This window comes from Tamandua tetradactyla, chromosome 20, assembly GCF_023851605.1.
Source record: "Tamandua tetradactyla isolate mTamTet1 chromosome 20, mTamTet1.pri, whole genome shotgun sequence".
Classification (NCBI taxonomy): Eukaryota; Metazoa; Chordata; class Mammalia; order Pilosa; family Myrmecophagidae; genus Tamandua; species Tamandua tetradactyla.
The window spans coordinates 3891964-3964052 of NC_135346.1; the positions used below are offsets into that span (position 1 = coordinate 3891964).

At 38.1% G+C, this 72089-nt stretch overlaps 1 protein-coding gene across 1 annotated transcript; it reads left to right on the forward strand.

The window, feature by feature from the left end:
* The first annotated feature begins 3238 nt into the window (after window positions 1-3238).
* Window positions 3239-16168, forward strand: LOC143664871 (butyrophilin subfamily 1 member A1-like). The gene is made up of 8 exons (XM_077138280.1): window positions 3239-3429; window positions 5127-5474; window positions 6148-6429; window positions 7468-7584; window positions 11095-11115; window positions 11194-11220; window positions 11348-11374; window positions 12959-16168. Exons 1-8 carry the CDS (start codon window positions 3363-3365, stop codon window positions 13528-13530), a joined length of 1461 nt encoding a protein of 486 aa, XP_076994395.1. The 5' UTR covers window positions 3239-3362; the 3' UTR covers window positions 13531-16168.
* Window positions 16169-72089: the final 55921 nt, after the last annotated feature.

Below are 72089 nucleotides of genomic sequence, written 5' to 3' on the forward strand. Positions count from 1 at the left end.
TTTTGGTGGGTTGGTCTACTCTCTGCAGTAATTTTTTAATGTCATCTTCCAAACATTAGTATTTGGTATTTTTACAATCTGAATTTCTGTTGAGGAATACCTTTTCTCTGACTGCTTCATTTGGTGGTGATTCATTCTTTGTTTTTGATAAAGTCAATCTATTTGTATCTCCATTGGGAGTATATTTTATTTTCAAGTATTTTTTTGATTTACTGAATTTGTTGTTTCTCTTTTTTTTTTTATGTTTGTTCACCTGAATCTATTTCATTTTATGATGTGTATCAAGCTTGTGGTTCTTGGCTATGTCTTCACAGCCAAGAATGAGAAAATGAAAGGAACTCAAGAGTTAAGTGCATGTCGGCCCATGACCAGAGCAATCTGTTCAGACTCTTTAGGTAGTAAAGGTCAAAATACAGAGTTCACCTTCTCTGGGCATATTCATTATTTGTTTATCCAGCCACCATCTTAATTTTCACAGAAAGGGGCAAATTCTTTGTTCAGGGAAGGTATGGGATATGAGGAAATAGTTAGCTTCCTGGAGATATATCAATAATCTGTGTTCAGCCCATTTTAACCCTGCCTTAGATCAGTGAAAATACTTTGGATTCTTGAGTTTCTCAGGGGTTGTTCTGATTCCCCACCCTTAAACACCACTCACCACTGTAGTAAAAACATCTGAACTGACTCCATTCTGCAGGAGTATTTTTTACTCTTGTCTGAGCCCTCTTCCTGCACTGTTTCCTTTTGTTTCTGAGATACTTTTTGCTTTCTTGGCCCCTCAACTCACTGATAGCAACTTCTCTGCCTCCTTTGATTGATTTATTTTTTCATACAATCTCTCAATGTTAAGGAGCCTCCGTTCTTTTCCTAACCTCGTTCTCTATAGCTTCATGATCTCCTTGGGTGTTCTAAACCAAGGTGATGGCTTTAAATTTCTATATTCCAATGACTCGCAAATGATATATTTCCAGTTTTGACACCTCCCTGAAGTAATGGATAAATACATACAATTGGCTAAGGACAGATCTATTAAAATGAGTAACAGGCAGCTAAACCTTGCCAAACCACGATGAAATATTCACTCATGTCTATTCCTCTTTGCATTGACCCACAACCTGCTCCTCTTACACTATTTCTTATGTTAATAAAAGTACCAGCCAACTCCAAATTGTATCAGTGACTACATAAGGGTAACTCCTAATGCTTTTTACATCTTGATTCCCAATTGTAGGTTATCTCTTTATCAACAAAATATATTCCAATTTCAAATCTTTCTCTTCATATCCATCATAATCACTTTTTTCACCTAAGCACCAACATTTCTGGTCAGTACATCCTCATTAATTCCCTATTTTCATTATTGATGTATAATTCATTCTCTGTAAGTCTGAGTGATACTTTACATATGAAAGTCATCTCATGCCCTTGCCTATTATGATGCCTTTCCACCATATTAAGAATTCCAATTTCTTTCCCAGTTTATGGAGCTATCAATAAGTGGCATAATCTATATTTGAGATAAACATCTCCTCTTTGAATATAAACAAATACAATTTCTCATAGACCATTTCTCCTAATTTCTTCCTTTTGGATTTCTGGATAATCTTCTAATGTGATTGAATATTTAATTACATTTTGATTCAGTACTGATTAATTCATGTTCTCCTATCCTTATGAAGTTATTTTTGTATGATTCATAATTGTTCTGCTTAATTGATATCAAATGTTATAAATCCTTATTGAATAGTTCAAAATATTTCTGACCGAAAGAGCCAATCAAGTCATTTAAGGATGAATGTTAAGATAAATATATGATAGGTTTATTGTGGATCCATATAATAGATAGATCATCATAAAGACAAAGAAAATGTGCTTTATGGAAAACAAGTAATATTTTCATCCTCAACCTATTCCTTAGCAACTTCCATTTTTGCATTCAGTGATGGTCTGTCTTTCCAGCCTGTGATTACCTCAACATTCTTTGTAAATTCATTTAGCCTTTTTTCTTTCCAAGTTGCTATAATTATGATGACACTAAAATACAATCATTTTTAAAATACCTATCAAATCATTATGTATCCATAACTGTGGTCTTTCTTACCTATGTAGCTTCCATCTTCTCCAGAAGAAAATCCAAACCCTATGGCCTGACCCACAAGCCCTGTCTTGATAAAGACCCTGTGGTTATTTCACCATTTTTTCCCTACTCTTCCTCACAGGTAGTGCTGAGCTCAGCTGAGGTTTTGTTCAGTTCTCTGGCATGTTTCCTTTTCTTCCACATCCTTCAATTATCAGTGTTACCTCTCTCTGAATATTTCACAGACTATAACCAGCTTCTTCTCCAGAAGCTCCATATACTTCTCTGTCACAGCCTTACCCCTTACTAGTGTTACTTTTTTGCATCATTTTCTCACTATGCTGTGAACTCTTTTTTGCCTTTTTTGTCTTCTTATCCTCAGTATTTAGTAGATCATCAGTGCTTTGAAAAATGTTGAATAACTGCTTGTAATGAAAGCTCTATGTGGATTACAGAATGGAATTACCTGGTGAGTGACCTCAGATGTGCCCTCAAGTGAGGAGCCCTTTCATTGAGGGGCCCTTTCTCGATGGCCAGAATCTCTCCTTCCACAGTGGTGGGACAGCTTGCAGATTCCCACAGGAGGGGACCCTGGGTCTCCTTTTGACCACCAGAGAGTATGAAGCTGAGAGCAGTTGGCTTGGCACCTAAGCTCAAAGTATTTGTATTGACATAGAAGACTGTATCCACATGTACTCAGAAGAAAAAAGGAAAGCAAAGAAAGGCAGTTTTTTGCTAGAGCACAGCCCACTGAAGCTCCTCCTTCTGTGGGATGCCGAGAACTGGGTGACTGCAACTTCTGCATTTCTGCACACAAGCTCCCTCTGTGTCACATTACATTCATGGTGTTTGTCCCTTACACAGAAGATAAAAATACAATAGTCACTTTTAAAATTTCTTGAAGGAGTAAGTGGGTAGGAATCTATATGTCAAATAAAAGAAGCCATGAATCAAAAAGCCAAAAGTCTGAAAAATAGTTTAGAATGAAAGATTTCTTTGTGCTCTCAGGTGTTTGTTTCACTACATGATCCACAAACCCGCCTTAGCTTTCTTCCTTGTTAACTTGTCCTTTAATATATATACATATATATGAAAGACTGAGTCAGCTTGTTCAGAGTCCACTTATTGCCTGTTTTAATTTTCCAATGTAAGGGAGTGGTGATGAGCCAGTTTTCTGCTCGGGAGTGAAGTTTACAGTGTTTGTGGACAGGCCTGAGTGGGAATGAACCAGACCCCAGGAATGCCCCTTAGTGGCACATGTGAATAGAGGTCCAGTACTTGGGAGATGCAGCCCTCAGGTGTGGGTGCCAGGACCCTCCTGCTTTCCTTGCTGCTTCCCTGGCCAGGCACAGGTGAGTGGGCAGGAGGACCAGCTGTGTTTCTTCTCATTTTACTCCACAGAACAGTCCCAGGTATTTGTCTCTTCCTATTTCCTCACCAGAAGGCCTGAGGACTGTTCTCATTTCAGTCTGTCTCTCTCCCTCTGTCTTCCTGGGTCCTTTTCTGTCAATCCATGTTCATATGATATTTAAGTATCTATAATTCAGCCATTGTTTTTCTGTAAAAGACTTAAAAGCTAATATATCAATCTTGTGAGGATAAAATGATACAATTCATAAAAAGCTTATTTGTAATAGGAAAAAATTATATGTGATATTAATTACTATTTTTAACCTTTGTATCTTTTCAGTTTTACATGAAGCTTTTTTAAAGTTGAACCTAAAAATATTAAAATTAAATTTTTTATTTTGTTTTGTTTTAATTTTGTTGCATTTTTGCTTGCATTCGTCTCAAAACATTTACTTTGTTCCTTTAGGTGACATATATATGTATATATGTCACCTAATATTTCCCTTTTGGACCACATTCCTACTTAACTTGTGAAATCTTCTTTGTTAAATTGGTTAAGAGTGAGTTGTCCAAATCTACACTAGTGAACGTCCAGTTCACCATTTGTCATCTATATATGCCTGTGTCTATTAGATATAGTTGGTATCTAGAACAAGTAAATCTTTTATTTTCTCATTGATCTATATTCTAGATGTTCTATTGTTATGACTATATAGTCCTTGCTTATGATGCAATGAATTCCTGAGCCATGACTGACTCTCCTCTCTAACTCCAATGTCCCTTCTCCTGTAACAATGCTATTCCAAAAAAGAACAAATAAATGCTTCTTCCTCATACTACAATATTTGCTCAAAGTCATGCTATGTTAGATCTTCATTCCGTATTCTGTCTTCCTTATTTCTTATTGGAAGAAGAAGTGTTTGGTTCCTTCAACATACTTATAATATCCCCCTACATCTGACTCATTTTACCAGTTGCTTAATTTCCTTTTCATTCTCTCTGAAGACATTATTTTTTGAGGTCATGACATTCTACTCTATTTCTTCCTTCAGTTTAGAATTCTTATATAACTATAATGCTAAGAGTTCTTGGACTTCTACATTGTTTCCCAAAATCTTTTCTCTCACATCTCTAAGAAAGCTTAATGTTCGTATATTTTCAGCTAGAGTCCAATTTCATGCAACTGTCTCAGAAAATACATATCAGTAGAAAGCTTTCTAAGCCATTGTGCTCATACATAAGTATGTCTATTGTGCCTGTACACCACTAAAAAATTTCATCAGGCTTTAAAATAATTTTACCTAAACTTTTAAGGCAAGTGTTTCTTCATTTATTGTTATAGAAAAGAGTGAATCCAGTACTATTCTTATATTTTTGTAATTGACATATTTTAGATTTATTTCAAAAAATTGAGGAAGTTTCTTTATCCTTGGTACCGTCAATTTTGATGAAACATGGCTAAGAGGTAGGCCCTTTGTGTTCATTTTGCAAAGCAATTCATTTGGGTTAAAGACATTTCATCTTTAACCCAAATATTTATATATAAACACTTGAGTTTGCTTGGTGAATAAATCAGTGAATAAATGAGTAGAATATGGTTTTCTTGCTGAATTTCTAAATATTTTAGAATTCCTTTTAACTCATTCACAATCTGGACTGGGCTTATCTTCCTAACTCAGTCTCTGGACTAAACTTCCAGGACAGTTCTTGGTGATTGGACCTGCCCACCCTGTCGTTGGTCATGTCTTCAAAGAGGTTGTATTCTCCTGCCGCCTCAGTCCCTCCATGGATGCCCAGGGTATGGAGGTGAGATGGTTCCGGGATCAACCACCATTTGTTATACACATGTATCAGAATGGCCAGGACAACACAGACTTACAAAGAAAGGAATATCACGGAAGGACGGAGTTTCTGGGGGAGAACATCACCCAAGGCATTGTTGGCTTGAGGCTGCGTGGAATCCAGGTCTCAGATGAAGGGAAGTATGGCTGTATGTTTCAGACCTTCACATTCTTCAATGAGGCACATTTTCCACTGCAAGTTACAGGTAAGGTTTTGTCAACATATTTTAAGGGTTTTTTGTTCTTCAGTTCACTGTTCCTTCTCTACTATCCTTCCTCATTTCCTTCTCTTGAACATTCTCTTATTCTTAATTCTACCTTTCATCTTACTCTTTATGTCCATTTCTACCTTTGTCTAATTTAATTTTCCCTATTGTTTATTATATTGTGACTTTTTCAGTGTTACAATCTCTTCCTCAGGTATTGTTCTCTTTCATTGATAATGTTAAATTGTGTCTAATCCATTCTCCCTATTCATCTTATTGAATAATGAAATATTTCAATAGCTAAATTAATATAAAATAAATAGATTTCAATAAATACAGCAACACATAAGATAGATATTTTCCTACAGTGAAGTTTTTATTATTTATATATCTGCTAATTAATTGTGTTGTACTTAAATCATGGGCTCTATAATTATGTCTCATTCGAATTTGGGCTCTATTATGTAACTGAAGACTACTTAATTTATTCAGTGCAATGTCCCCTTAAATTATAATTAGTATGACAATATTTCTGTGTAAGTATAATGATTTGATATATAAATACTTTCTAAAGGCATGCTGCATAATATATTTTTAAGAACTTGTTCTGGTGTGATAGCAAGCCTACAATTTGCTATAAAAACCTACCATTATTTACTTGCAAATTTCTCAGGCACAGGCTCATCCCCTCACATTCATCTCAAAGGAGGTGAGGCCCATGGAATCCGGCTGCTTTGCACATCCTCAGGGTGGTACCCAGAACCCAGGGTTGGGTGGACAGACTCCAGTGGTCAGGACTTATTGCCTCTCTCTGTGATAAAGCATCAGATGGTCAACGGCCTGTTCCATGTGGAGACAACAATTGTTGTGTTGACGCATTCTGAGGGTAATGTGTCCTGCTTCATTCACAACCCTCTTCTTGACATCAAGAAACAAGCAAGGCTTTCTGTGGCAGGTGAGGCTCCCTGTCCAGATATTGATTCAATGTGCATTAGATCAATCCTAGAAACTGGAGTAAAAATTAAAGGATATGTGGCTATTCCCTTTCCCACCCACATATTGAGGTCAAATACCATGAATCTTCCTACTGATTGCCCAAGGCCTTCCTTGGGAATACACACAGGATTCTTTCTATCCATTGTTCATGTTTCCAAAAATCATTTGCAAATAAAGGAGGTTCTGATTCCACCTTGGGGTCGACACATCAGCCAGAGTTAAGTGCAGAAGAGAAAGTCTCTAATTTAAGTAATTTGGGATTCTTGGAAGGATGTTTTGTTCCTACACAGTTATTAGAGGGAGTGAAGTAAAAGAGTCTGTGTTGGGCTCCAAGAAGGATTCCAGGCATACTGGCATGTCTTGCTGTGGAGTTACCGTCTATAAGGCCACTGTGTTTTACTGAGAATACAGCATTGCAGAACTTCAAAACCTCTGCATTCCCAGAAAGATGGGCAATAGACACAAGGAACTGTGATCCATGAAACTGGACAACACTTCACAGAACCACTTCAGTTGTCGTCACAGTACAATACTTCTCATCCCCAGAGCCTGGAGAGAAATACCAGAAAGATCCTGCAGAGAAGTGCCACCTTTCCCAATGGTGCTTACCAGCAGAAATAACCAAAAGAGTAAGAATTAGACCTTTGTCCCATGCCTACTTTCCAAATCTTATAAAAGTGCATCTCATTGACAGAATCTAGTTTGTATCCAGAAACATTGCTGCCAGGGAACATTGTCCACTTTCATGACTAGGGATAAGGATAGAATGGATGCATATTTCATCCATTTAGCACAGTCTACAGGCTCCAGGACAGAGAACAACAGATGGTTGCCTAAGTTTTTGTTGATTTTTTTTTCTGGTTATCTGTGTAATTTTTTTTAAATTTCTTTTTAGATACATCCTTGATTTTTATTGGCTAATGCAAAAGCCTGAACTTATAAGATCACAAGAGAACTACTGACTCCACTTGTATTTACTGCTGTTCTTCTTTGTTAGATGATTTGTTTCCCAAAATCCCAGTCTGGAATAAGCTACTTTATGCTGCTGTTGCTATTATGGCATTCTTCCTCATTGGTGCTGCCTTCTACTTCTGGAGACAGCACAAGACAAAGAGTGAGTCTTGCTTTGGAGAGTATGGATTATAACAGGATTGGGAACACATGGCTGGAAATTTATGTTGTGTCTAAATGGTTGTTTCTCACCCTCAATACTATTCACATTTGGGGTAGGACAAGACTTTGTCATGGGCTCTGCCCTATTATACATAGGATGTTTAAGAGCATCTCTGGCTTCTACCCACTGACACTACCAATGGCAGTACCAAACTGTGACAAACAAAAGTGAGTACAGAAATTGACACATATACCCTGGGAAGAAACATTTCCTACAGTTGAAAACAACTTATCTAAAACAACTTCTGTTTCCACCAGTGTAGTCAGATTCTTTTCCTAGTGATAGCATGGACAGCAGCAACCCAAAGGAGTTGTAAGCATGTGTGTGCAAGTGTGTACATGTGTGTGTGGTTTTAGGTCCTGCTCTCTCAATGTGCTGTCATAGCTGCTTCACAGTGGACTGCAGTCTGCTCTTCAATCCCCATCTTCTTTGCTCCCATGCTCCTAAACTCATTAACATTCTTATAATGTACCACAATTGTGAGTCTTTAACTGTGCTGTCCTCTTCGCATAGGGCAGTCGATAATGTAATTAGTTTCTCAATGTCGATCTTGTTGTTTTGTTTTAAGCACCGTGAGGTTAAGAGAACTTAGTCTGCCTTGTTTCCCATTGTGTCCTTGGCACCTGCTTTAATGCTTGGGCCCTGGTACAATGTCCAGCTGATATTCAGCAGCATGGCAATCCCTGCTAGTTGCTTAATAACCATTGCCCCTAGCTCCCAAGTATTTCTACAAAGCTCTGCCATCGAGGACCTATCTGAGGCCACCAGACTTTCTGACATATCAGGAATTAAGGGTCAAATTCCTGGCATGCAATGGCCCTTTACTACCTCCATTATGATCACCTAGGCTTAAAACATAACTATTGTTAAATATTTTTAATATTAACTATGCCTGGAGCATTAACCACATACTTATGGTTATATTTTCAATAAATAAATGAAGAATTGTCCATTGATCTCTTTAGAGTGTCAAACACATTCTTTTACTTCCTAAATACACCTAAAAAGACTCCACAGTGCTCTCCACTGCAATCATCATCACCTCATACCTTAAAGGCTGATTTTAACATTTGGAGGTTTCTTGACTCTGAGCCCACTGACTCCGACCATCTCTGTTTCCTGATCCTTGTGGCACCAATAATAGCACAAAACAGACCTGGCAGGACAGCTGCACCAAGTAGGATATTCCATCAAACCTACACTGTCCATAGGATTGGACTTTCTTACCATTGATAGAGTGCATCACCCTGTTTGATTCAGCATTTCAGCAAGGCAGCGATATCTGGTGAGGGCTCAGGGTAACCCCAGGTCTCTGTGTACTTTCATGGACTCCTTTGGCTTAGAAATGAGCAGCCTTAAACCACCTGGCTTCATTCATTCTCACCTGAGGTCAGGTGGGTCCACATTTAAGATTCCACAATTCTTTTTTAGTATAGTCTCAATGTTACATAGTCACACCTTGGTAACCTCATAGATTCAATTTTTTTTTTTTTTTAACATGGGCAGGCATCAGGAATCGAACCTGGGTCCTCGGGCATGGCAGGCGAGCATTCTTGCCTGCTGAACCACTGTGGCCTGCCCAATTCAATCATTTTTCTGCATATCCCTGTTTTAAAGTATAGTTATATGTCTGTTAATTTTCACATGTGCATGGGTACAGTCTGTCTTCTACCACAGAAAGGCAAAGGCTGAAACATTTCTACCTGTGCTCTTCTCTCAGGTTCTCTAATTCAGATTTATAAATGGGTCCACTGGGTGTTTCTGCTTGAGTGTGGCCATATTGCCTGATCATTCATCACGTATCACAGTGGTCAGTGGATTAGTGAACAATAAGCACACGTGGCACAGCTCAGGTCCAGCATCATTTTTCCATGACATGCAGTCTACAGAGCAGGATGGAGGCACTTTACACAGCTAGAGCAAGAGGGCAGGGAGCAAACAGGAAAACAAACACAGGCAGAGACAGTGTCCTAGACAGAAGCAAGGCAGTGAGACGTTGAGTGCAAATGTGGAATATTAAATAAAGCCAATGCCAGGAATGTGCCAAGACAGCAGGTTTTTTTTTTTTTTTCATTCTGCATAGATGGAATAGGATACAGGCTTTTGTATTCTTGATGAAACTTATCTGGGGAATCCCAGAGTTCATCTAGATAAACATACCTGGAACTGAGATTCACAAGAACAGCAGCTAGACTGACCCCACAAAAAGTGTAGCAAGGACCCAGGTATGGTCAAGTTGACCCAAATCCAGATTACCTGCAAGAGTGAGTGGTCTTGGCTCTTAAAGACTCATGGGGAATGTTGATGGATGTCATCATGAAGTGGGCTTTGCACACTGGGGTTCATGGGGAACTGCAGATGGAGGTTCTGCCGGCATGCTCTCGGTTCTGCTAAACCACAGTGACTTAGGCATATTGAAAAGTCACAGGAAAGCACCCAAAACACCCACAGGGTCTGTGAGTACAAGTTTTAGTGGCAGAACACACAAACACCTTTTCACTTGGACAGTCGAAGATAATATCAGTAAACGAAGCAACATTTTATATCTGTTAGAGATGAGGAAACACCTAAGTACAATAAACACAGCACTTGAGCGCAAAAAAGAACTGACTTGTGCATATTTCACTGGGCACCTCCCCTAACCCAAGACAAACACCACGAGTTCAGAAGAAAAGAAAAAATAGACAGACAATGCCTAAAGGAAAAAATAAATAGTAAGAGAAAACTAACCGAGAACAGACAGGGAAAATACAAAATAAGCTGAAATGAAAGAAGAGAAAATTAAGGTGGGGGGGGAGTGCTGTGTGTCACTGGCCATGAAATTGTTGGTGATGAGTTATCCTGACACACTGGACGATTCATCTCATGTCAGAAACAAGGTTATAACACCAGTTGTGGATGGTGAGACTCACTTTCCCAGGGTATATGTGTGTGTGTGTGTGTGTTATTCCCATGTCTCTAAGTTCAGCTGGGTGCGCTCTCTATCACACAAAATAGCACTAAGCAAATGTAAAATCCGTCAAATTGTTCCTTAGTGTATTAAACACATTGGAAGCACTTCACAGGTTCAAAACAAGAATTTTAGCATAACTAATTGCACTTAGATTTTAATTCTTCAAACAGCAGAAACAGAATGATTTCCAAACCTCACTGATGCCTTCAGTATTAGCTTCTGAAACGTCTATGGTTCGCTTAAAGAAGTCTGCAGAATGCAACGTATTTACGTAAAGAGAGGGGAAGGGGTATCAGTGGACTGAAATTGACGCTATAATCCTCTGAGTTATGTTAAAGCCAAGCCAAAAAAAATGGTTTTAATATATTATTTTCTAAAATCCATATTCAAATCTTTCCATTGATCTTTACTTACCCAAATTAATTTACATGTAAACAACAATGAAAACTTAAACTAATCGTTCCTAACCAAGGATTTGTCTTTGTTTTGTGTTATAGGCATACTTAATGAAGAGCTCGGTAGGTAATGTTTCTCTGTGAGCAGAAGGTATATAAATGTATTTCAGAGCAAACTCTTACTATACCTCATTGTTTCAGAAAGGAGAAAACTCCTGGGAGAAGAAGGTAAGTGTCGAAAATTGGCACACAAGATCTTTCCCCTGTAGTTGTCTCTTAGCCCCACATTTCTAACTTACTTTACCAATTGCTAAATTTTTGTTTAGAAATTATACCTTTTCTTTTTTTATTTCAGGCTTGAAATTTGCTCAAAGCTATGCAGGTAACTAGAAGCAGGAGTACCTTGATATTAATTATCGGTATTAATATCCAGCACACTGGGCCACCAGGACAAGAAGCCTGTAATTTGTGCATGCATGTGCAAACACACACACACACACATACACACACACACACAGAAATGCTCATCCAGCCCATTTTCTCTCTAAACCTTCAATTTCCTGATGCTCACTGTGTTGAATAATTTAAAACTAAAATCTCAGTATTTAATTATTAGTTCAATACTCAAATTGATAGCCACTTTCTCCTTTGGTTTAACTTTAAACATCTAATAGATTGTCAAATTTATGGCATCTGCTCAACATTAGGAGAGATCACTTAAGTTGCGTTACATTATACTTGTGTATTAATATTACAGTAAAGTGTCTTTACTGGAAGGAAACAAAGTCATGTATTAGATATCAGTTTATCAAGGAATTGAAGACCAGAATTCCTAGGAGATTAAACCCAGGACATTTAAGCAGGAGTGTCTGGGGGTTAATTCTTAGTTTTGATCTGCACAGTGGGCAGTAGCCTGTGATTTGTGCACACACACACACACACACTCAGCCCTGTTTCTCTTCAAACCTTCTATTTCCTAATGTATTAGGCACACCAGAAACACATTTCCCAGCTGAAAAAATGTTCAGCCTATGCACTACACCTCGCACTGGACTTCAAGGAAGTACACATGAAAAATGAAGTGCAGAGACTTTAACGGCACAAAAACTACATGTAGAGTTCTAGCATGCTTTTAGTTATTCTTACATCATTTTAATACTCATGGATATATATTGTTCATGTTTGCACTAATGCAATTAAAATTTAATTGTAACTGTAATCATGGGAACCTGACACATAAGAGAATTAATTTAGCCATGTAGCCTTTATTAACAAACATATTTGATTAGGTGACCATCTGAATCATTATTTTGCTCCATCTCCTGTTTATATGAATATATATAAATGCATATCTATATGAAAGTAGTTCTAGGATAAGCAATTCAGAAAATCACGTGGAATTCCTCAAATGATTTAAGATAGAATTGAAATTTATCAAACTATTAAGATTTAAAGCAAAATATATATTGTTTTTCTAAAGCATAGTTTTAATCTGAGATACCTGGATTTGTGTCCAGTTATTGATACATATTAGTAATTTTACTTGGGTAAACCTTTCTAAAAATTTTTATAAACTGCAATTTATGGGTAATTATCAACCTCATTGCTTTGTTCTGAAAATTAAATACATATAAATGTGCTTGGAATAGCCTAAGCACATTGAATATTTTGAAAATAGTATTAGTCGTATTAAAAAATCCATTCAATTGAATGAATCTGTGTTTAGATTTTTATCTTTTTTTTTCTTTCCTGAATAAACCCTCAGTATCAAGATATTTACAGTTTGGTTAATGAACGCAGGAAGGATGAAGCGCTTACCCTGAGAGAAGGGAGTGGTTTCTTTTTGAGGAAAGCTGAAAGAGGAGAACAGATACATGCTATATTGTGTTAATTATTGCTGACTATGCCCTAATGTGTTGTGTTTATTGTTGATTGTACCCAATACTGACAAGATATTATTCCACAGAGGCTGTCACACTGGATCAAAACACTGCTCACCCATATCTCCAAATTTCTGAGAACAAAAAAAGTGTGAGAGGCAGCGATGTATTTCGGGATCTACCCAGTTGTAGTAAGCGGTTTGATAACCTAGTCTGTGTCTTGGGTCACCAGATTTTCTTCAAAGGTAGACACTACTGGGAGGTGAGTGTGAAAGAGAAAATAAGATGGACCCTGGGCATTTGGAAGGATTCAGTCCACAGACAAGGAGAGCTCCAGATCTCCCCAGAGTTTGGATTCTGGGCCCTGGGCTTGAATAGAGGTAATGACTACCAAGCCTTTGGGAATCCGCGGGTAACACTGTACTTGGAGGAATTTCCTGAGATTGTTGGCATCTTCTTGGACTTTGAGGCTGGCAGGGTCTCCTTCTACAATGTCACCAACCTGTCCCACATCTACACCTTCAGACACAGATTCAGAGGGGCCCTGAGACCATTCTTCTACCCTGGCCCCCCCCACGCGGGACAAAATGGACGCCCACTGACCATCTTGCCTGTAAATCACGTACAGCATGTCACATACAGAAGGTTCTCTGTGTAGTTGAGAAAACTACCCCAACTTTGTATCTGGTGACACTTGGGATTAATATATAAGGAACTGAGTATATTCATTTTAGGGTGTTTAGAAATCTGTACATATGCACAAGAGTAAGCATCTGCTTGTGTAAGAGGTGAAGAACGTCAGCTCTAGATTTCTTACTGTTAGAAATGACTTCTGCTTCCTTCACATATTGAAATGGAAGAAGTGAAGGGCATCTCCAGTCCTGAGGACCCTGGCTGGGACCCACATCTTATGGATTTTTCCTCAAACAAGAGGAGCACATTTTTTATGATGAAAGACCCTCAAATTTATACTGTTCTCTTCAAGAAATATCCCCAATTTAATGTCCCTCTTTTCCATACATTTCTCTACCTCAGTGTTGCTTTGGAGTTCAAGTTATCATAACCTCTAACTTAATCATTTACTCATGTACTGAACAAATATGTGATATCAATGACTGTAAATATGTTTATACTGACAAGATATATAAACTATGACATCTTGAAGTTTAAGTCCACAAGAAAGACAATAAACCAATGAAAAGTTGAGAATTAATCAATTGCAAAGTTTGAAATGATAAGCAGGAATGGCCAAATTATTTGATATAGAACCATGGGGGTGGCTTAAGTAGATCCAGTTGTCAGGAAAACCTTTACTGAGATAGGGACAAGTAATAGGTGGAACTCTTGCCACATCAAAAGTTCAGAGCATTCAAATCAAGACAATTGGCAAAGTGTGGAAAGATTAGAACTGGCTGAGGATGTGAAAGAAGACCTATGAGGTTCAGATGAAGTGTTTGACAGAGTGGTTTGAGATTAGTTTATAGAGGAAAGACGCTGAGGCAATATGGCTAAATGAGCGGAAGTATATATTCCTTGTGCTGCAAACATAAAAATATCTTGATGTTATAATTAAACATTTACTATATAAGTTCAGATATGTTAATATACAATCTTTGAGCTGAAAAAGTTATTGATGTCCTTATCCAAAATAAATAACAAACCTAAAATGTAATTATTTTAAAGGATATGGTCCATATATGGATTTTCAAATCATCAATAGGTCATATTTAAGTATTAGGACATGGACAAATAGGTTTTTTAAAAAATCTGTAGGTATATTCTGGGCCAACTCTCAGAGAAAAAGAAGAGTAGTATAGTTGCCCCTCACATCAAATATACGGAACAAAGACCCCAGGAAGATATTGATGTATGTTTGAAGGAATCTGAGGAACACAAGGGGACTGAAGTCTAGTTTCTGCCTGGGAATTCTACAGGATGAAAGATAGGGAGATGCTTTGTGGAAAAATGGTTAGCTGATTGGATGACTTAAGCTGAGAGATTTTCTTAGGGCAGTGTTCATCCCTTTAAAGACTAGATTGTGGTCCATGGAAAGGAACACCTCTGGGATTTACTTTTGGTCCTATACAGGAGAGCTTCCTGGGTGAGACCAAGAAATTAGGAACCCCACCACCCAGGGGAGAGTGGTCATCTGTAGACAGACTCTGGGATTCATGATGATTGAGTACCTCAGTGGGTTGCAGATGAAAACATAGTGATTAAAGGACATCAAAGTCAACAGGATACATGCAACAGCGCCCGTATTCCACAGCCAATGTGTGACATGGTTCTCCTCTGCACCCAAAAGTCAGTAACCATCTTAAGGAGTGTGGTGGAGATGAGACTTAAATCCACAGAGAAAGACGTTTGAGAAGTAGGTATATGGGTGTGTGGAGTCAGGACCCCACCCAAATTTGTAGGATCAGAATGGCATTTCCATTGAGCACAATCATGTAGCTCAAGAAAATGAGGTAGATAAGGTAGTGATCTATCTTATATCAGAAAATTCTAAAGGAAAGTGAGATTTGTGTCAGATATGCCATCTCCTCCTCATGATGATGGTAATGCTGAGGTAGTCTGGAGAAACCAGTCGGAGTTGAGGAATGGAAAATTTGTTATTGGATATTCTTTTTAAGTCAGTTTGACAAAGTCCACTGCACTTCAATCTTCAACCCAGGTATTAGCCTAAATACATGTCATTAGTACTTAAGTTGGATTATGCATTAAACAGGTCAAAGATTTGAGGTGGACATAGCCAACATTCTTGAGAAAGTAAGAAGAGATGGGAACTGAAACTAAACTACAGGTTGTTCTGGGCATCACTGTAAATTTCCACCCCATGACATATTACATATTTGACTTATCAATGATGCTTGTTGTTTCTTGCTTAACTCTCAATGGCACATGAATTGCATGAGTCCATAATAGTTTAAAATTTTATTGAGGTCTGGGATCATGTCACCATGTTTATATTTTTGTTCCTTGTTTGACAAGAATGAGCATTTTAAAAAAGTACCTATTTTTTTTTGCCTTCATACTCCAATAAAGCAGATATTTTGTGAAACATGAGAAGTTACAGTGATGCAATAGAAGAATTAAAATGACCACTTCTAAAGATCTGATCATTTGCTAATTACACCTTTCCATGAACAAATGTGAGTTTGTCAGTGTTAATGAGAAACTAGTTTATATTATCTCAGCATGTAAATCAAAGGAATCACCTATTTAAAGTGACAAATCATATTTCCCTTTTGGATCTTAGTTCGCTACTCAGTAAATACTTATGTCATCACCTAAAATATTCATGTATTTCTCACTTTTCATATATAATCAGAAATTTCCAGAAGAAAGGCAGAAACCATGAGGAAATTTACCTAGACTTTGAAATATTCTTATTTGTAGGTGGTGTAAATACTGTCTTTCTATAATTACCGTTCAGTGGACTTAGTTATATCTCATTTAATTGTATTTCCTATAAGGATTTTCAGGTATTCCAAAGAAAATTTCTTGTTCTGGGAAATCTCATCATTCCCTCATTTAAGAAGCACTCAAATGATAATTTTTTTAACAAGTGGATTTCCTTTTTTATTATTATATGGCATAACTATCTAAGAGAAGTTAGGAGAGTACATTAGAATTTTTATGTAATGTACAAAGAATGAAGTAAATTCCCAAAGGAGAACAAATTTATCACTTCCAACTCCACTTTGCTAAGTTAAATGATATAAAAATACTTTAGATAATAAAGATTATTGGTTTCCTCAATACCATTCAATAGGAATTTAAAAGGCACATTAATATGGATGAATATAAGAAAGAAATTTGTCAGACGACTTCTATACAATTTGGTTTCTTGTCAAAAGTAAGAATTTAGTTAAAAGGAAAGAGGAGTGAGAGATAATGGGTTAAGAAACCAATGGGAAAATATACATTATCAAAGGATCCAATGAGAGAAACTAATAAATATTATCTAAAAAATTTGGGAGTTGATGAAAGTAAAAGTAACTATGTTATAAATTCATATTAATTAAAGTTAAGGGATGAATTCCTTTAAGAAGACTAATTATTGTTTTGCCCATACTGTTTTAGCACTACCTTCTTTAGCACATTCTTGTCTACATTCATGTCCCCTCCTATAAACTAGTATATAGCCACGAAAATATTGAATGCACAAGTCCACAATTAAATCATGGGTTATTCAGATGAGAAGAAAAATTAGTTTCAACAAAAACTAGGTCTGTGTTCTTGAGCAAAGTAATTAAATTCTATGAGTCTCAGTTCTTTCTTCTTTAAAATGATAGTAACAATAAGGCTCATACTGAGACAGCATAGTGATTATATCATGGTACATGAAAAAAAATTATATTCTCTCCTTTCAATTCAAGCTTTTTGTCTCCCTCATAAAAAATGTGTCCTCATGTTTTTTTTCTATTTTAGTTGGTGAATTATCTAACGTTAGGATAAAATTAAACTCAATTTTGCATTCCCAAAGAACCAATAGCACTTCTTATAGCAATATAATGAATAGTCATTCTCAAAAAAAGCAAGCTATTTCTATTTTTATACAATCATATGAAATAAGTTATTCATTAAAATTAGACACATATATCTACTAAATATTTGTTCTGTCTACATTTGACCAGCTGAATGCAAACTGTTTCTGGTCATCCCTACTGATAGCTATTGAGCAAAAAGCATATGCCAGATCAATAGCTGCATACCAGGTACCAGGTGATGTGTTGATTTGCTCAAGCAATGATACCACATTTGTGGCAGGAGCTGCAATTGGAGTCAACCCCTGGTTAGGCCTATGATAATCCATTGTCATCACCCAAGGCTCATCTGTTTTCTGCACAGGCCAAACAGAGTTGAATGGGGATGGGGTGGGAATCGCCAAGCCTGCAGCCTTCAAGTCCTCAAGAGTGGCACTAACACCTGCAATCCCTCAAGGAACACGGTACTGCTTCTGATTCACTATTCTGCTAGGTAGGGGCAGTTCTAGTGGCTTACACTTGTCCTTTCCTACTATAATAGCCCTTACTCCATGAGTCAGAGAACCAATGTAGGGATTCTGCTGAGTATGTCGATTCCAATTATGAATTCTGGAACTGGGCAAATGACCACAAAATGGGTCTGGGAACCCACAGGATACACTGTGAGACAGACCTGATCTAAAACCTCATCCATCACCTGATCTCCTTAAGCCCCTACTCTGACACTTTGTGCTCCTGAAATTAGTGTTACTTCTAACCCACTGTCTAATAATCCCTCAAATATCTGATCATTTCCTTCTCCCTAGTGCACAGTCGCCCTTATGAAAGGTTGTAGGTCTCCTTGGGGAAGGCTGGGAGTAAGGTTAACAGTGTAAACTTTGTACAGTATAAAGGGGTCCTTCCTCAAAGATATGGGGCCCTCCCCTCAGTTGAGGGGCTCTAGGTCTGTAAACTGTCTCAAGTCAGGGAATAGGTTAAGGGGATGTGATTCTCTGTTTTTCAAATTCATGTTAGACTTCTGTTCACTTAACCTAGAATCCATCCATTTACACAACTCAAACAAGGATTTTGTAGACTGCCCATCTATATTACTTTTCGATACCCTATGATCTGCTAGCCAGCACCACAATCTGTACAAGTCAGATTATTGTACTGCTGCTTTGAGCCAGCTGTCCATTATGCTGGCCATGCCCACCCTGTCTATGTTGATTAACTGTCTCCACTTGGCTTCTGCCAGCTCGAGATATGATCATCCCCTTTGTGTTTAAGGATTCCAGCTCAGTGACAGCAGTTTTCCATGGTAATATTTGATCTATAGATAATGGCAACTACAGAGCTCTTCAGGGATAATGGAGCTTGTCTCAGAAATTTATTTCTCATTGTTCTAGTGAGATATGTGTCCTCTGGACATTCCTGGGGTGTATGAGCAGTTCTTCCACGATAAATCCACTCTAACATTCCATAGGCTTAGAGAAGCCCATGGATCCCTTCATCTACACTATACCAGGGAAGTTCCAGCATTTCAACCAGAGGTTACATCAGTCACCCTTTGATCCATGTTTCAGTCAACCATCCAAACAAATTGTCAAGTCCCATTCTAATCCCTAGAGCTACAATGTTGAATGCATACTCTCTTAAGGGGCCCACATCAATAAATTCAGCTTAATTCAACTTTATCTTTCTTCCACTATTATTGCACACTCTTAATATCCATTCTCACATATATTCTCCTGATTTCTCTACATATAGATTGGAAAACTCATGTGGCTCTTTTGGAGTATAGCATACCTCCTCATGGGTCACACTTTGTACCTCATCTTTCAGGGCCTATTGATACTTTAGTCTAGTTACAGGTCTTAAAGAAAAGAGGGATGGTGGGGATGAGCCATTAAAAGAATTAGAAGTTTATTTCAAGCCCATTACCTCAGTGCATTCCTTGTAGTTTCATCTGGTGAAACAGGATTGTCACTCCAGACAGAGGAGTGAGATCTGTTTCCCCAGGCGAGGTTGTTACAGGGTTAGCAGGCAGTGAAGGATAATCTCGTTAGATGGAATTTGGATGGCAAATTCCTCTGAGGAGAGAGGAGGTTGGGAAGCTGTTTCTCAAGGCAGGCTAGAGGTCTGGAAGCTCTTTCCTCAGAGCAGTCCATTATTGATCTATCTAACAAAGTCTCAGCAGAGGCCAGGTGTCCCCTCTCCCTATGGCCATCATTATCAAGCCATACATCCCCATCCCATGTTTCAGGACCCTATTCTTTTCCAACCAAGGCCCTTACTTTAACAGCAGAGAACCAGTAAGGTTGACATTTTAGTTTACATTGTAAATCTGCTACTTGTATAACGTGGCTTTGTGTGTGGTTTTCAGAGATCACTAGTCTGCCACCACAGAAAACAAAATTTTCTTTCAGGACACACATGTAAACTTTTACGTTGTTCAAATGGTGCTGACCATCCTGCTCCTCCTCTCTCTGGATCTCTGGATCCACAGCCCCATGTGCTTCCTGCTCAGCCAGCTGTCCCTCATGGACATCTCCGCATCTCTACAAGTGTCCCCAAGATGCTTAACAACTTTTTCTCAAGGGCATCAGATATATCACACACTGGCTGGACTCAGGTCTATTCTATTCCTCCCTTACAGGCAGTGAATGCATTCTGCTCACACTGATGACTGATAATGGTTAATTGTAAACCTTAAGAAATGTGATTATAAATTCTGAAACCTGCCTGCAGATGGCATTATGCCATGATTGGAGGGCATTTTATGGCTTAGTCCAAACTTTATATACCATGCACTTCTAGATGTGGCTCGAAAGAAATCCCCCATTTCTTCTGTGAGCTAGAGACAGTCCTCAAGTTCTCACATGAGAACACTTCATCTTACGAGAAAGTCATGTTTATATCTGGGATCATATTGATCCTTAGCCCCTTTGGCTTTATTCTGACTCCTACATTTTTATCTTCCTCTGTGTTACCCACTTAAATTCTCCTAAACTAAGGCACAAAGCTCTTGCGACCTGCTCTTCCCATCTGCTGGTGGTGTTTTTCTACTTTGGCTCAACCATATTGATTTACATGACTCCCAGATTCTTATACACTTCAGAGCAAGATGAGGTTCCCTCTGTATTCTATACCATCCTCACCCTCATGTTAAACCCACTCATAAACAGCCTAAGGAACAAGGATGTAAGAGGCTCTGAGGAAAATTCTGACAAAAGTCTAATTCAAAAGTAGGGTAGTAATATTGAGAGTTCCTGCTTATTCAGCAATTCTACTAACCATTCCCAGCCATCAGTTACATTACTTATTTGTGGGTCAGGATATAGTTATTAATTTATCATTTTTAAAATCTTACTATGTGATTATTAGAATAATAAAAATATTTTTATTTTATGATTGGCTGGATATATAATTTTGTCCATGTTTGGTAAATGTCACCACTCTTTTTTCATTGATTTCCTGTCACTTATCCAGAAGTATGTAAATCCACGATTTATGTTTATCAGCTATGATAAAAGCAATAATTTTCCTGATTTACTTAGCAACAAATAAACATAAAGCTAGTCCAAAGGACTAATTTCTTCTGCATCCACATTTCCTATTTGCTAATGACAATGATCATAAATAACTATGCTCTTACTTCAGTAAAATCTACTTGAAATAGATTATAAAGAAGCCCATTAATATGAGATCTCAGGGTACATGAGCAATGTATTGGAATGGAATTTGTATTAAATTATAAAATAGGCATTGATTTTATTCTTTTGTATAATTACAATGCATTCCTCAATTACATGTACTTCTTTCTAGTCATTTGATACTTTGTCATCACAATCCAAGGTTTCATTCCAGAATTTCTGTTCTGATTTTCATGAAAAAAAGTAGTTTTCCTTAGAAGCTGGAGGTTTAATATCTTTCTCCAAGTTGAACAGGATGTTCATTGGAAATTCTATGATTTGAACTGGAGTTCCCATGTTTTTTCCCCACCATCACAGGTTTTTTCCCCACCATCATCTCTTTTGAAAGCAATTGAGAACATTTGTCAGTACTACTAACATAATTTGGTTCAGATCCAAAGACATGTACACTAACTTTACTTTGTGTTGTTTTTGCAAAATGAGATCATTTTAGTGACAATGATCATCACAAAAGATAAGTAAATTATAGTGGAAAGTAATATCTGTGTCTCTTCTTTGATGGAAATTGGTTGTGAGAACATAAAATTATACATGACTATTTCTCATTTAACACTTATTTCTAGCATACATCTCAAATCTTAATGAATGTCGAGCAATTCCACAATTTTATAGACCTCTGTTCATAAGGGTATTTGATCAAAACATTCCACTCCCCTAAGTAGATTGATTCAGTTTCTGAGTTTGAATGCAGAATCATTTGAATAGATGTGAAAATTTCTGATCAAGTTCTGGTCTCTATTTTATTCCTGTTAGATTTGCTGGGTTCTTCTCCCAGGGTGATCTGACTCAGGCACAAGCATGCTGGTAGTTTATCTGATGGTAAATCTAAGGAGTAGAAGACAGGGATCAGAAAGGTAAGTCCAAGGAGTAAGAGACAGGGATCAGAAAGAGTAAAATAGGGAAAATATGACTTCACATGAGAATTTTTGAGAAACAGACAATGCTCTAAGAATTCCCCTCTAATTAATAGGGAGAGCATTTTTCAATAGTGTTCCACCTCTCTCTAGCAAAAGTTTCTTGCAAAATATTTAGCACCCTGCCCTCATATTTCAACTGAACATGTGTGCATGCTGAGTATGATCTCAGAATTGAGGTGGCATGTTAGGAAACCTGAACTGGGAAGGAATGATGAGCAGTGTACACTTGTGAGGAAATACCTTTAGGGTGATGGAATGAAGCTTGCAGGAACAGTGCACTGAATCATGGCTGGTTTTAGAGAAGAGGCTTAGAGGATGTGAATTACAACATCCAGGAGCTTGGCAAGGTCCCCTCTGCACTCTTCAGGTCACCTTTTGTTCTCCACACAGCCTAACCTGAACCCTTATCTTCCAATGGATGTGCACAGTTACAATGCATATGTCCAAAATACTTAACATGGGAGGGAAAGGAGTGAAACTACACCTCTGATGCTGTAGCTGATCCATGTCTCTCCTTGATCTTAACCATTTTTCCAAAAAATGATCCCTCACATTGCCCATAATTTCAACTAGTTGGAGATGATCATTGCATTCCCTCCTTCTGGCCCATCAACATGCAACGAGAAGCCCAAAGGGACCAGGCAACAGTCACAGCTTCAGATTCAGTGGGATGAGTGTAGAAAACCTAAGAGCAGGAAAGAGACTGTAAGTCACAGAGTTTAATAGTAAGCTATAGAGCTTAATACTAGAGAGAGAGAGAGCAAAATCTACACAAGTGAGTTATTGATCACAGTGATATCTTGCTTCATCCTCATGGCCACCAGAGGATGTTTTCTTGCTGTTAGGGGCATACATTAATCAGAATCAGACTCCTGAAGGACACTACCCCAACATGAAAGATATTACCTCTGAGATGCCACCTTATCTGAACCATGCATCCCAGTAAGCTAATTGCTTCCATGTGATTTGGCATAAGGTAGGTAATGGAGTCTATGGTCGTGAGATATTCACTGCCCTTGTGTCACCATTGTCCATCCTTAATAATGCCATTTCATCTGTGATGCAACTTTGGTAAATTGGATTTCTTGTTAAAACATACAGATGATAGTGCTGACAAAGAAACTTCAAGAAAGGTAAGAAAAGATGCACCTGGATTATTTGTCAGTGCTTATACAATTGAGCTATGTTTTGTCCTTCCATGAGTCTGTAAGCAAGCCTTTTCCACAGGTATCCTTGCTTTAGGCTTTCCAACCTGACCCATTTCAGGGCCCTCATCAAATGTCTATGCACCCAACACAGCCTAGGCCTTAGGCTTTTTCTTTTTCCCTAAAAAACAAGTGGCCAAGGACACTGTAAACCACTGTCATCACAGAGAGCTTCCCCTCATGATTCCCAGGACACCTTTGAGTAGGGATGTTATGCAGCATATTTTCACTTTTGTTTCTCACACATGGCTCATTCAAATACACCCACGAAAATGCCCTATATTTATTGTTTACAGTCAGCTCATCACAGAGTCCTGTAAATGAGGACAACAGAGTGTGTCTCATTAGATGCCAGTGCAACAGTAATAAATGCCTGTGTGCTTCAGCCTCTTACCAGTAGACTTACTTGTGCCTTTTGGACCTCCTGATCCCAACACTGATGTATTGCTCCCACATTGTAATTCATGTTTGTGGTGCATGTCTCAATTTAGGACTATGTGTCCAACAGTAGACAGCATATGAGGCATAGAGGAGATTCCCCTCCCTGGTGAATGATCAGGCTCACTCCTTTTTACAACCTAGTAGAAATCCAAGGTCAGCATTTCTACTTGTCTCCATTTCTCCTCCGAAGATGGCAGGATGTTGATACAGAACATATTTATTTTCACTGTGAAGCCAGTATAGAACTTCTTAGACTTCATTGTGATTCTTCATCTACCATGGATACATCTAATACATTGTATATGCTAGATTCTAGATCTAAGAAGCAAGGCAATTTTCAAGGCAGTTTGGAACTGTTACAGACCTTTCTTTTGCTTTTGCTATTATGAGAAAATAGCAGCCTCTCCAGTTATATGTAAAGGAGTTTTTGAATATTTTTTTTCTAGGTGTTGCATGTTAGATCTCTAAAATCCAAAGGAGGCCACAAACCACTGCTCATTAAACTATGGACAGGGCATCCAAGGGACGTGATGTGTTCTTTACCTTAAAAGGATTGTGCAGCATGCCACAGAATTTTATGACCTTAAACACTCTATCAACATGGCAGAACCCTGAGTCTTTGAAGTGTTTGCTTTTCAAACATTGTGAAACTGATATAGCTTACCAGACATCCAGAGAGCTTGATTTACCTTGTTTATCAGGTCCCATTAAAGTGGCACCATCAATAAGGTGCATCAATGTGATATTCTGTGGAAAAGGAAGATAATTGATTATCTTGCAGACTATAATGTGAGAGAACACAGAAGCAAACATTCCCTTGGCACACATAAGATAGCTCTTTTGATCATCTTTAGTGCTGAGGTTTAAAAAGAATATACTCATCATAGTAACTGGCTTATCCAAAAGGATAAAATGTACTTTACATAGACACAGCACATGCAGCACAGCAACTGGTGATGGGCTGCCTCTTGGTGAGGTCCATTGTAGTCCACCACCATAGGTTACAAGACGTCTTCTTCATTAGGGGCTTCCCTGTGCATTAAATGAGGAAGTGGTGGAATATCCACTTTCTTCATCCTTAATTTTCCATTGGGGATGCTAATCATAGCAATTCATCCCAAAATTCTATCAATATTCATCAATTTCAAGAAGTTCCACTTGGCTCTTACTATCACAGTGGCACTTATTATGCACTCATGACTGTTTTTCAGACTTGGTGTCAGTGTCAGCACAGACTGCATAAATAGTAGCCCTCACATCTCTATATGTTTCTTTCTCAATGTATAATTCCTTTGATAATTAGCCTTCACACATTTGGAAACAACTGTGGAAAGCATATTTTATGTTATTGCTTTGGAATTGCAGAAAATTTCTTTGGGAATTTTACCCTCCTTCAAACAATATGCTGGTGGGGTTGATTTGTTTTATGTGAACTGAGGTACATCTAGAAACTAAATAAAGGATGCTGTTTTATCGTTATGGTGTAGATCTTAGTTTTATGTTTTAATGAAATCTGCAATTGCCTTATGTATAATGCTCATAGAATTACCCTGCCTATTTTTTTTCAGAACTGGTGTCCAAGGCACTCAGCCTTCATCTTGACTACATATCAGGTGATGGGTTCTGAGAATGAATGAATCCCCTTTAATTCCCCTCCATCATTTGGACAACTGAGTTGGTTTTGTTCCAAAAAAAAAGTTTCTTTACATCTCCTCCAAGTACCAGCAAAGGGGTATGCTGTGTTTGCATAAACAAATCATCAAATGTCAGGACTGAAGAGGATCCTGCCATTAACTGCATGACTCTGAGAGAGCAGCACGAAATCATGTGTGGTCATGCTTAACACAACATCATTGATAATAAAGAAATGTTTACAATTATGGAAATACCTAAAATGGGAGAAGGGTTTGGTGGCATATGCTACAATTCAGTGGTATATTAGGAAATAAAGGCTGGGGGAATAACAAACTTATGATGTGTGAATATTACTCTAAATATTTCCTTATGTTTACCAGTGGATTACCAACTGGGGTTTATTTAATAATAATGCATAAAAATCCAAATGTCAGAACAATGTTTCTCTATCATTCTACCTCTGTTTCTCTTCACATATCCCAATCTCTCCAGGCATTTCACCCACCTCTGTTCAATGTAGACACTGCACTTCAAGTTAAACAAATAGTCTCCCAGGTTTCTCAGATTTCTTTATTATGATTTCTAGTCTTCTCTAATGACATTTTCTCAGTTTGTAGTTTTTGACTATGTGTTAGCATATATAGTACTTGATATTTTCAAATCAGTAATAATATTCTAATTTATTTTGTTATCAATTTGAACTTTATTTGATATTTTGGTTATAGTAAAATGTTGAAAAACATCATATATATATTAATACATGATTTCAAAGCATTTTAAAGTATTAGCTATAAATATTTTGAAATTCAAATAGATTTTTAGTGAACTTTGAAGCTTCTATAAAATTTCATGAACATACAGTGTGTTAGAAAATGTACAGCATCTGATATTTTCAAATCAGTAACAATATTCTAATTTATTTTATTATATATTTGATCTTTATTCAATATTTTGGTTATAGAAAAATGTTGAAGACATCATATTTATATATATATAAATATATGATTTCAAAGTATTTCAAAATATTACTTGTAAATATTTTGAAATTCCAATAGATTTTTAGTTGAAACTTTGAAGTTTCTATAAAATTACATAAACGTACAATTGAATGATAAGAGAATCAATATACATTTGAAAACTAAATGTTCATTCAGTGTTTTAACTGACTTCCAGTTCCCACATGACAAGACTAGCTTTTATTAAACTACCTGAACCACTACTGAAACAATTCTATAGGCTTAAAATATTTCACATAGCCATTTGAAGAGAAACCTTCAATCAATGACCTTCACATGTTTCTGTTAATCAAGATTGCTCTACTAATACCTGCAGGATGTTCTTCTACTTTCAACTTGATTGTGGGGATAAGTTTAGTCATTGGCATTATACCCACCTAGTAAGGACATCCTGATAGCATGGAAGAGAACAGCACACAGAAGCCTGAAGATACACTAAAGATCGTACACCTTCTACAATAACAACATAATTATTAGAAGATGGTGGTGATGAACAAGAGAAAGGAAAACTATTCTCAAAATACTAGTAATTATCCAATAGAAATGATTTATCTGGAACTTTAACCTCATGAACTAAATTCTATAAGGGGAAGGCCAAGTATAGAAGTCCCTGGAGAGACTCCTTTCGGGGCACCAAGTCCCCTGATTATTCCTAGCGTCACCTACTTCATTCGCTTCACCTCCTACATATCCAGGCTCATTCACCACTCTTGGGTTATACAACTCAAGGTTTAATGAAGCAGGTAAGGTAAGAAGGTGGAAACTGCTTACCTGAAGAAACATATCAAGGTTTATTTCTATGAAGAAATACATCATACCTCATGGCTTCTAGAATGTGGCATCAACACAAGAAATGAATATTATTGCTCAAAGCTTATGTTCATAAGGTAAGTATATGAAGAGGCAAAGTAGGGCAGCAATAAATTAGAAGGTATTCACATGCTTGTGAGTCTGGTTTAAAACAATACAAGGGTCAAAAAGTATTCAGCTTTATGATCCAACATGATCACTTATTTCTGAATGGCTCATTAACCGTATGCCCCTACTAAAGAATCTTTTATCTCTTGCCCTACTTACTGAAAGTACAAACTTTAAAATGACATTTAAGATTGAGAACCCTTTTCTAGGTATATTGAACATGTCTCCCTTTATGAAATTATGAACCTGTCAAATTGTAAAACAACTTAAGGTGATGGGAAGCACTTACGTTTTAAAGTCTCACAATGTTGAACATTGCCTAGACTTAGCAGTTCTAGGACATGTCAGACTGCGTTCTCATTTCTTTTTTTCTTGGTCTTTTATTTTCTAGTTTCTTCTTTTCTTTTCATTTCTTCTTTTCTTGGTCTTTTCACTCCTAATTTGATATGCTGCACAACCTGAAGCCATTGCACTCATTTAAACAGACATGGCATATATTTAATATTAAGAAATTAACCAAAGAAACTTTAAACTTGAAGACAGGAAAGTATCTTAGAAAATATGTGAGATTTCCCCAGAAATGACCAACTCAAGCATACACAAATTGACCTTGAGCATTCACAGTAAATCTACCAATTATTTTTCCTCTCATTCTACAATATAAAAAAGGTATAAAGAGCTGTATGGAGGTATTCTTACATCATAAAATACGGTCATTGGTGTCACAAGTCAGGTAACTCAACATTGTACTCTAGGATGGCTCTTATACCAATGAGTCTCCCAGGTCAAACAAAAACCTGCAGCTGCCCTTCTGGTTAATACATGGTATAAAGTCAGGGAATGAAACTATGAAGACCTCCACCTCACAACATTAAGCATTCCTTTTCAGTTCTCTAAAAATTAGAAGAGAGAAATGAAGAAATCACTGTATTTCCTGGATACTTTTCAGTGCAGAAGGGAAATGTATTTTTATTAGAATGGTAAGAGTGAGCAATTCTACTTCACACACAGTATTGCTGTAGAGGGGGATTTTGGTAAGCCATTACTTATACAATTAATGCAAACATAGATTCAAATGGTTAGAAAATATGTACGTGTAGAAACCCCTCATATTCACAAGGAATTTTCTCTTGAGGAGAAAAAGAACATGTTCACAAAAGAGACACATTGGGAAGTTTAACAAGTCTGTGCTCATCCTCCTATGAATGCAATATATTAGGGGTTTATACATTGCAATTGAAAGCACCCAGAAATTCAAAGTCATATGAAATATGCTCATAACTGCTAATTTACATATGACTTGGTATTTCCATTTCATGCCTCAATACAGAATGCAGAAAGTGACTCTTTAATATATACCATATCAGACTCTGGCAGTAATGTAATGTAAATGTAATAAAATGTCTCTTTCCCTTCCAGTTCCTGGTTAGATTTTTTTTAAAACAGTTTAAAATCAATGATTCTATATTGTAATACCATCCATTAATTGTAGCAAAGGTATTATACCAATGATGTGTCAATAATAGGGGATATAAAGGTTATGGGATTTTTCTTTGTGAAACAATGAGAATGTTCTCAAATTGAATATGTTGACAAACGCACAACCCTGTGTTTATTCCTGGTTAGATTTTACACGGAACTGTGGCAATTGATTTTATCACAGTCAACGCAACACCTTTTTCATAATAAATATTTCACTCTGTGATGCAATCATGTTTCTCCCTTTGTTTTCTAGTGGTACGTAAAATATGCAAAGAGATGATGAGAAATTTGTGGTGGGTTTTACCTTTCTTGGACTCTTCCCAGGATCCAGGCACATTGGCTTCCTCATCTGCACCATTCTCCCGGTCTACGTTGCTGCCGTCACAGGAAACACCATCCTGCTCCTCCTCCTCTCTCTGGAGTTCAGAAAGGGTAGAGCCCTTTCCCCAGCATTCAGAAAGAACAAGGCCATGGTGAAAGCCCCTGAAAGGATGGGGGTCCCACTCCAGCAGGGTCAGAAGACAAAGCATCTATCCAGAAATGACTTTCAGACTCTCACATCCACTCTTTCCCCTCCAATTTTTCACTTTTCAAATGGGAGTGTATACCATATGCCTGTACCACCTTTGTATTTTGGAAGCATATAATTTGTTTTTGAGGTTTTTAATGTCCATCAGGAGAGAAATTTTGCCCCCAGAGAGATGACACTGATAACTCATTTTGATGAGATGTGTATTAAAATTGTTACAGAAATGGTTTCATAATTTTGGAATAGCGAGACTGGTCGAATTTGTTTTGCATGATGGAAAAACATGTGTTTTGTGTGTCAAGAGGGCAAACTGTGATAGTTAAGTCATGTACCCCAACAAATGTATGTTTTTAATCCACTTCCCTATGGTGTGAACCCTTGTACATAACACCTCTTAAAGGTATTTTTTTTTTAGTTAACATTTGGCCAATTGTAGCAGGGTGGGCCTTAATCTATATTACTACAGTCTTTGGTAAGTAGGAGAAATTCTGACATAATTGGAGAAAGCTGCAGTGAGGAACCAGAAGCCAGAAGTCAATGGAACCAAGAAAAGAAAGAAAAGGACACTGCTGCGTAACATTAGGCAAGGATTGAAGCCAAAGGACCCAAAGGATAACTGGTAGTCAGCACCAAAATGTTACAGGCTTTGGAGAAAAATGTACAACTTTCTAACAAAACAATTTGGACTTCTATAACCTCAAAATATGAGTCAATAAATTCCTAGGGTTTAAACTAATCCATTGTGTGATGTTTGTCATAGGAGTGTGGTAAAGTAAGAGAGGTATGAAAACAATGGAAGAGTTTTAAAATTTTGGTTATAGAGATTCCATAACTATACAGGAGGGGGGTTAGGGTGAATATATTATTATTATGCAATTGCAACAGAGGTAGATGAGTTAGGCATTTCAGCCACTAATCTGCATAATTAATTTCTGCCCTCTGGACCTTCTAGTGCCCACTCACAGATGTTTTATTCCTATATTGCAGTGAATACTTGTGGTACAAGCATAAATTTTGGATGGTGACTTTCATAGCACTCAGCTCAGGAACAGTAACTGTGATCATGTATATATCATATCTGCTTCTCAGTGAAGACTAATGCTCCAGGCCAAGGTCCTGTGTGTGATCTTTAAAGCCCAACCATAGGCGATTAAAAGGCTTTCCCTGGAATGCCTTATGGAGGACTGACCTCCCCACACTAGACATGGTGCTCAGCCAATGCTCTGCCATATCTGGAGCAATTTGCAGTCAGGGACTCTCCACCACTTTCTCAGACCAGCCATGTTCTTTAGCATATCTGCATTCCTAGCCCAGTTGCTTCTATTCAAAGGCCTCCTTCAAGGGTATCCTCAACCAATCCTTTGAAAAGTATAAAGCTCCTCTTTTTAGACCTCCTTGTCTGGGAGCCTTGTCTAAGGTACTTTCCTTAAGTCAGTACTTGTCCACTGTTATCCTTCACTTTTTGACCCCACCAGTTACATTAGTAACAGAAGCCTTTGGTTTGAGATTCCTCAGTAATGAAGTAATTCTCCCACCTCTACTGCCTATCATCTGACTCTCACCCTGTGCCAATCTATGGTGAAAAATTGAACATTTGGGAGTTTTCATCAATATTTTTGTCTTGCTTATATTGTTGCCAAGGTATAAAGGCTTTTTATACTCTGAGTAATGAAAATGTAGTGAGTAAAGTCTTGATTTTCATGTTCAGATGGTCTAAATGACCATCTAGACACACAGCAGCCCAGCAGTCAGCTTGCTGTCCCTGCTGAAACCAACACTGCTATGGATAAAACATGGGTAAATTGACAGTCATGCTCAACAGCCAATACTGAGACACTGAGATTTCAAACAGTCTTTATTGCACTTGGGGAAAGCAGGAGAACATGAGATAAATGTCTTAAATCTGTTTTCCCTGAACTGAAGATAATTTGGGTTTTGTGAAATTTAAACAAAGGAAGATGGAGAGAGTGATGTAGGGATGGTAGGAGATACTGATTGATTTGTTCAATTGGAACAAATGGGCTCCAGAGGCTGCTTTTGCAGATTGACTAAAGCTGGCTGAGTTAAGCATTTGGTTACAGGTTATAAAACTTGTTCCTGAATCGCTTAATAAACATTCATTAGGAATTGAGGAAGCCTGGCTAGTGTAATACAAAAACTTGCAAATAGTTCAATCCATAAAAGATATTAAGTAAGGAGTCTAGTTAAATGACTCTAAATTGTCTACATTAACATGTGATAACAAGCAAAGAGACTGAACAGAGTGAGTCATTAAAAATTTTGTTAAGAATTGACAAAATCCAGCTGGCCTATGTTGGGCCAGTCACAAGCAGGGCCAGAAACAAGTCAACTTGTGTCTGTTCACGTTTCTTTTTTTTTTTTTTTTTTTTTTTTGCATGGGCAGTCACCAGAAATAGATCCAGGTCTGGCATGGCAGGCAAAAACTCTTCCTGCTGAGCCATCGTGGCCCACCCCACATTTTTGTATTTATAAAACACAGCATCAGCATTAAAGAAACAAGTGAGTTATAACAGTTACAGAAATTTGCCTCTAGTTTCTACAAAAGGCTAACATATTGATATTTGCCTCTAGCTACTTGCCTAGTATTTGTTAATTCTGCCAGTTATTTGTTAGTTCTCAATACTTGGTTTCAGCAGCAATCCAAGATGAGTGTTTTCAACAGCCATTATTTCTCTCATAAAGATTGTATGGCTTGATCTAGAGCTAGATATTTGCAGACTTCCTTTTACAACCAATCTACCATGAATATTTTAGCACATTGTGTATTCTACGGCATAAAAGGAAGAGCAATTTAAAAGGCAGGATGGACTTGTTGCAGGGCCCTCCCTTGCTCATGGCACTATGAGAAATTACCACCTTCCCTAGTGACCTGATATTTGAGTTTCTGATTTTTTTCTCAGGTGTGGAATACTTTTCCTCTACAATCCAAAGACACTCATTCAGCATTGCATCTTTTCCCACAGACTAGATTGTATAAGGTGTGAAAATGGAATAAACAATGACTACATTAGCTACTTTGATTTTCTTGGCTTCCACTTTATCTAGGGAACTATGAAGAAGGGAAGGAGGCCAACTGAGCTCAATTTACTGACCAGTGATTTTGAAAGCTGGATAAAATTGGACAACTTCAAGTTCCTGGTTTCCTATCCATCTCTGAAAGAGTTAACAGCCAACTGCAAATCCCTCATTTCTTATCCAGCTCTTTAAAGAATTAATGGACAACTGCAAGCCTGGTGTTTCTTATCTAGCTCTAAAGTAATGAACATAAAGCTGCAAACTTCAAAGGACAAAAATTTCCCTAAAGGCCCCCAAACCTCCTCAAACTATGGTAACCTCAACACATCATAAAAGATTATAAAATCATGGGCCCAAAGCAGACTCCTAGTTAATGACAGAAAGTCCCGGTGGTTGTAAAGAGTGTTAAACATCTGCCCAAAAGCAGATTTTGTATATCTGAAGGGATTTCCACAAGTATCCATAAATTCTCTCTTCTTGACACAATCCTAAGCCTCTGGTTAAAGCAAACCATGTAAGCCCTTAGCCTCCACACATCACTAAGGGAAACAGCAAAAAAAAAAAAAAAACAGAAAAGGAAACAAGAAGTGATTTAAAAATCTCCTTTAAAGTATACTCTAAAGAAAAAGAAGTTTATATTAAGGGAAAGAAGGAAAAAAGGTATAATATGTACATAAAACAAGGACCAAGATGGAAAAATAAATATTTTCTAACCAGAAATTGCTTTAAATGTAACTAGATTAGCACTCCTATCAAAAGGCAGGAAGTGAAATAATGGACAGAGAAACATCATACAGTTATATGCTATCTACAAGGGACCCACTTAAGATCCACAGATAGGCTGAAACTGAAAGGATAGGGAAAGATATCCCATGCAAATAGTAATAAAAAGATAGCTAAGAAGGGTATAATAACAACAGACAGAAGAGACTTTAATTTAAATACTAAGTTACAAGTGAAAAAAGGAAATTATATGCTGATGAAAGTGAAAATTCATCAAGAAAATATAACATATATAATTGTATACACACAAAATAAGAAAGCACCAAAATCATATCAAGCAAATATTTAAAGCATTAAAGGGAGAAATAGGAAGACATCATCAAAATTGTAATGTAAGGTGTACTGGTTTGAAAATATTATTTACCCAGAAAAGCCATGTTTTAATCCTGATTTAATCTTGTGAAGGCAACCATTTCTTTTAATCGTAATTCAATACTGCAGGTTGGAAACTTTTGATTACATTATCTCCATGGAGATAAGACACATCCGATTGTGGGTGTGACCTTTCCAGATGGGCCTTGATTAGCTAACTTGAATCCTTTACAAGAGGAAGCATTTTTGAAATGGCAGAAGTGACAGAAACTTCAGAGCAGAGTTGAAAAGATGCCAACACTTGGAGAACAGAGAAATGAATGCTTGGAGATGCTTGGAGCCCAGCAGATATTGCCATGAGATGTTAAGCATGCTAGAACCTGGAGAGAGCCAAAGGAAGCCAAGAGATGAAAGTCATCCCTGGAGAAGTAAAGTGAGGAACCTCCACAGAAACAGAGGCTAAAAGCAATGGAGCCTAGGAGCAAGGCACCAGCAATGCCAGCCACATGACTACCCAGGTGATAGAGGTGTTCCTGATCCATCTACTTTCCTTGAAGTAAGGTATCTTTTACTGGATGCCTTATTTTGGACATTTTTATAGGCTTAATACTGTAAACTTGTAGCATTAAATTCCCCCCTTTTTAAAAGCCAATCCATTTCTAGTATACTGCAATCTAGCAGCTTACAAGCCAAAACATAAGGTATCCCGTGGAAATGTCTCCCTTCAGAAACAACTCATAAAAAGACAAAACCCATTTACATCAAACTCTAGCAGAAAATAGAGACTGGAGAAGGAGTCCTCAAGCATTGGATTAAAGAAAAGGAGAAAATCTACACCAAAAAAAAAGTAGATCTATGATCTGGATCTGTCAGTCTGGACATTTCTAATTTACTCAATTAAACGCAGGTGAAGAGTCAAACAGAGGCATGTTGGCTCAAGTATCCCCCGCAATGGGGTTTGATTCCTGATGCCTGCCCATGTAAAAAAAAAATCCTGAAAAGGCAGTGTACTGAAAAATACATATGGATGGTGAATGCTCACATGAAAAGAGTTTCAATATAACTTTCCATTATTTGAATGCAAATTAAGACCACAACAGTCCTTCACGAGACAACTATTACAAGTGGGAAAATTTTTAAACAAAATTATGAGAATGCCAAATGCTCATACATATGCCAAGAAGCTAGAGCTCTAGTGTATAGCTTGTGTAAAATGGTACATGACTCTGAACAATAGTTTTTATGTTTCTTTTTTTTTTTTTTTTTTTAGAGAGAGGAAGGAAAGGAAGGAAAGAAAGACAGAGAAGGAAGGAAGGAAGGGAGGAAGAAAGGGAAACATTTTCTTATTTTTTATTATATTCTGTTTGTTTGTCCGCTCTCTGTTACATGGGCTGGGGCCGGGAATCGAACCGGGGTCCTCCGGCACGGCAGGCAAGCACTCCTGCCCGCTGAGCCACCGCGGCCCGCCCTTATGTTTCTTTTTAAAAGCAATCTGGGCCTCTCCCCTCTCACTCCTCTTTTCCTGTGAGAGTTCCTGCACATTATCACACAAATATACCTAATAAATTTTCTATCTGCTTATTCTATGCTGTGCATATGCTGTGCTGTGTTTTTGAATTCTTTCTTGCAGCATGGTCAAGAACCAGGAAACCTAAATTTGGCAACATATTTTGGTGAGCCAGCCAGGAGACACATCTCTCTGACCATCTGGAATTGTAAGTCATGGCTATTGACCAGGAGGTTCAGCCACGTGCCTTCACTTTTTTTTCTCACTTGACTCATTGCTATCCCTCTACGTTTTCAGGTAATTCTATATCTCTAGGAATCTAGGTGTTCTGATCAGATTCCCCCAGGACATAAACTTGGTCCACTCTGAACCTCTGGCTTCCTTTTCAGAGGTTGTAAAAGCCCATCTCCATATTCTGAAGATCCAAGGAGGCACAGGACAGTGGTGATACTGCCCTTGGAACATGACTCAGAACTTCTCCCTGTGTAAAGCAGTAGTCAAATGAGAACCAAACCAAGCCCCCCTGATTCTCAATCTCTCTCTCAATCTCTCCTCTCAATTCTCTAATTCCTTCTGTACACTCTCTCTTTCCCTCCTTTCTGGGGAACCAGCCCTTCCTCCTTTCCTCCTGCTGAATCTACTCCTATTTTCACATCTTCTACTGATGTCCTCCCCAATAATTCCATGAGAGCCTTATTCTTTCTGCTCTTTCTGGATTTCAATGCCTTCTGAACCACCCCATCTTTTGTAACACAGGAATCTGGGTTAAGGATTCTTGTACCAAACCAGGTGTTGTTGTACCAAACAAGATATTATCATTGATGTTCTAGGGTGTCATCTCTGATTTAGCCCCATGGGAATTGGGTACTATCAAATGAAATATCTCCCCTTCAGGCCTAGATCCTTTAGTCTCTATTGAGTCCAATTGCAGTCAAATATAAAGCTTCCCATCTTCTAGATTATATTTGCCTTTTAGCCCTCAGGAAACAGGAAACAGAGGACAAAGGTATTCCTGGGAGAATTGCCTTAGATGTCTCTCAGGTGAGGCAAGCACCCTTACTTCAGGAGCATAGGTCTAGACATCACCTGGTGAGGGACATCCCTGGGATGCTGGTGACACCTCCTGGGTACATCCAGTGACTTTAGTCCCTGTGTTCCCAAGGCATTAGGCCAGTGGAGAGGCAGTACTGGGTTTAAGTCCCACACAACTTGAGAGTGTTGTAATGGAATTCTTCTGCACAAGGGAATTCAAGTATATAACTTCTGTTGGCAAACCTCCAGAAGTGTAAGTTAGGGCATCTCTCAGAGAAGGTGTCCCCAGGGTGCCCAGCAATTGGACTCCTCATAGTCTCAAGATATTGGACCAGCAGAAAGGTAGATGACTAATTTTGGTGCACATTGTGATGCCATGTGGTCATACTGTGCTAGGAAGTTTGGTGCTAGGAAGTCTCCTGTACTTCCTTTTCCAGAGAAAATGGGAAATCCTAATATTCAATATAAAGTAAAAGATGGGGAAGCATAGGCCTCCAATGGCACTCTCAATTACAGTACCATCATCTATTCTATAATAGGCAGGGAGAGTAGTTAGAAATTCTCTATGCCCAGATGTTCATGGTCCTCTATCAAGACAAGGACATGAGAGAACGTGTCACCTGTGTTATGCCCATGTCTCAATTTCCATTAGAGGAAAAGATCTTCTTAATGATCCCTTTTTAAAAACTTATCCTCTAAAAGGTGTGAGAAAATGTACCATGAAGCCAGTTAATTATAATAAACTAAAGGATATTTCTCAAGATAACAAGGGAAACCTAGCTTTGCTTCAGGGGAGGTTAGTGGTAGTCTTAAAAAGTGTACTAATGAAAGCCTGGATTCCTGGGTAATTCAAATTTTTCTGGGTGCTCATTTCATCAGCCAGTCTGCCCCTAGTATTTGGAGAATGCTGCAAAAGCTCTCCATGGACCTACAGAATCCCACTAATAACCTGTGAAACTGCCCTTTCTGTCTTTAACAATGAAAACAAGGCTTAGGAGGACTAGAAGGCAAGGAGAGTTAAGGAAAAGAACAGAGAATGGGCTCAGCTTGTTGCAGAGGCATTTAATTGCACCCTGTCCCTTCCACATCACCGACACCAGGACTCCAAGCCTCAAGGACCTTACTTAAACTGTGGGTCAGAGGGACACTGGCAGAAAGGGTGTCAGAAACCTCAAGACAACCTTCAACTACAGACCCACTGTGGCAAGTGAAGAAGTCTGAGGGTGCCTGAGACAGCTTATGGATCTGCCACCTTCACATCTGACCACCTACCTAGAGGAGCTTCAGGTGACACTCAACATGGCTTAATGAACATGAAGCCACTCTGTCCTGAACTGCCATTCTTAGCCTACCTCCCCTTGCACTTGCTTAATTATGGGAGTTGATGGTAAAGCCAAAACTAGGACCTTCGCCACCCCTCTCGCTTGTAGGCTTGATGACATTCTAGTGTCCCATTGATTTCTCATTGTCCCTGATTTGCCCATCCCCTTTATAGGTGGATCTTCTTCACTCCTGGCAGCCACATTAAGACCAGCAAATCTAGCTAGTGTTTATCGCCTTGTTTGCCCTGAGGCCTCTGGCCTCTTTGCATCCTAGAGGTAATCCTTAAGAAAATAAACCTATCTATATGGGATGAAAACATTCCATGATTAGCCCATGAGTAGCCCGGTCTGCATTCAAATTCTCAGTGCTAGATCTTAAAGATGCATATTTTGTATCCTTATTCACCCTGACATTCAGTATCTAATTGCTTTTGAATGACAGGTGTTCTGGTTTGCTAGGTCCAGAATGCAGTATACCAGAAACAGAATAGCTTTTGAAAGTGGGAATTTCTTAAGTTGCAAGTCCACAGTTCTAAGGCTGTGAAAATGTCCCAACTAAAGAAAGGCTATACAAATGTCCAGTTTAAGGCATCTAGGGAAAGATACCTTCGTTCAAGAAGGCTGATGATGTTCAGAGCTTCTCTCTCAACTGGAAAGGCACATGGTGAACATGACAGGGTCTGCTAGCTTTATTTTCCAAGTTTCTTGTTTCATGAAGTTCCCCCAGAGTTGTTCTCTTTCTTTATCCATAAAGGTTTCTGGCTGCGTGGGCTCTGTAGCTCTTTCCAAAATAGTTCCCTCTTAAAAGTCTCCAGTAAGCAACCCCACCTTGAGTGGGTAGAGACACATCTCATGGAAACCATCTAATTAAAAGTTACTGCCCACAATTGGGTGTGTCACATCTCCATGGATAATTAAAAATCTCCCACCAGAAACACTGCTGAGGATTAAAGGACATGGCTTCTCTAGGGTCCATAACTTCAAACCAGCACAGCAGGGAAGTAAAGATAAGATTGCTGCACTGCTCACTTAGACAGTGCTCCTCCACAGATTTCAAAAGAGTCCCCATATCTTTAAGAATGCCTTAGTAATTGCCCTAATGGAACTTCCACTGCCTCAGAGCACAGTCTTGCAGTATGTTAATTTTGTAGGCTAACATATTCCTAGTATGAAAGTATATTTTGTTTATTTTTGATTGTTGCTGACTATAAGCCCTAGATTGATTCAGAAAGTTGTGGAAGGTTTAAGAAAGCTAATTTTGCTTGTAGCCATTGCTGACTAGAAGCCCTAGATGGGTATAGAAATTTCTGGAAGGTTTACGAATGTGAATTCTGTCTGTCATAGTCAATGCTGAACAAAATTTAATAGGCTGTGTTAAAATAGCATATATTGTTTGTCTACTATTTATGAGAGGTTGTTAAATGTTTTTCTTAACCATCTGAATATTCTATCTAGAAGACAAAAATTTGATATCATATCAAAGTACTATCCTTGCTGATTGTTATAAATGATTTGTTATTTCACCTTGTAAAAGTGAGGTACTAAAATAGTTTAACATATTAAACACTATAATAATTAAAAATTTCTATCATTTTGTTAAAGGTGTATAATTCATAAAGTCTTGACAATGTTTTCAATGTCCATGTTATATCCTGATACTAATTTGTATGATATTAGATAATAATATAATATTGCTATTCATAGTTTTAGTGTAGTTGATGACTGCAATGTAAAATAACTATCAAATGTTTCTATTTCTGAAAGCAATGTCATTTAAAATGTTTATAAAAATTGGGGCTTAAATTGCAAGGTCTTAGAGCAATAGCATTTATTCCTGAGCTTTACTTTAACTTTTGCATAAGACCACAAGAATACTGTTTATTTTGTCCAGAATTTAAATATTCTATAGCATGCTATCTAATTTAACATGTTCAGCATTTGCAAAGTCCCTTGAGGGACTAAAGAAAAACATATAACTATTAAACCTCTCCACTTGGAGAATTCCTACTATTTTCTTAAGTAATAGGAGCTCCCATTTAAAAAAAAAAAAAAGCAGTCAGGTCTCTCAAGGAGAAACACATCTCTGACAAGAACAGCAATAAACAGCACCCGGGGGGCAATTGCCCCCCACCTGTGTGAGTCATCTATGGAGAAGGTTGAGCCAAACACCCCCACCTGAGTGAGTTGTCTACAGAGAAGGTTTGAGACAAATGACCTTCCCAAATGCACCATCTACCACCAGGAACCTGACAGAGAAAAAGGAATATAGGAGAAAGAGCCCTGATCAAGGAAGCAGGTCAGGGAGCAAGTAAAGCTAATTTATGAAAGCAAATTGTCCCACATGTATGGGGTATCTCCCCACCCACCCCTTTTTTTCTTGCATGAGTGCCCACATATTCTTTCACATGTGCCTAATAAATTTTCTACAAACTTTCTCAAAAGGAAAAACAAAAACAGAAAATAAATATACAACTACCATATGTCTCAACAATTGCTCCCTGGGGATTTATTTCAGAGAATGAAAACATATGTTACACAAAGGCCAGAATACAATTGTTTAGAAAAAATTTGTTGGTAATGATAAAAAGTTGGAAACAACCAAAACATCCCTCAATAGGTGAGTTATAAATTCCTGTACATCCTTACCATTACTTACAGCTTAGAAATAAAGTATTGATCCATGTAACAAGTTGGATGAATCTCAGTGGCATTACACTCAGTGAAAAAGAATCAAACTCAAAAGTTGACATGCTATATGCTTTCATTTGCATAATACTCTGTAAGGACAAAATTATATAGATGGAAAACAGATGAGTAGTTCTAAGGGATTAGAGACAGTGAAAGGGTAATTATACAAAGATAGCCTGAGGAAGATCATTGTGGTGATGGAACAGTTCTGCATCTTGATTGTACTGGTGGTTATACAAATCTACACACAATAAAATAAAAGCAACTATAAACATGCATCCTAGCAATGTCAAATTCTTGGTTTTTCTATTGTACAATAATTATGAAGAATGTAACCATTGTGGGTAACTGGGTGAAGAGTACTTGGGTCCTCTCTCTATTGCCTTTGTAACTTCTTGTAAATCTACTATTGTTGCAAAATAAAAAAAGTTTATAAAATGTGAATCATTTTCATTGGAATTTAAGATACCAAAGATGTTAGCATACCATCCATTTATTTATTTGTGGAGTCCTTAATGGATGTGAAGTGAATAATGAATCAATCTTTATAAATAATTGCTGTGTGACAAATATAGTCAAGGAAAGTATCAAAGAAGTGTAAAAAATACTCATTCAGTATAACCTGAAGTGGAATCTACTAACATGTAACTGAATGTGACACAATTTTAAGTATGATAGCAAAGGTCTTAATTGGACAAATTCACCTTGTCATAATTCAAGATGTTTAAAAGCAGTAGTAGTGATTGTATTATTCATTAACACATACATGGGTGAAATAATTTAGTTTATAATGTATTATTGACTCAATAGTATCAATGAGCAACTTCATTCATGCTCATGGAATTAATTGTCAGTTCTGTCCACTTTTGGAGAAAATCGAAGCTGAATATCTTGACTTAGACAACGCACAAAAGTTCAATGACATGGCTGTGGTGAGTTTTATTGTGATGTTTTTATACCTCAAGGCCAACACTGATTTCTTCGTGAATGAGAATAATCACCCTCAAGCACTGTGAACAAACACTTTAGTAGCTTTGGGAATTAGTCTTTGCTTCAGAGTTGATAACGGTTCCTTATCTATGCATTTGAAAGTTATTCTGTGGTGAAATCACTTCAATAGCAACTAGCATTTTTGGATTACAAGTAATATTGTGTTACTTAGGGCATTTCCCATAATGTCAAATGTTAAAACAAGAAATGAGATCTTCCATTCTCACATAAATTTACATTGGATATATTTTTCTATGCTCAAACTATAGTTCCAGAAACATTTTTAAGGCTTCAATGCATAAGCAATGGAAATTTCCATATTTCAATGTCTGTTTAACAGTACACTGAGACACTTTCCTGGTAATGTTCAATTACGAGAAGTGATAAATCTTCAGTGTAACAACATCCTGAAAGGCAAATATCAAGAGAAGAATATAATAGAATTCTATAAATTCCTTCCAACAGATTAAGATGCTGAATTAAAATAATATAATTAGGGATTTATATAAGTATATAATATATATCTTCATGAAAAGACTGTCAAATATTAAATAATAAGATGTCATTATACATGAGCTTCAGCAGAGAATATTTTTCAATTGATTTTGATGATAAAGAAACCTGAAACTGAACCCTAAATAAGCCAAATGGTATCCACCCAAAAACTAATTTCATTGGTAGACCTGTGTTTTAAAACTTTTCCTCAATTAATATTATTATATTCGGAATTAAATCAACTGTACATTTATGTGAAAATTTGTTTCCTTTCTTGTTACATAAATATCTGCCGAATATCTTTACTTTCACCTCTTAGCTTGCAAAGCCTAAAATATTTACAATCTGGACCTTTTCAGGAAGAATTTGCTGACTCCTATATTAAGTCTATAAATAGTTTATGTAAGAATAATCTAAAAAATTCTGCTCCATAATTATATAATTAATTGCTTTCATAAGTTCACTCAGCTGAAGTCTGCAGTAATCAATATAATGTGGGATAATACTTGTTACAATAGCCTGTAGTTGCAAATTGTGTATGTCAAAAGGGAGTTTGGTGTAAGACTTGTGATTGAAAATCCAGAGGGATGAGGAATGGATTGTTTCTCAAAATGGACTGAGAAGAATTCTCATAATTATCATTTAAAAGTATTTTTTTGGAAAAGTATTTGTGACAATTATATAAATTCAATCTAATTAATATCTGGTGTCAGAATTCTCTAAAGACATTCCTTATTAGTTTCCATGGTCTGCTACCTATTCTCTCATCCTGGTCCATGATTCTGCATTAATAATTGAGGATAAGAAGGTCTGCAGACACCTATGGCCATCCATGAGGTCTGGGAAAGACAGAGTACTATAAGTTGTCCGTAGCCGTCTCGCTCGGTGTCAGGTCCCCGGCCGGCGAGGGAGACAGGGGGAGAGAGACGGGCACAAACAAAACGACTCGGGCGGTAAAAACGGGTTCGAGACACACGGCGGTCGTAAGCACAGGCTTTTACTGGAGTCAAGCTTGCATACTCTCAGGCAGATTCCGCGCGGGCGAAATATCCCGCGGGGGGACAACCTCTATGCGGCCGTCAGGTACGGCTCCCTGTGGGTCGTCTCCACCCACCCTGTCCGGGTAACCTCTTATATACTGTGCCCAAACCCAATAGGTTAGTGCCACGTATACAGAGGTGATTGGAAGATAGGGTTGGTGGGCGCGTGCGTCATACGCGGAAACAGGATGCGGGCGCCATCTTGACTCACTCGATGGGCGGGGGGAACTCTAGAGCAGGCCGCAGCGTGTCCACTAGGCCAGACCCGGGAGGCGGCTCTCCACATCTCCCCCTTTTTTATTTATTTTGACCCAGTGTCTCCATTGATGAGTGTGCTCCCGTGGACCTGAGCGGCCCACTACTTGTTTTGGTGCTTTGGGGAGTCTGGACTAGGCTTGCTAGGCACCAACCAGAATGCCACCTCATATAGAGACCGGAGAGCCCGTGAGCTGGAAACCACGTGACTCTCCCTGCAGTGCTTCGCCTCGCAACTGGGTTAGGAGGGGGGCAGGAGAGCGGCAACCAGGGTCGAAAGTGTCACTAGGCATCTCTGTGCAATGGCTGGAGCCTAGTCTGGCCAGGACCGTTACTCCACCGTAGAGATTATCCTGAGACTAAGATTATGACTCCTGGCGCCGCCTTTTATACCCGGGACGTGGCCATGGGCTTTGCGGCAGACCTTGCCTTCGAGCGTCCCACCTTGAGTGGCTGGGATGGGTCATACGGTGAAATGGGGGACTGGGCAGCAGGGCGGTCGTTGTCAGGAGCACCAGGGGCGAGTGACATAGCCAACATGGTAGTAACACGCAATTGCTGCTGTGTCTGGAACAAGCGTTCTAACAAGCATTTAACAGTGACTAATCCCACTAATAGTCCCACCGCTACGAGAATCCAAGTAGTCAAATTGGGCCAAGAGAACCAAGAGGTGACTCGGTTCCACAGACTTTGTACAGTCTCGCCCAGTTTGGAAAGGTCGAAGGCAACGGGGGTTAACTTGATCTTCCCAAGCACTTTAAGGTCTGATTCCACCTGTTGGGAGAGCGGGGGGTATTAAAACTGGTCCCCCTTCTAAACAATCGAAGGGTGACCGGCGTTTTCGTTGCCATCTCGTCAGTCGCCGCCGTCATCAGCAGAGTTGGAGGCCTGATCTGATGGTTCAGGTTGAAGGCTTGTTGGTTTTTTGGGCAACAGCTCCTTGGCCTCCTCGGGCGATGTCACGGTTCTCACCAGTCTTTCTGGAACCCACACTGGCTGGCGTCCTGGCTCCTGGGGAAAAACACAAACAGAGCCTCTGGCCCAGCTGAGCACTGGGTCAGGGCCTTGCCATTGTCCTGACAGGACATCCTTCCAACGAACTAGATCTCTATGTGGAGGGAATGATGTGGCCCTTTTTTAACTGATCTGACACTAGAGTGTGTAATGCTGAGAGTTTTTCCTGTGATAATGGCCACTGAGGCACCCAGACTGGAGTCTTAGTTTTCCACCTTAGTTTTATAGGTGTGGGTGGGAATCTCTCCTCAGTGGCCCCTAGGAAAAACCCAGGCCTCGTCTGTCAGAATTGGAGACAGCTTGTATAGGCCTTGCGCGCCCGTGCAATGAGGCTCCTAAGCCTTTGCCGGGGACATATCCCATTCCTTTTAACAAGCGCTTAGAAGTTGGAGAGCAGCCACTGGTCAAGGTAACGTCCATCTGGGTTAGAATGTCTCTTCCCCACAGGGAAACGGGCAGGGCTAATACATAAGGCTGAAAACTACCTTGATGTCCTTCCTCATCTGCCCAGTGGAGGGCAGTGGCACTCAGCATGGGTGCTGAGACCTGGCCTATTCCTCTAATGGTGTCCTCCGCCTTGCACGTCGGCCAGGTGGAGGGCCAGTCTTGTTGTCTTATAATTGATCGATCGGCCCCGGTATCTAGCAGGCCCAGGAAGGATCTGCCTTGTACCTTAATAGTCAGCATGGGTCGAGACTCCAGAGACATATGGAGGCCCTCAAAAACTTCTCCAGAAGACCCAAATCCCTTATCTCTTCTCTGTCTGGGTCTACTCGGAAAGAATGTATGTAAGCTGGGTAAGAGCAAGAGCTGTGCCAGCTTATCACCTTTTGCAATGACCAGAGTACCTTGCTGAGATTGTACCATAACTTGGGCGTAACCTGTGAAATCTGAATCTACAACGCCTGGTATGACTGTTAGTCCTTTCAGGGCTGTGGATGCCCTCCCTATTATGAGCCCAACAGTCTTCGTTGGTAAGGGCCCTTTAAAGGAGGTCCCTATCAACTGGACACCCATGGAGGGGGTCAGTACAAGCCTGGAGGTGGCACAGAGGTCCAGTCCTGCTGATCCAGGGGATGCGCGAATTTGGACGGGTGTTGTGTCGCCGGATGGCATGCAGGGGGGTCCACCGAAAGGGCGGACCCCCTCTGCCCGTTTTTTGGGTCCTGTTCAGGACGGCCAGAAAGGCGCACACCCTGCGCATTGAAGGCTGACCTACAGTCTTCTGCGCAATGGGGTCCCTTGTGGCAACGGCCACATAGCCTGGTTGCCGCATATGGTCTACCAAACTGTTGAGTGGCAGGTGGTTGGCCTTTATTGGGACAGTTTCTCTTAATGTGTCCCAACTGGCCACAATGATAACATCCTCTTGGCTTTGTTCCTAGGTCTTTGGATTTCTTTGCAGCTACTTGTAAGGAGCTGGCTAGCATGGCAGCTAGACCTGCATTAGTTAACGGGCTACCAGCATCTCTGCAGAGCCGAACCCATTCCGTCAGGTTTTTTCCTCTGTCTTGTGCTAGGATAACTTTACATTCCTTGTTGCACTGCTCAAATATCATTTGTTTAACTACAGTCTCTGCCACTCCTGGATCTGAGAAAATTCTCTCAGCCGCAGTTTGCATTTTGGCTACAAAATCCACGAAGGGTTCTGTGGGGCCCTGATGTATGTTGCTGAGTGAGGCTTGAGCCTCTCCCTCACCTGTCAGCTTTTTCCAGGCTCCTACGAAACAATGGAAAATCTGGGCGTAGACTTCTTGAGGGAACCCTGTTTGATTCTGGGAGTGGGCACCTTTCCCCAATAGCATATCTACATTCCATCCGCCATGTCTCCCCGCTGCGTTTTTCGCAGCTTGCTCCTCCGCTAACTCTTCGAACCATGCTTTCCAATCTATGTATCGGCCCTGGGGCAAGCAAGCACGGACCAGCTGATATATATCTGCGGGTGTATGATTCAGGGCGGAAAGGTTTTCAACCATATTCAAGGTAAAAGGAGCATTGGGGCCATACTGATGGACAGCTTGCCTCAATTCCCTTAAAACTTTGTAATCATATGGCTCATACTGGTTGTTACCCTGGGGATTGATAATAACTGGGTACATTTCGGAGGCTGGCTCTGGCTTAAATGGTTGGTAACCACCCATCATACCGAAAGGTCTAAAGGTTGAAAAAGGAATCCAATTCCAGAAATGCCTCCCTCTATTGTTTGATGACGTGGGACCCTGAGGGCCTGCGTACGCAGGCGTGGGGCACAGCTGTAACTGCCCCTCCCTAGACCAGCCTGTAGGGGGTTCCGGGTCTCGCAAAGGAGGGCCACTGTAATTACCTGATTCGGCCACCAGAGGGAGCCCGTGGTGAGGGTTTTTGGCGAGATCACCAAAACCATTCACCGGAAGCCGCCGCGCCCCTGCAGCAGGCGCTGGCGGGGCGGAAGGCTGCGTGGGTGAGACAGGGGGCCTCCCCCAATCGATCAGCGGAGGCGCGTCTGCACCCTCGGTCTCGTCACCATCTGACTCTGAGTCAGAGTCGTCTGAACTAGCGCCAGACTCTGGCGGCTTACAAGTGGGCGGCTCACTTTCACAGGAGCCGTCCGCTAAAAGGGTCTTTAAGGGAGCTAACAAAGGTAAACTTCTGAACTGCCCCATGTTTGCAGTCGGCACTGTACTTTAATCACTCGGAGAGCTCTTCCGAGTCCCCGGGGCTACCTGAAAGCCCGCGGGCCTTAACTCTCACGTAATAAGAAGTACTCACCTTCTCGCGGTGATCAGGCGCGGGAAGTCCGCTGCGAGCTCAGGATGCACGTCCTTCTCAGTTCAAGAAGAGACAGTACGGCTCTCCTTGCAGAAGAGGTGTCGAGAGAGGAGGTTCCCCGTACGGGCCACCACTTGTCCGTAGCCGTCTCGCTCGGTGTCAGGTCCCCGGCCGGCGAGGGAGACAGGGGGAGAGAGACGGGCACAAACAAAACGACTCGGGCGGTAAAAACGGGTTCGAGACACACGGCGGTCGTAAGCACAGGCTTTTACTGGAGTCAAGCTTGCATACTCTCAGGCAGATTCCGTGCGGGCGAAATATCCCGCGGGGGGACAACCTCTATGCGGCCGTCAGGTACGGCTCCCTGTGGGTCGTCTCCACCCACCCTGTCCGGGTAACCTCTTATATACTGTGCCCAAACCCAATAGGTTAGTGCCACGTATACAGAGGTGATTGGAAGATAGGGTTGGTGGGCGCGTGCGTCATACGCGGAAACAGGATGCGGGCGCCATCTTGACTCACTCGATGGGCGGGGGGAACTCTAGAGCAGGCCGCAGCGTGTCCACTAGGCCAGACCCGGGAGGCGGCTCTCCACAATAAGTGTTGACAAATCTTCCATAGACAGTGAGTCAATCTTCCATAGATGGTGTAAAATATCTGCCTCTAGAAAAGCTGTAACTTTCTGAAGGAAATATAGATGATATTGGAATTTCTGAGAGAGAAAGCAGCCAGTCAATGCTAAGGTACATATGTTACCAGAACTAATCCAATTTTGCCTAATCTGAATATTGCATTTATACTCCCATGTTTCTTATATGTGTATGTGTCAGCATGCCTAGATAAATGGCTTATTTTAGAAGGAAAAATGAAAGATAGTTCATATAAGTTCATCACCCAAAATTTTGCACATTATATAGAAGATCTGATTATTAGAATCCAGCATAATTTGATTGCTTTAAAGTAACCATTGTGATTATTTAATAAAACAGTTGATCAATTGTTGACTTTTGGAGGAATTTGAAATTCTGAAAACAAGAAATTATCAGATTATATGAATATTTATTTTTGTTCATTTTTTATGGAATGAAATTTTCATCTTTGAAAGCCATATCTGATGAAATCTCTGTTCACTGTATTCAAAACATTAATCAAGATTGACACCTTCATTGAAAAAATAAAATAAAATGGCAGAAAAACATTATTTTCAGAGTATATAAGCCTGACCTCACAAAAGGCCCAAGTACCAGCTAATGATATTGTATGGATTCTTAACTTTCATTTCCCTAGAACACAGCTATTCAAAAAAAGAAGTGCTGATAGATCTATTTAATTGAAGTCAAGATACAAAACTGTTCCATGGCCATTGTCCTATCAGAAATCCCATAAGATATTGTTCACATGTTCCCAGCTCCATATTTAAATGATGCTGCAATTTTCATTTTAGAAGATTATGCTCAGATCTATTCAGTCTCTATTTGAATCCTTAGATCCTTAGAAAACCACAATCACTGAACTGGATCCAGTTTCTTGGGCCTTGCAGGTATTGCTATCATTGTAATGAATATTATTTCATGATGGGGAACACGAAAATGTGATGCGGCATCATGTGAAGCCCTAGGGAATGTTATGTATCATTCAGACGACCCAGCAAATTGAAAGGAACTAATGTTGAGAGGGCATGATTTGTTAAGTAAAATGGACATTTACCAATAACGCTCTGATAGTTAAATTTACGTTTGTTTTCATGTACTGTGTCATTTAACACTGAGCATATATTTTGCAACAGACAAGAGATTTTCATGACTCTCCTATATAGAGAAGGAAGAAAGGATTAAATTCTTATTATTTTGGAGGAGGAACACCGTAAAATAATTAGAACACCCAAACTCGCCTCACTTCTTTGACCCATTGAATGTTTAAGAGTGTGTTATTTAATTTTCACTTATTTGTTGATTTTCCGATTCTCTTGTTTTTAAATGATTTCCTGCTTCATGTCATTGTGGTAAGGGAAGATGTTCTTATAATTTCATTTTTGGAAATTTATTGTGGTTTGTTTTGTGACACAGCCTGTGGTCTGTCTTGAAGAACAACCCATGTGCAATTGAGAATAATGTATATTCTACTGTTTTGGGGTGCCATGTTCTATATATGTATGTCAGTTCTAGTTAATTTATCAAACTATTTAATTTGTTTGTTTCTTTTCTGATCTTATATCTGATTGCCCTATCTATTGACAATGTGTTGTGTTGGACTCTCTAAATATTATTGTAGAGGCGTCTATTTCTTCCTTCAGTTTTGCCAGTGTTTGATTCATATATTTTGGGTCACTGTGGTTAGGTGACAAAATATTTATGATTTTTATTTCTTCTTGATGAATTGATCCCTTTATTAATATGTAGCGTCCTTCTTTGTCTCTTGAAACAGCTTTTGATTTAATGTTTATTTTGTCTGATACTTTTACAGCTACCCCTGCTCTCTTTTGACTACTATCTTCGTGAAATCTTTTCCCATCATTTATTTTTCAATCAATTTGTGTCTTTGTGTCTACAGTGTATCTCTTGTGTTCAACATATAGTTGGATCATGCTTTTTAAATCTGTTCTACCAATATGTGTCTTTTGATTTGGGTGTTTAATCCATTACCATCAGTATTATTTCTCTAAAGGTAGTACATACTTCAGCTATTTTGTCCTTTGGTTTTTAATGTCCTTATTTTAAATTTTTTATCTCTCTTTTCTTTATTGAAGCCTCCTTTCCTGCATAAGTTTCTTTTTGGATGTAAGGGACTGATACGTTTCTCATTTCCATTCCTGTATAATTTTTAAAATATTGTCATTGTTGTTACCAAAGTGTTTGTATTAAAGGACCTAAGTCTATAACTGACTAATTTGAAAAGATGTTAACATAACTTCAATAGCCTACAAGTTCTCTGGTCCCATATCCCTCTGTTTCTCCTATTTATGTTGTTTTTATCCCACATTACCTAATACATTTTGCATATCTATTATCCATTAAATATTAACATGACTGAATTGCATTATGATTTTTATAGGAATTAAAGAATATAGTTATATTAATGAGATAGCATTACATAGTTTTGCATTTATCCATTTAGTTACCTTTACTGAAGATCTTCAGTTCTTCACACTTCTTCAAGCCACACTCACCTGTATTTTCCTTTCAACCTGAAGGACTCTATTTAGCAGTGTTGGTAAGGCATGCCTTTTGGTGACAAACTCTCTCAATATATGTTTATCTGTATATATTTTAAACTTTTCCTCATTTTTGAAGAACATTTTCTTGGATTAAGAATTTTTCCTGGGCAATTTTTCTCTTTCAGTACATTCAAGATATCATACTACCTCCTTCCCACCTCCATGGTTTCTGACCACTTCCATGGTTTCTGATAAGATATCAGACATAAGTTTTTTTAGAATCCTTTTAGGTAATAAATCACGTTTCTCTTGCTTCTTTCAGAATTCTCTATCTTTTTTTTCTTATTTGGCATTCTGATTAGTATGTGCTTTGGAGTATGAGTGTTAGAGTTTATGTGATTTATAGTACATTGCACTTTTTGGACATGTATATTTATGTCTTTCATAAGTGTTGAGATTTTTCTTTCTAACAATTTTTGCTTCTTTTATCCTTCTTGAACTCTCCTGATGTGTATTGTTTGTGTTCTTAATACTGTCATTCATGTCCAGAAACACTGCTTATTGTTTTCTATCCTTTTCTCTGCTTTTCCCACTGTATGATTTTGATCATCTTGTCTTCTAGTTTGCTGATTACTTCTGTCTGTTAAAATCTGCAGTTGTTTGCTGCTAGCACATTTTTAATCTCTCTTATTGTGCCTTTCATTCCCATAATTTCTGTTATATTTTATTTTAAATTTCTGTGCTGATTTAAATCTGGAATGCACCCCAGAAAACTCTGTTAGTTTAATCCAATCACATGGGTGAAGACCTATTTTGGGGTGGGAACTTTTGATTTGGTGGTTCCCATGGAGATTAGACTCTGCCCATTCATACTGGGTCTTTCTCTGGTTGCCCGAGTTCTTTAAAGGAGAGAAACCTGTGAAAGTGCTCAACGCTGAAAGAAGCTAAGAGAGAAAGAAAATGTCTCAAGTGAAGCCATAACGATCCATAGGAACTGAGAGTCATTTTCTAGGTAATCTAGGAGAGAAGGGCCAGTGGACTTCACCATGTGCTTTCCCATGTGAAAGAGGAACCCCAGAGGCCATTGGCCTTACTTCAGAGTAAAGGTATCTTTCTCTGGATGCCTTACTTTGAACATTTCCATGGCCTTAGAACTATGCATTTGTAACCCAATAAATACTCTTTGTAAAAGCCAGTCCATTTCTGGTATATTGCATTTTGGTAGCTTTAGCAAACTGAAATACTTTCTCACACTTTACCTTCTTAATAACTTCAGCTTTATATTCTCCTTTAGTTTATTTCATTTCATATTGTACTTCATATTCTTGTACTTATTTTGGATATTTGTTTGAACTCTTTTTTTGTTTTGTTTTGCATGGGCAGGCACCAGGAATCGAACCCAAATCTCTGGCATGGCAGGCAAGAAATCTGCCTGCTGAGCCCCCATGATCTGCCCTGTTTGAACTTTTATAATTAGCTAATCCAAATTCTGTGTCTCCTCTAAAGTTTTAATTTGTTTCCTTGCCTGAGTGATATCTTCCTGATTCTTAGTATGACTTCCAATTTTTAACAAAAGCATCTGGTTATTTGTTACGGTAATTATGAAGTTCAGTTTCTCCCTCTTGCTTAGGGTTTTATAGTACACTGCTTATGTGTTATGGGTCTTCTTTGACTCTTGTTCCAACTCATACTGCTGAAACTGTCTTTAACTCTGCTTAACTATTCAGATTTTCTCAGGTCATCTGCACCTGAATCTTGCCCTGTACATGTGGTATAATTTTAAAGATATCTCTTTTAGGTACAACTGTTTAATCTCCAAGAGAAAGCTTTATCTCCTCTGTTGCTTCTCTGGGAATCCTCATGGATTCCATTTGTAATTTTGCAGAATTTCCACTGCAATTCCTTTGATTTGTTTAACTTCTCTTCCTTATGCAGACTCTCTGTTTTCATTATACTTTTAGTTCTGGAACTCTTCCGTACAGCAGTTCAGTTTTAACCTGTTCATTTTATTTTTTTCTGTTCAGTCTCTTTTATTTCCTGGGGGCACTTTTGTATGAGCTGACTCTCCATTACTTGTGCCCTGCTCTGGACTCTGAGTATTGTGCCCTTTGACCTGGATTTCTGCTGTGAATCATTTTATGGTCTGAATCCATGGCTGGGTGTCCCCAGGCCACGCTGCCTCTGTGTGACTCTCAGCTGCACAAGGTTGACACTGTGAGAGGGGTCAAGATAGGTGGGTCTTTTTGGTATATTTCCTATTCTTTTCTTGCATTTTTCTTCAATTCAGTATTTGTAGAGTCCTTCTCCAGTCTCTAGCATACTCCAGTTCAAAAAATGTAGGATTTGTCCCTTTTTTAGTAGTTCCTGAGGGGAGACTTTTCCAGTGTTTGTCTTATGTCACAATGTTGATGATGTCACTCAACATTCATTTTTTTCAGTTAAAAATATATTTGCTAAATTATGCATATCAAAGTATTGTATGGTATGAATATTCCTAAGATTTTATGAAATAGAATATTTTCAATATAACATATTGGAAAAAATACTGCATAATATTTCAATTCAGGCATTGTGGTCCTCTAAAATGTGTTCCTTCTACAGGACAGTACAAAAACATTTTTTAAGGAAAACTTATATGAATATTTTCCAGATAAGATCATTGACCATGATTTCATAAAATTTAAATGAAAAGTTGGATAAGCACTATTAATACACAAGAATTAATATATACATACAATATTTATTCAATGAAAGATCCTTATTCTGATTGAATCAGTAATGAATTCATTCAGCTTGTAAAGGAAGAAATAGCATTAAACATACACTAAATATTCTATGGAATAACAAAAGGAGGGAACATGTCTGAACAGAGTTCTTGAAGAAATTATGATCTGGATACTAACCTCTAAGACACTATAATAAAGAACTTTACAGGGAAATCTCTCTCATGAGCACAGATGTAAATTCCTAAAAGTGGCAATAAACATAATTCTGATACATATAAATGTAGATGAAAATATGTAAGAAAAATGAGTTTTTTCTAGAACTGAAAGGCCAGTCCAATAATTGAAAATATATATGTAAATGAATCATTGATGTCCCAGAAGGAAAGGAGGGAGAGTAGGGCTGAAAATATATTTGAAAAAAAAAGTTGAAAATTTCTGAAATTTGGCAAAAAATGTAAACTTATGGACTCAAAAAACTGAGTGAATCCTGAATAGAATAAAACAAAATAAATCCATGCCAAGATATTTCAGCATTAACCTTCTGAAAATCAATGTGAAAATATCTTCTAGAAGACAAAAAGAAAAGAGGTATAATATATAAAGGAGCACCATCTCACTTGAAATCAATTATTTTTCCTTTTGAATCCATGGAGACTAAAAGGAAGTGATACATTTTCAAGTGGTGGTGTGAGTTCTATAGCTGGTGAAAAATATACTTTGGGAATAAAGGAGAAATAAAAATGTACTCAAAGAAAGAAAAGTAATAACATATACTGGTACAAGGCAACTCAAAGTAAAAATAAGGGAATTTTTCTAATTAGAAAGGAGATTCCAGCAGAAGAAGCCATGAAATTTCCAAAAAGAAAGAAGAGCATTTGTATGGGGAAAAATGGATCAATATCATAGACTTACTTCTCATGAATTTCTTAAATCATATTCGATGTATGAGGCAAAAAAAAATACAAAGCCATATACAATCTGGTACTCAATGTATGTAGTGGAAATAATTAACACAATAATATTTTTAAAATTGAGAGGCCACAGTGACCTAAATGAAGAAAGTTTTCTAAAGTTCACTTAGTAGGTAAAATATCTATCCTATAGGCTGTGGTAAATTATTTATGTATTTTAAATATGTAGACCCATCACTAAGAAACTATATCGAACATTGTACTGTCATCAGTATAAATAAATGAAAATGGAATCCTATAAATGTTCAAACACCTACAAGAAGGTAAGAAGCAAAGGAATGAGAAAAGAGAAAACAATAAAATGGCAGGTGAAAGGCTTACCATAAAATTATCTTTGACAAACATCATGTAAATATAAAATTCAGAGATTAGCAGAATAATTTTTAAAATGACATATAAATTTTTTGAAAAAAAAATTTAGTGATTGATCTTCACACACATACATCCCATACATAGTGTTCAATCAATGGTTCACAATATCATTGTGTATTGTGTATTCATCATCATGATCATTTTTTAAAATACTTGCATCACTCCAGAAAAAGAATTAAAAAGGAAAAAAAAACTCAACATACAATATCTCTTATCCATCCCTCTCATTGACCACTAGTATTTTCATCTACCCAATTTATTTTACCCTTTGTTCCCCCCTATTATTTATTTATTCTTTACCTATATATTTTTACTCATCTGTTCATACTTTGGATAAAAGGATCAATAGACATAAAGTTTTCACACTCTCACAGTCACATAATAAAGGTTATATTTTATACAATCATCTTCAAGAATCAAGGCCACTGGAACACAACTCAACAGTTTCAGGTACTTCCCTCCAGCCACTCCAATACACCATAAACTAAAAAGGGATATCTGTATAATGCATAAGAATAACTTCCAGGATAACCTCTTAACTCTGTTTGAAATCTCTCAGTCACTGAAAATTTTATTTTGTCTCATTTCTCTTTTACCCCTTTTGGTCAAGAAGGCTTTCTCAATCCCTTGATGCCAAGTCCCTGCTCATCCCAGGATCTCTGTCCCACATTGTCAACAGATTTATACCCTGGGAGTCAAGTCCCACATGGGGGGAGAGCAGTGAATTCACCTGCTGAGTTGGCTTAGAAAGAGAGGCCACAACTGAACAACAAAAGAGGTTCTCTGTGGGTGACTCTTTGGCATAATTTTAAATATGCTTAGCCTATACTTTACAGGAATAAGCTTCATAGGGGCAAACCCTAAGATTAAGGGCTTGGCCTATTAATTTGGTTGTCCCCACTGCTTGCAAGAATATCAGAAATTCTCCAAATGGGGAAGTTGGATATTTCCTCCTTTCTCTCCAGTCCCCCAAGAGGACCTTGAAAATACTTCTTTATTCACTGCCTAAATTACTCTGGAATATATCAGGACATCACACTAATGTGTACAAGTCAACAAGGTCTCAAACCCTATTCAAGATTCCATGTACTTATGGTGTTCAACTAAACTGACCATACAAGTTATATTAGGAAATGCACTACCCAAAATATAAATTTTGTACCAAATAAACATCTCCCCCTTGGTCTCACAAAAAAATTGAAGTTTTCAAATATGGACTATATCATCCTCTACCTCGTGTTCTGATTTACCTTAGTCCTATCCACATCAGATTCATTCATAGCTTGGTTGAACTGTGATCATTTTTTCAACTTTTTAAACAGTTCCTGTATGGGGTACTGCTGATTTTCATAGTTTCAGAGCTCTAATTCTGAGTCTCAGGTGTCACATAAATATCTGAAGTTTCTGGGAATGACCAGATTATAAAGAATCTGCTCAGTATCTCAGAATTTAGAAATAACACTTACTACTCTTAAATATATGTGACTGCTGTAAGAGCTTATTATCTAGGACTCTTTACAATAGGCTCCAACCTGATAACCCATGTTCTTAACTTCAGTTCACAGAATTTTTATATTACAATTAGTCTTATGATTGAGGCATAATAATATTTATCTTTTTATTTCTGCCATTTCATTGAACATATAGTCCTTAAGATTCCTACACCAAGTTGGATGCCTCACAGCTTCTTGCAGCTGCTCAGTAGTCCATTGCATATATATACCATAGTTTCCCCTTCCAGTCCTGTCATTGTACCCTTAGGCCACCTTCATCCATTGTGGAACATGAACACTGCCACCAGAAGCACTAGTGTGCAAATGTCCATTCATGTTCCCACACTCAGTTCCTCTAGGTATATACTGAGCAACAGGTCTCAGGGTCATATGGCAACCCCACCCCTAGTCTCCTATGGAATCACCACACTACCCTCCAAGGGGCCGCATCTCTCAGCTTCCCTACCAACTTTGAATAGGTCCATTTTTTCTCCACATTATCTCTAGCATTTGGTTTCTCTATGTTCATTTTTGAATAGTTTTATTCACACATCATATAATCCAACTTAAGTGTATAGCCATGCTTTCACCACCATAATCTACATGAAGACACTGCCTTTGATTCAACAAAGAATCCATACTCGTCTCCCATTCCCCCTTCCTGTTGACATTTAGTTTTGGCATAATGCCTTTGTTATATTCAGTGTAACTGTTGACTATAGACTCTAGTTTATATTGATTTTTCACATATGCCATCTATTTTCAGCACCTCACACTGACTTTTTGTACTTTTTAAACAAAATATTTTTATTAATAACACAACATAGAAACATACAATCATTCTTAGCATACAAATATTCAGTACCTGGTATGCAGTCAATGATTCACAGTATCATCATCTAGCTGTGTATTCATCAGTATGATAATTTTTTGAACATTTGCTCCACTCCAGAAAGTTAAATAAAAAAGAAAAACAGGGAAAAACTCATATATACCATACCCTTACTCCTCCCTCTCATTGACCACTAGTATTTCCATCTACCCAATTTATTTAAACTTTTGTTCCCCCTATTATTTGCTTATTTTTTGTCCATATTTTTACTCATCTGTCATACCCCAGTTAAAAGGAACATCAGACACAGTCACACTGTAAAATCTGTATCATTATTCAACAAACAAGGTTATTGGAGCACAGCTCTGTAGTTTAGGTACTTCACTCCAGCCAGTCCAATACACCATAAACTAAAAAGGGGATGTCTATAAAAGAGTAAGAATAACCTCCAGGATAACCTCTTGATTCTGCTTGAAATTTCTCAGCACTGACACTTTGTTTTGTCTCTTTTCTCTCTTCCCCTTTTTGGTCAAGGAGGTTTTCTCAATCCCTTGATGCTGAATCCCATCTCATTCCGGGATTTCTGTCCCACATTGCCAGGGAGGTTTACACCCCTGGGAGTCATTTCCCAATTAGAGGCGAGGGCAGTGAGTTCGCTTGCCTTGTCGGCTATATTAGTTAGGGTTCTCTAGATAAACAGAATCAACAGGGAACATTGACAAATATAAAATTTATAAAAGTGTCTCACGTGACTGCGGGAACACAGAGTCCAAAATTCGCAGGGCAGGCTATGAAGCTGATGATTCTGATGGAGGGTCTGGAGGAACTTCACAGGAGAGGCTTGCCAGCCAAAGCAGGAAGAACCAGTCTCTTCTGAATCCTTAAAAGGCTTCCAGTGACTAGATTGAGCATCACTGATTGCAGAAGACACTCACCTTAGCTGATTATAAATGGAATCAGCTGTGGATGCAGCAGACGTGATCATGATTGAATTCTATGAAATGTCCTCATTGCAGCTGACAGGCCAGCACTTGCCCAACCAGACAAGCAGGTACCACCACCCGGCCAAGTTGACACATGAACCTGACCATGACATCAGCTTAGAGACAGAGGCCACATCTGAACAAAAGACATTCTCTGGGGGTGACACTTAGGCCTAATTTTAAGCAGGCTTAGCCTATTTTTTGAAAGAATAAATTTCATAGGGGTCACTCCTGAGATTAAGGGCTTGGTCTATTCATTTAGTTGTCCCCAGCACCTTGAATGCTGACATTCATTTGTTCTTCCTCTTGCAAAAACATTATTTTATTTGCAAATTTAATTACCATCACTGTCCACTCTTGGCATTTCTAATTTATACCATCTCAGTCTTTATCCTCTACCTTTGCTTTTGGCTTTATATGTTTCCCCAGCCCTTCTCCTTCTGTCGTACTCACAATCAGCTTAATTCTGTGTACTTATATAATTGTGTTACAATCAGGTAGCATTGTGCTATCCATTTCTGAATTTTTACAATCAGTCCTGTTGCACTATATGTATTCCTTCAGTACCAACTGACCAGTCTCTGCCCTATTGCTAACTTATGAAAACCTGTGTTAACTTCAATTCTCCAAGTTTACTAATTAATTTTAGTTCATATTAATGAGACCGTACAATATTTGTCCCTTTTTCTGGTTAATTTCACTCAGCATAGTGTGCTCAAGGTTCAAACACATTGTTACATGCTTCAGGGCTTTATTCTGTCTGTATAATATTTCATTGTATGTATATACCCCAGCTTGTTTAGCCACTCATCCTTGATGGACACTGGGGCTGCTTCTATCTCTTGGCAATCATAACTAATGCTGCTATAAACACTGGTGTGCAAAGGTACATTAGTGTCCTTGCCCTCGGGTCCTCTGAACATATCCCTAGTATTGGGACTGCTGGATCATATGACAATTCTATATTTAGCTTCCTGAGGAACAACCAAACTGCCTTCCAGAGTGGTTTTAACATTTTACATCCCCACCAACAGTCGATTACTGTGCCTCTTTCTTCACATCCTCCCCAGAACTTGCCATTTTCTGTTTTCCTTTTGTTATCATGGTCATTCCAGTGGAGGGTTAGATGATATCTAGTGGTGGGTTTTAGTATTTATACACAGGTCATTTCCAGGAATCAATCATGGTATGAGACAACCTCTCTAAAACTGGAGTTGGAAGTATGAAAGGAAATTCCCTGGGGGCCGCTTATATAAATTATAGCCTCAACTACTCTTCCTAGCCCTTTACTCTTCTCTTCTCCTTTTGGGACACTGATGATTCTTATACTTGTGCACTTCATTTTGTCCATCATTTCCCTGAGATCCAATTCAAATATTTCCATCATTTTGACATTTGTTCTTTTCTGTGTTTGAAATCAAATGTCCTGTCCTCTAGTTTGCTTATTGTTTCTTCTGCCTCATCAAATCTGCTGTTGTATATTCTAGTATACATTTTTTATTTGATCTACAGCATCTTTAGTCTCAGTGATATCTGCTATTTTTCTGTGTACTTTTTCAAATTCTTCATCTTCTAGTGTCTTCTTAATCTCCTTTATATCATTAGCCAACACATTGATTTTACTTAGTAGAGTTGTAAGAGCATCTTTGAATAGTTGTCCCAAAGTCTGTGAGTCTCCCCCAGTGTTTTAATTTGCTATTAAACTGGGCTATATCTGTCTATATCTTCACATGGTTTGTGAATTTTTATTTTGCCTTCAAAGCATGCAATTATTTTGATAGAGTTACTTTGTAAGTAAACCTATCAAGTTACTCAAAAACTTGATAAAGTTTTAATTTCTAAAGTTTTGTATTTGTGGGATGGGTTTGGGGCAGGACACAAGGTGTGGGTGGTGGTGTGTTGCAGCCAGGAATAGGTGTGGGGCAGAGGTGCTGCACTGGTTCCCAGGAGCATGGATGCAGGGTGCAGCATTGCAGGTTGTTGTGCATGGAAGTTGGGGGCAGGGGCAGCTCAGGCAGCCCTCAGAATGTGGGGCAGGGTGCAGCATGGGGGTACAGAGGCAGGGTGTGGCAAAAGGCAGATCAGGGGGCTGTGTGGGTGCACAGAGGTGAGTGCACAAGCACGTTGCTGGTGTGTGCATGAAGCATGGGCAATGTGGGTATAAGCGTGCAGGTTTAGGTGTGCATCAGGGTGCTAATTTTGGGTAGATGGCATGTGGATGTGGGGGCACTGAGGTACTGGTGTGTGCTTGTCTGGAGAGAGGTCCCAGGGGACTGAGATATGGATGTGCACAAGTTCACATGTTGGTTGCAGGTCAAGGAATGCACAGGTCATGGTGGGGTGAGGAGCTGATGCAGGTGTGCAGGTGCAGGGGTCATGGTGGGGGCCAGGGTAGGGGTGTGCCCATGCGTGGGTTGAAGGTTTTTAGGTCATTGGTGTGCATGTGTGCAGGGCAGTGGGGCGAGGATATATAGGTCCCAGGGGGGCTAGGATGGGGGTTCTTGAGGCACTCAGATATAGGGCTTAGGTGTTTGGGGTGGAAGGGGCAGCTTGTGGGTCATAGGGTGGGAAAGGGGACAGAGCTTGGGTGCTTTGGGCCCACGGGGGAATTGCAGCTCATGGTGGGAGTCAGTGTGTGTGTATGTCACATTCAAGGCATGCAACTTGGTTTACTTCCTAGTCCCTGTTCCCCTGTCCGTGCACTCCTGAGGGTTCTGAGCCTCTGTTTGGAAAGGGGCATATTAAACTCTTTGTACTAGCTGGCTGGTCTTTAGTTCTCTGCATCTCAGTTTCTAAGCTTTTTCAACCAGGGCCTCCCTATGTGGTGAAGAAAACCCCTCAGATCCCCTGCACCCTGGAATCACTGTCACAGTTGTTTTTCTGTCACTTCTCTAACTGTTCCTTGAAGCAGGGGTGAACTCAGCCTCTGCTATTCTTCCATTTTGGGGGAAGCTTAGAAAACTTATTTTTTATTCTTTCCTATAGGGATTCCTACAGCCCCTGTTTTGGGAGCACAACATTCTTTCTTCTGGAGTATTGTTTTTTCCAAGTTTGCTTTGTTGTACTGTGACAACCAAAAGTGTTTCATACCTCGGTCAACATCTGTGGTCTGCTAATGCAGGAATTGAGCCCATGAGCCTATTCTGGGAGTTTCATGGAATTATTTCAACTATAGCCAGAATAATGACCCTCTCCTGCAACTTGGGCCACAAACAGTAAGAATGTGATTCAAGAACTCTAAGTAGATATATTCCCATCAAAGGGAAAAAAAGAACTAAGTGTAGTTGAGACTAGGAAAACTAGCATACCAATTAAAGTCAAGATGAGAATATATGACTATGAGAGTGACAAAAAGAGACTAAAAGCATTATTACAATATCTGTATCCAGAAATAACTCATCCCTGTTACCATCATGGTCATTTAAGCTTTGCTTGTTGATGTGAAAACGCTCTTCAGAGCTTTGCCCCAGTAACTACAAATTTTCCAGATGGTGACTGATCCCTCAGTTTGGGTCTTGCAGTGAAAATGATTTGAATAGAATTATTTGCTAAACTGAGATGGACATGTCCCACAGGGAACAACAAATCATTCATTTAAAAAATAAATTTTAATGTTACTTTTCACTTTTAAAATATTAATATTTTCCCCCTTTTTCTTAATTAGAAAAGTTGTGGTTTACAGAATAATCAGAGTGGCATTATTCACAATTGCCAAAAGATGGAAATGTTCATCAACCAAAGAATGGATAAACAAAATGTGATAATACATGCATTGGAATATTATTTAGCCATAAAATAATTCAAAATAAAAAATAATAAAAATGCAAATGTATGCAGTCCTCATGCATGCAACAATGTGGATGAAACTTGAGGACACTATGCTGAGTGAAATAAGTCAGATACAAAAAGACAAATATTGTAATCACTAATATGAACTAACTGTAATATGCAAACTCATATAGAGTTAGATTCTGGAAAAGAGGTTACCAGGGAGATAGATTGAAGTTAAAGAATGTGGATAGTAATCTTTTAAGTGAAGATTTAGGATAGGAATAAGGATCTAGAAGGATGTTCATGTATCTAGATAAAGTGGAAAAGTCTAGATGAAAGTATTCAATAAAATCAACTAGCACAATTGTTTCTAATTTATGGTTCATGTTAAATCCAGTCATAACAGTAACAGCAGTACAGGCATAAATATTTACTTTGGAGTAAATGAAAATTAATGGTGTTTTTTCCAGTAATTTTGAGAGTTACTGCGGTTATTTTCACCATCATTTTTCTTGTTATAAAGCTAACTTTTAAGGAGCCCATGGGATGTTACCAAAGTCACAAAATACTTAAGTTATAGAATCAAACTGTGATAACATTTTGCTATTCTTCATGGTCTAGTGATGGTTTGTTTACAAAGAAATCTGAATTCTATGCAGGGAGAGATGAAAACTGTATATAGCTAGACACATACAAGCATTCAAAGCTTCCAGTGGTTGGTAGTTTTGACTCTTCAGCTCCATTCAAACTGCCAATATGATTCCAAGCTCAGCACAAGAACAGTTCTAAATTCAGGAAGGCATCCGCATCCTATTTCTCAAAGTAGTGAGTAAGATGTTTTCAATTTGCACACCTCTTTCGAAAGTAGAATGTGGTATTGAAGTCAATGGCTGTCTAACATCATCAAATATAAAACTAAAGAAACTCCCTGCCTTTGGGCCACTTCTTCTTTATTGAGATTAAATTATGTTGGTGAATATATGCTACAGGTAAAGGAAAATATGAGGGTAGGGATCTTTAGAGATGCAAGAATAAGTGTATAATAGTGATGGTGAGAGGGAAATAGAGCAGAGAGATGATTGGACTCTATGCTGCATCTCTCTGAATTTGTGATTTCATTGAACCCCAAACTCACTTCTACTTTCCTAACCCTCTCAACAGGTACCTTAGACAGTAACTGAAATATTGATATTGATATTGTGAACCACTGATTGTATACCATGCATGGACTACATATGTGTGAAGATTTGTCAATATATATATTTTAAAAAGTAATAGAGTTGTATATGGGAACTCTCTTTTTCACATATGATTTTGCTGTAAATCTTCAATTTCTCTTAAAATAATTGTAGATGTGTACAAAGCACCAAACCGAACTAGTTCAAAACAGAGTTTTTCAAGTAATAAAATCATTTGGCTAAAAGTATTCAGAAAAAATTTCTGACTATCAAAATATACCACTGTAATGTTTCATTAATTTCATAAAATGAAATTTTAATTTCTGTACATCTGTCTCTACCACTAGCTCATGTGATTCTTGATTGCTGTTCCCTTGTCTCTTAATTTTTATAACTTCAGTGTTTAGCATAAGTCCTAGAACACAGAGGGAGCTAAGAAATGACTGAAGAATTATTAAACCAAAACTATATAATCATCATATAATTATCTTTACTTTTCATAGAAGTTAGTATAAAAAGATTCAGACGTTTTTCCCAAGTTTTCACAAGAATATGACCTAATCCGAGTCCCTGATCCGTGCTATTTCTATGACGCTATGATGCATGCTTGTTTCAAGGAACACTGGGTAGGTAGTGGGAACAACAGAAGCTGGACTAAGGTTTGCTCATTCTGACAATATATATGATTTATTTTCTGCTCTGCTGTAAAATGTGGCGTGGGAAGGAAATGAAACGCAGGGTCTTGGTGTCTCTTCAGAGATTAAATTCTAGAAAAGTTTTCAAACACAAAGAATAGCAGGGAAAGTTCATTCTACTTAGTGGAAAGACAGAAAATAAAATTCAAGTTCATATTTTATAGTCACAACAATCACATATCTATCTATGCCTAAATTGCCAATCCCTAACTCAGACTTCTATGCCTAATGATTGGAATTTCATGTGTCATAATGTGATCAGGATACAAAAAAATTCCAATGGAACAGCAAACCTTAGATGATTTTTCAAATGAGCTAATGACCTTTTAATCTTATTCTTGTCCGGTCAATCTTTTTTTCTTGTGACAATGGTGACGTTTCCAAAATTCCTTTCAGTAGTTGATAACTGTATTTCTAATGTGATATTGATGAAGATAAACACATCATCACTTCCACAGGTTCACAGGTTTCACCTTAATGCTGGTTTTATCTCCATAATAAACTGAATGTTAAATAAAGCAACAGGAAGAGAGTACAGCAAGATATTTCATATAAGGAGGCAAATCCATTCCATGCTTGGACTTTGTCAGTGTCCAAGCACTGACAAAGTATCCGAGCACTGACATCTGTTCTTTTACTTTTATTAGAGGATTTTCCATTGATCTGAATTTCCAAAACATTCTCAAAAGGGTTTTCAAAATAAAAGAGTCATCTCTACCTACAGGACCATAGGAGATATTCTTAATTCTGCTTCTCCATGGACTCTAAGCCCGTTGCCATATTCAAGATTCTCTGGGGCTTTGTTCCTTGCTTATATGTAGAAGACCTATGAATTTCCTTAATATGCAGTCAAATTAGTTGTGTGGCAACTTAATACTTTTTCCAACTAAGTTCACCAGCTAAGATCAGTTAGTACAATGAAAAGGTACAACTCAGCTATACACTACTAATAATGATTCCTTTCTAAGAAGTGACCCAAAGGGAAAATATTCCAGGAGGCTGGAGATTCTAAAATTTAATTCTTAGTTGTTTTTTGCCACATTTCTCCTAAAATTTAATGAAATGCTGCATTTGAATTGACTCGTAGGCATCAATCTCAATAGATTCAAAACCTAGCTAAAGGCCTTTCCCTCTAAAATCAATTATTATCTTTCAACATTTGAGTGAAATCTTTGGAACAGAAACCTCTATCTGTACAACTGCTCAAACCACAAAACTTGAAATCATTGCCACATTATCTTTATTTTTATTTATTTTAACATTACTTTGATGTAATTGATATACAACAGACTGTACATATATAAATCATAAAATTTAATACGTATTCGTGGAGCTAGTTTCTTTAATTAGTGGTTGGTACTCATCTTCTAGAATTGTAAATGGAATTATAAACTATGTACTCATTTTTCTCTCTCTTCTATTATTTTGTTATTCATCCACATTGTTTCATGTATGAAAATTTCATTCCAATTTATTGCTGAGAAGTATTTCATTGTGTGATTATACAACCATTTACTTTTAGATTAACCTTTTTAAGGACATTTAGATTTATTCAAGCTTTTGGCCATTACAAATAAAGTTGAATAGCCATGTGAAAGTCTTTGAAGGGTCATGATATTGCACTTGTCTTGAGAAAATACCTAGAAATGGAATGACTCAATTATATGTTAGACATATACTTAACATTTTAAGACACTGTGTTTCAAACTGTTTGGACTGTTTTAAATTCTCACCAGTAATCTATGAAACTTTTTTTACCTACACATTCTTATCAAACCTTGGTATGGGCAGACATTTTAATTTTAGCCATTCCATTAAATGTGCACTGCTATCCAATTATGGTTTTAATTTGCAACATTGTAATGACTAATGGTGTTCAACCACTTTTCATAGACTTATTAGCATCCATGTATCTTAGTTAATCAAATGACTATTTAAATCTTTGCCCATTTTTGTGTGATTGTTTGTTTCCTTCTTACTGTTGTCATGTTTTGAGAGTTCTTTATATATTTTGGATACTTTATATATTCTGTATTTAGATATATGTTTTGCAAATATTTTCTGAGGGTTTTCTTTCATTCTTTTAACAGTAACTTTTGAAGCACAGAAGTTGTTAATATTTGATGAAGGCGTTTGTATCGAAGTCTTCTTTTCTGAATCATACGTTTGATATTATAACTTTCCCAAATATTTAAGGTGAAGTAACAGTTGTCATGGAGCATGTGTATACTTTTTTGGATGCTAGGTGTATTTTGTTTTTTGGTCTGGTTGCAGTTTTTACAAAAATGATAAAGACAATTTCTGTATTTATATTTATTTTATTATAAATTTTATTAGGTATATATACATTCCTTATTCATCCTGTTCAACAAACTTAAAAAGCTTTTTGTGAAATCCTCTATTCTTGTCCTTTGAGACTTGTCTTCAGCTCACACTTAGTGTTGCCCTATTCTCCTCCATTCTGCCTGTAGTATGAAATGGCTACAAGTTAGAGAATGTTTTTCCGATTTCCCATACCTCTGAGAATGTAGACAGCACTTTCTGATGAAGAATGTTTTCTTCTCAACTTCTTTCACTCACGTAACTCCCTGCTAATATTGTAGTACTCAGCCCTGGCATTGTTTGGTCCTGGGGTCTCACAGCTTCCAAAATACCACCATCCTCAGCATCCTGAGATTCGTGAGAATTTAATCATTCAAGCGTATGTATTCTCTCCACAATACTGTAATACTCTTCATGTCCAGACCATTTCTTAGTTGTCTTTGTGCCCTGGTTTCCTGAATATAAACTGTGATGTCCTTTAAAGAAAACACTTTATCTAGTCTTTATACACTTTTTCTGTATTTGCAACAAAAATGCTTACTTTTTTCATATATGTACTTTTTATTCTTTCTTTATCGGAGGAGTTTATTTTAGTTATTCATTTAAACCATGTAAGTTGACCTCAGCATGTCTGCAATGTCTTTGTTCTTCAGGCTGTAGATAAGAGGAAACAATAGGGAGCAAATCAGTGTAGAACACTGAGACCCTAAACCACTTCTTGGGTAATGAAGGAGGTTGTCGTCATGTAGTTCACTGTACCTGGCTTGTGGAGAACCACAACAGTTAAGTCGGGACACATGTGTTCAGGGCTTGGCTCCTCCTTTCAGGAGACTTCATTCTGAGAATGATAGGGAAAATTAAAATGTAGGAGGATTTAATGAAAGACAATGGTGCAATAATAGATGCAACATTTATGACAATCACTACCAATATAAAGTCTGTAAGGTGTTCTCGCAGGTGAGTGTCAGGATGGCTGATATCTCACAAAATAAAGGGTAGATTTCTCTTTTTTAAAAGTCTTCCATGCATCAGGTAAAGTATACGAGCCAGTGTTCAGCACATCTCTAATCCAGAGCCTGACGTCCATCTCAGACAGACCTTGGACTCATGAAGGTTGGATACCTCAGAGGATTTCATACAACCACACTGCAGTTATAGGCCATGATGTCAGGGGTACACATTCTGCATGCAGATAGGAGGATTTCTGAGGATATCTGGTGTTGGTTTGAAACTATAGAGAAGCATGTTGTTGAAATTAAACCATTTCTGTGGGTGTGGACCCATTGTAAGTAGTATCTTTTGATGAGGTTACTTCTTTTAAGGTTGAGTAGCATAAGCTAAATAGTTTTTCACATTCGTTGGAGGGTAAATAGATTGTTTTTTGGACAAATCTTGCTTCCCCTGCTGTTATTTCTTTCTCCTTTTTTCTCCCAAGTGAAGGAACTCCTAAGCCATAATCAATCTTCTAAGAACAGGGAGTGTTCAGGTCACAGAGTGTGAATGGTACACAAGATTGATAGTGCTGGTAGGAGCTCATTCCTCTTACTGTTAAAGTTCTGTCTCAGTTTATTAAAGCTCCCAGAATGGAATATACCATAAATTTTATTGGCATTTACAAGGGGGATTCATTAGTTTACAAATTTGCAGTTCTAAGGCCATCAAAATGTCTGCATTAAAGCATCAAGAGAGAGATATCTTCTCTGCAGAAAGTCTACTATCATCAGGTTCCTCTGTCACATGGGAAAGTGAATTACAATGTCTGTTGGTCCTTTGCTCCAAAATGTCTCTGGGCTTCTGTGTGTCCTTGCTTGTTTCTCTAGGAGCTATTTCTGTCTCTGAGCTCTCTCTAAATATCTCTGGGCATTTGTTTCCTTTCTCTAAACACTTCTGGTCTCCATCAGTGTTTATTGACTTCTTATGCTCTCACAAAGGACTGTAGTAAAGAGGATTAAGACCCACCTTGAATTGGGTGGGTCACATCTCCATGGAAGCAACCTAATCAAAAGGTCCCACCCAATAGTAGGTTTTCCCACACAAGGATGGGTTAGAAGAACATGATTTTTCTGGGGTACATAACAGTTCCAAACTGGTACAGGGTCTTTGTGCATAGACCTTGAGAAAAAATTCAGAAAAAATGAATATTCTTCAGAATACTATGTGCCTTCTTTGTCAATGCAGTTTAATTGAGATATTGTCACATGCCGTACAATCCATCTAAATATATAATCAATGGCTCACAGTATCATCACATAGTTGTGCATCCAACATAATTAATTTTAGAACATTTTTATTACTCTAAAACTAAAACTAAAAAATAAAAATATGACAGAAAACCCCAAACAGACCATATGCTTTATCCCATATTTCATATGAAATATTAAAACATTTCATGAACTAGTACTTTTGTATTGAATTTTATTTAATATTTGTATGCTTTCAATCAGAGTTATCATCCATCATAAGATTCACTATCCTGATCATTTCCATGTTTTAAACTCTAGCTTTCCTTCCGATGACATACTTGACTCTAACCTACCATTTTCAACCACATTCACATAAAATTCAGTACCGTTAATTATACTCACAATAAAGGCTTAGCATCATCACCATCTAATATTCTTCAGAATGCTTCCCAAGTCTTATGACTTACTTTTCTTCTGGCTATGTGTCTTGTTTGTTCTTTAACTATATAAGCTGCTGTTAAACTTCCCTTGTATGTTAGTAGAGATGTGTTGGGGACCACCTGTCACCATGGGCCACATCTCCGTTAGCAAACTTGCTGCAACAAATGACTGCATGAACTTCCCAAGTCACTTGGAAAGATTATTCAGACTTCTTAGCAAGAGAGTCAGCACCCTAGATCCAGAGGCAATGACCTTAAAGCTACAGAGCAATTGGCCAGCCAGTCAGGAACCTAGAATATTGACAAAGGCACAGGTATGGCAAGAAGTTGAGAATCCACAGAGAAAATCCCAATTGGTCTGTTACTTTCACATATGGCATTGTTGGTCTGGTCCTTGATACTTTGGGTCTGCTATGTTAATAAGGAGATGTCCTCCCAAATGGCAAAGGACCCTTCTAGGGGTCTGGAAGTCTTAGGAATATGGAAAAAGAAAAGTCTGTGCTGGGAGGCCATGGCAGCTATAAGGTGGATACTTCTGATTGCACAGCATATAGCTGCAGATCAAAAGCATGCCACAGAGGAAAAGCCCATCGATTTGAACAAGAACTAGGGCTGGAAAAGAATGTATGTTCAGTGTGCACTAACAATGTTGAATTAATGACTAACAAATTTAAAGAACAAAGCTCCAGTATTGAAGCTTTAAACTTGCCCTGTACCACAGCTTAAGGGTTGCTGGTGGCCATGGCATTGGATACTGGGTTTCAAGGTCACAGCCATAGTGGGACCAATGGAAATGTAAGAACTCTGAGATCAGCACTCTGGTAAAGACCTTGATAGTGATCATATTTTCTGGGAAGGAGGTAGCAAAGTAAGCTAGACCTTTAATAATTACCAAGATGAAAGCTGAGAGTCCATGACAGGCATGAATTAACTTTAAGAACATGCTTTTCTGGTATATATAAATCTTAAAATCAGTGTAAGTCCTGAGAAAATCTGATCAGTTAAACACAGGCTACTCTAAAAGGGTGGTATATGTTGGAGCAAGCATCAAACAAGAGCCTTAACACATAGCCACTTCATAATAAAACCCTATGCAAGAGGGAACAATTGAACTTCAGAGTAAGCCCATCAAAATAATCAGAATCTCAGAATCAGCAATAAACTACTAGTCATAGTAAGAAACAGGGATATATTGCTCAGTCAAGGGAATAAGTCAAAACTTCAGAAGAAGCTCAGACTTTGGAATAACTAATTTAAGAAATTCAACCACATCTCCTAAATAAATTCAAGGACATGAAGGAAAATATGAACAGGAATAAATGACTAGTGGATATAGAACAAAAGGATATTAAGAAGACAGTGTGTGGATAAAAAGAAGCATTAAAAAGTCTAAAAAGAAACATAACAGAAATGATGAGAGATGTAACTATACATTTCAAAGAAGCAACATATTCCATGTTACTACATCTACTCTGAAACACAGTAATCAGGACATCAAATGCCAAGATAAAGGGAGATTTCAGAAAGCAACAAAAGAAAAGCTATTTGCTACATACAAGTGATCCTAAATGAGATTTAATTCTGATTTCTCATCAAACCATGGAGGCAAGAAGGCATTATTATGACATATTTCAGGTACTGAGAGAGAAAAATTACCAATCCCAAATTATTTATCCAGAAAAACTGTCTTTCAAATATAAGGGAGCTTAGTGGATTCATTGACAAACAGGAACAGAGAGCTCCTTACCAAAAGACCTGTACTACAAGAATTGCTAAAGGGAGTCCTTGATGCTGAAAGGAAAGACAAGAGAGAATAGCTTGGAGCCATGCAAAGAAGTGAAGATTTTTACTAAATGTAACCAAATGGGCAAATACCAAGCATAATAGTACTGAATATTCAATATATAATTCTAGTCTTCAATTCCTATAAAAGAATACAGTTGAATAACAACTGCAATAACAAATCTGCAACATGCGTAATGTAAATAGGCAATATCAGACAAAAGTTACATGAATAGGGAAACTGAAGAGATATTGGAACAGAGGCCATATAGAGAAGATTGCACTCCAAACAGAATATACATTCTTCTCAGGTGCACATGGATTGTTCTCCAGGATGGACTTCATGGTAGGTCACACAAAAAGCTTCAGTGAATTTTCAAAGATTGAAATTATACAAAACAACTTCTCTAACAGCAATGGAATGAAGTTGGTAATAACAAGTAGGCATATTGGAAAATCCAAAAATATGTGGAAGTTAAATAATACAACTCTTAAATGATTAATGGGATAAAAATGAATACAAAAGATAAATCAGTGAATATCTTCAAATGAATAAAAATGCAAACACATTATATTAAAACTTACCAGATGTATAAAGGTAGTGCTCAGAGAGAAATTTATAGCCCTGAATGCTTACATAAAAAAGATAAAAGATCTGAAACAACAATAAAAAAAAACTAACTGCTTACCTGAAGAATCTAGAAAAAGAACAGTAAACTAAATCTAAAGAATGCAGAAGGAAATAAATAAAAAGTTCAGAGCAGAAATAAATGAAATAGAGAATGAGAAGCTTTAACAAAAACAAAAGTTGGTTCTTTGAAAAAAGCAATAAAATTGGCAAACCTTTAAATAGACTGACAAAGAAAAAAAGAGGGGACCAATGGCTAAAATAAGAAACAAAAATGGGCAAATGGCAACAAACATGCAGGTATAAAAATGATTATAAGAGAATATCACGAACAAATTGCGTGCACAAATATGAAAAATAATGAACAAAATATATCTATACAAATGGAAAATTCCTAGATATTTTTAAATTAGTAAAACTGACCCATGAAAAAACAGGAAACCTGAACTAAACCATGGCAACTAAAAAGAATGAAGCAATAATAAAAATTTCCCAACAAAGGAAAGTTCAGGGTCAAGTAGTGTTTCATTTTGCTAAAATTGTCAGAATGCAATACACCAGAAATGGGTTGGCTTTTACAATGGGGCTTTATTAGGTTAGAAGTAGCAACTCTAAGATCATGGAAATGTCCAAATTAAGGCCTCAACAAGAGGATACCTTCACTGAAGAATGGCAGCAGGGGTTCCTCTGTCTCATGGGAAGGCATCTATTGTCCCTTTGTCCCAAGGTTCTGTTTCTTTTAAGTTCTATGTGTCCTTGTTTCCTTCTCCAGGATACCTCTTTGGGCTGTCTAGCTACTGTGGGTCTCCTCTTAGGGTCTCCAGAGCATTTCTCGCTCTCTATGTCCTTCACTTGGCTGCATTTCTCTGCAATTTGTATCTCTCTCTCTCTCTCTCTCTCTCTGTTTTCAGCCTTTATTCTTTTTCTTCATAGAAGATCCAGTAAAAGGATTAAGAACCAACTTGAATTGAGTGGGTCACATCTTCATGGAAACAACCTAACCAGAAGGTCCCACCCACAATAGGTCTGCACCCACAAGAAAGGATTAAAAGAACATAGCATTTCTTGGGTACAAAAAAAGCTTAAAACAAGCACAAATAGTTTCACCAGTAAATTCTCCCAAATATTTAAATGAGAATTAATATAAATCTGTCTCAAACTGTATGAAAAAGAGAAGACGAAGGAACACTTCTTAATTTATTATATTAGGCAGCTGTCATGGTCAGGTTCATGTGTCAACTTGGCCAAGTGGTGGTACCTGTTTGTCTGGTTGGACAAGTGCTGGCCTGTCTGTTGCAATGAGGACATTTCATGAATAAAATCATGATCATGTCAGCTGCATCCACAGCTGATTCCATTTGTAATCAGCCAAGGGGAGTGTCTTCTGCATTGAGTGATGCTCAATCTAGTCACTGGAAGCCTTTTAAGGAGGATTCAGAAGAGACAGTCTCTCTTCCTGCTTTGGCTGGTGATCCTCTCCTGTAGAGTTCAACCAGACCCTTCATCAGAATATTCAGCTTCACAGCCTGCCCTGTGGATTTTGAACTCTACATTCCCACAGTCACATGAGACACTTTTATAAATTTTATATTTGTGAGTATTCCCTGTTGATTCTGTTTCTCTAGAGAACCCTAATTAAAACAACTTGGTACTGAGAATGGGGTTCTTAAGAAATAGAATCTTTAAAATGGGTTTTTTATGAATGGTTTTCTACTCTGACTAGACTCAAAGGCACAAAGAACTCTGATTCCCATAATCAGAATGACACTCCCAATCCATGCAGTGAATTGGCAAAAGAGATAGTCAAAATATCACCATTAGACTCTCTTAATGCTTTGGTTGTACAAAGCCAGGCACTAGGGGATAATGTGTTTGACACCTTTACAGAGTTTTGTGGAAATAAGAGGTATAGAGATGTTGGCAGGTTGTTGTTAGATACACTGGCTAAATTAAGGAGTGAAAGGGATGGGCTTAAGGCTTCAAACAAGAATCTTAAGTGCCATCTAACAGATGTAGAAGTTTCTATGAGTATCCCGAAGAAAAATTTTATTTCCTGTAGCTGTAGACTTGAGATCTCTGAAAATCAGACTCAGAATCTTATTGTTAGAGTAACAACTTTACAACATAAACTGAAATC

What these genes read in the sequence shown, in the direction of transcription:
- LOC143664871 (XM_077138280.1), top strand. Translation starts at nt 3,363, where the DNA reads ATGCAGCCCTCAGGTGTGGGTGCCAGGACCCTCCTGCTTTCCTTGCTG. An exon ending in GCTTCCCTGGCCAGGCACAG is followed by an intron (nt 3,430 to 5,126) that starts GTGAGTGGGCAG and finishes CTAAACTTCCAG; the next exon opens with GACAGTTCTTGGTGATTGGA. An exon ending in CATACTTAATGAAGAGCTCG is followed by an intron (nt 11,116 to 11,193) that starts GTAGGTAATGTT and finishes TCATTGTTTCAG; the next exon opens with AAAGGAGAAAACTCCTGGGA.